Source organism: Chelon labrosus, assembly GCF_963514085.1.
Source record: "Chelon labrosus genome assembly, chromosome: 12".
NCBI lineage: Eukaryota > Metazoa > Chordata > Actinopteri > Mugiliformes > Mugilidae > Chelon > Chelon labrosus.
The window spans coordinates 3,879,952-3,952,040 of NC_140345.1; the positions used below are offsets into that span (position 1 = coordinate 3,879,952).

General features: G+C 40.0%; 5 protein-coding genes across 6 annotated transcripts in view; 4 read left to right on the forward strand and 1 right to left on the reverse strand.

Annotated features, from left to right (window-relative positions):
- LOC311497487 (myelin-associated glycoprotein-like) overlaps positions 1-2,773 on the forward strand; it is a 3,174-nt gene extending 401 nt beyond the window's left edge. The window contains exons 1-6 of the mRNA XM_084557808.1: positions 1-381; positions 430-806; positions 1,017-1,274; positions 1,370-1,645; positions 1,877-1,982; positions 2,359-2,773. The exon at positions 1-381 is cut by the window's left edge and continues 401 nt beyond it. Coding sequence (XP_084413934.1) covers positions 44-381; positions 430-806; positions 1,017-1,274; positions 1,370-1,645; positions 1,877-1,982; positions 2,359-2,467 — 1,464 coding nt within the window. The 5' untranslated portion in view covers positions 1-43 and the 3' untranslated portion in view covers positions 2,468-2,773. The remainder of the gene's footprint in view (positions 382-429; positions 807-1,016; positions 1,275-1,369; positions 1,646-1,876; positions 1,983-2,358) is intronic.
- Positions 2,774-8,245: 5,472 nt separating this feature from the next.
- Positions 8,246-9,517, forward strand: LOC311496826 (sialic acid-binding Ig-like lectin 8; the record flags this gene model as incomplete). Its single annotated transcript, XM_084556822.1, is given in 2 exon segments — positions 8,246-8,790; positions 8,793-9,517. Coding segments are annotated over 2 exon segments (963 nt in total), but the record flags the coding sequence as incomplete, so codon positions are not given.
- An 18,178-nt stretch (positions 9,518-27,695) lies between these two features.
- LOC311496825 (uncharacterized protein) lies at positions 27,696-30,702 on the forward strand. Its single transcript, XM_084556821.1, has 2 exons — positions 27,696-28,272; positions 29,431-30,702. Exons 1-2 carry the CDS (start codon positions 28,186-28,188, stop codon positions 29,833-29,835), a joined length of 492 nt encoding a protein of 163 aa, XP_084412947.1. The 5' UTR covers positions 27,696-28,185; the 3' UTR covers positions 29,836-30,702.
- A 7,031-nt stretch (positions 30,703-37,733) lies between these two features.
- LOC311497488 (neural cell adhesion molecule L1.1-like) lies at positions 37,734-39,831 on the forward strand (the record flags this gene model as incomplete). Its single annotated transcript, XM_084557809.1, has 5 exons — positions 37,734-37,965; positions 38,234-38,509; positions 38,709-38,966; positions 39,177-39,434; positions 39,530-39,831. 5 exons carry the CDS (start codon positions 37,734-37,736, stop codon positions 39,829-39,831), a joined length of 1,326 nt encoding a protein of 441 aa, XP_084413935.1.
- A 2,621-nt stretch (positions 39,832-42,452) lies between these two features.
- On the reverse strand, positions 42,453-44,698 carry LOC311496445 (uncharacterized protein). Of its 2 annotated transcripts, XM_084556313.1 has the most exons (5): positions 44,642-44,698; positions 44,277-44,326; positions 43,946-44,155; positions 43,566-43,610; positions 42,453-43,409 (listed from the first exon to the last, which is right to left on the reverse strand). In XM_084556313.1, exons 3-5 carry the CDS (start codon positions 44,051-44,053, stop codon positions 43,251-43,253), a joined length of 312 nt encoding a protein of 103 aa, XP_084412439.1. In that variant the 5' UTR covers positions 44,054-44,155; positions 44,277-44,326; positions 44,642-44,698; the 3' UTR covers positions 42,453-43,250. The 2 variants fall into 2 exon arrangements, with proteins under 2 accessions (XP_084412439.1, XP_084412438.1); XM_084556312.1 differs by lacking the exon at positions 44,642-44,698 and having other exon boundaries at positions 44,277-44,612.
- Between the last annotated feature and the right edge of the window lie 27,391 nt (positions 44,699-72,089).

Consider the following 72,089-nt stretch of genomic DNA (forward strand, 5'->3'; position numbering starts at 1 on the left):
GTTAAAATGTAATCCATTAAAAAAAAGATGTGAATATTATGATATGATCTTTCACTCCAACAAAGACAACAGTCACGCTCAGTCAATACTTCAGTCTGGATTCAAAGGACGAGTGTCACTTCTGCAGCCTGATGTGAGTCAGAGAAACTGCAGCATCATGATTAATGATCTCAACGAGTCTGATTCTGGATCATATCAGCTCAGAGTTAATGGTGTCCGGCGAGGGACGTCAGATATATATACATTCCCTGCAAGAGCAATCGTCTCTGTTAAAGGTATGAAGAGCTACAGCGAAAAGAAACATGCAGAGTTTAGATATTGCTATTTTTGTAGTCTCAGTAATATCTGCTATGTGTGTCGCCCTCTGGTGGTACATAATAGGTACTGCAAGGGTTCATGAGAAAACTCCATCAAATCAAATCAAATCAGCATTATTTTTCACTGTATGTACAGTGATGAGATAAATTTGTTCTTGCAGACATTTTGGGCACAGGTGTGCACAAGTAATTGGTCTTTTTGTTTCATAGATGTGATGGTTGAAATCACTGGAAACAGAAGTGTGAAGGAGGGAGAGACTCTGAAGCTGACCTGCAGTGTTGATAGTTTCCCTCCATCTCTTATTACTTGGACTAAACTTAGTTCCAACACAAACCTGGAGAATGGAACTGACAATGACCTGCACAACAACACTGGATCAGCTTCACTTGTCATCTCTAATGTGACAACTGAAGATTCTGGACAGTACGTCTGCACAGCCAAACACCTGAACAACACCCTGATGGAAAATGCAGATGTAAGAGTGATGTGTAAGTACAACGTAATTTATTCTATGACAGAAACTTTCCAGTAGATGTTTCTTTTAATGGAGTTACTCATTCATTAAGTCTTAGAATTGCCTTCAAATAAATGTTGACTAACTGACATATTTTCACAGTTTATATACAGTTTGTAGGTATCACCAAGTGTTATAGTGTATGAAATATGTCTGTTTGAGTCATTTTAAATTGACTCCACAGATAAAAGGAAGCCTCTTCTCACTGGAGATACAACTGTTACAGAGGGAGAGACTCTGAATCTGACCTGCAGTGTTGATAGTTCCCCTCCGTCTCTTATTACTTGGACTAAACTTAGTTCCAACACCAACCTGCACAACAACACTGGATCAGCTTCACTTGTCATCTCTAATGTGACAACTGAAGATTCTGGACAGTACATCTGCACAGCAAAACACCTGAACACGACTATGACTCTACATGCTGATGTGACTGTGACTGGCAAGTAGACAGTACTAATATTCTTGAAGTCACTGCATGACAGTTATTGTGCAGCTTATCCATTTTGTCCTGTGATTGTGCTCATGTGTTCACAGGGTTTCCAAAGATCCAGAATGACTCTGTATGTGTGATTCAGTCAGAGGTCCTGACCTGTGTCTGTATCAGCGAGGGGTTCCCCATACCAACCATTGAATGGCCCCTGCTGGAGAACCACACTGAGTACTCTGTCATTACCACTGTGTCAGATCACACAGTCAACAGCACGGTCACCCTAACTGTAAAACACCATGGTTACACTGTTGTTGAATGTGTCAGCAGCAATGAAGTTGGAGAAGTAAAAATGAACATCAGCATCAAAACAGAGCAAGAAGGTGAACTCAATATAACTTGTCACTAACAGAATGTAAATAATGTTTTATTTCTAAGAACTGCATCAGATAAAACATGACATGTGCTTAGTGCTCACTGCTTTAGAGGCCTGTTCAGACTTCTCCTTTTATTTCAGGGCATATTCAACAAAGAGCAGAATACATTACTCAGACTGGATGTAGTAGAAAATAAATGTATACCCTGTGATTTTAACTGACTCTTTCTAACGGTAGCTCTGGTGACACATCATGGACTTTACAGTGGAGTCCTTCCCTGGGCTGTTGCTGGTGTTTCCATCAGTGTCAATGTCCTCTGCATAATCTGCATACTGGGACTTTGGTATGTTAATCCATCTGTATTTCATGTTTTGAAGGCTCTTCATATAAAATCTAAAGATTTAAACAGGATGACAGCTGGTCTGTTTAGATTGTCAGTCTAAAACTAAACACTTGAGTTGGAGGTAACTGGGCTTGTTACTGAGCCTTTAGTCATGTGAGTTTCATTTCATGTGATTAGATTGGCCCCAAATAAAAACCTGGAGCTCTGCAGTCAACAGTCAGTTAGAGCTGAGGAAGCCTCTTAGATGAGAGGGGACACATCTTCAACAACCAAAAACAAGTCCAGTTGTCTTCTACTCAAGCACTTAGAATGATGGCTTTTCTGTCCATCAGTGAACAACACAGACAACAAACAATGTTTTCTCTTCTCTCCAAAGGAACGCAAGAAAGAAGGTGAATCCAAACCAAGAGGACAGGACGTACATGGCATTGCAAAAAACAGATACATCCTCAGATTATGAGGTGATCGCCCTACGTCGAAACTAAGAAGTCTTTAAAGATTCAGGGAAGTCTTACAAAAACAGCTTCACTGAAGGATTTTTTTTATTTCATTTTATGCTCTGAGAATGATTGTGATGGATGTTTGTGGTAGCATCATTTATTTTGTTTGAATGTCTGCATTTAAGGTTTCAACAAAGTCTTTTCATACCCTGTGAGTGAGAACACATTCAACTGATCTGTTCAACTTCAGCATGTAATATGTCATGGAAAAAATATTTCTTTAATTATTATTTTTAGTTTGCATTGTAAAAGTTGTTACTTTTGTTTGCATTAAATAAACTGCAATATTATAAACTCATTGCAATGTGTGTCTTTCACCATGTGGTAAAACATGTGTCTGTGTTTATTCAGCTTTGATTCAGCTTCCACTGTGTTCTTCCCTCATTGACCAGGGGGGTATTCCAGAAAGCAGGTTTAACAAACACTGAGATAAAACTTAACCTCTGGGTTGTCTGAACCTGAGGCGACTAAACCCGAGCTGTCGGTTCCAAAACACCGGTTAGCAATCAGTTCAATCAACCCCGGATTGTTTAACCTAGAGTTGTGCGCGATCACGGCGAAGTTATAAAGGCATCATCTATTGAGAGTCGAAACCATGAGTAAAAATGGCAAAGCGCAGAGCAGCCTATTTTTCTGAAGCGGAGCAGCAAGTTCTGCTCGAGGCGTACGAGGAGGAAAGAGCGATAATCACGAAAAAAAGCAATACTTGCGTGTCTGCCAAGGAACGAGATTTTGTTTGGCAGAGAATTGCCGACCGCGTAAATGCGTAAGTTTAGTAGGCTATAGCACATTAATGTGTCAGAAGCACAATAATTCAGTAGATATTAGGCTACATATTAACTGCTTTGTATGAGACTTTCTTATACTATAGACTACCTTGTCATATATTGTATTATTTTTAATTAGATGTAACCCGACCGCCCTCAAGAGAACGTGGCCGCAGGTCAAAACAAAATATAAAAACATTGTCCAAGTTGGTAAGATATATCTGGGTGCATCATCTTAGACATCACTTATCCAGTATTATATTCTTGAATTGCCATATTACAACAAGTTACATTCATTTCAAAGCCAATAGGAAGAAAGCAGAGGAGAGGAAGACCGGTTCTGGGCCAGCGGTGTCCCCCCTCACCAGTGTGGAGGAGTTGGCGATCAGTATCAATCGAGGGCGTCCGATGATGGAGGGGATTTCTGGGGGCACGTCATCGGAGCCCTCAACCTCCCAGGAGGAGCAAAATTAACAAGTGCAATGCATTTTCCCTAATAGGCCCACGCCTAAATCACTTATGTCTAATTTGTGTAGCCTTGCAAGTTCGAAAATGACCAATTTATGAACTTCTCAGTTGTAGGTGGAGGTGGAGTGGTGGAGCCCGCACGCGCAACAATTACGATGAGCGAATCCACGATGCGTAACGTTCGAAATGTGGGGATGGAGAATGTTGTTTAAATAAATTAAAGATTCCGCAGAAAAACACTAGCGCTCTGGCAAAAACTCATTAGGAAAAGAAAGGATATTAAGTCGTGGTCTTATACCCTCTCACGGTGAATAGCCCGAATGATTTTTGTGTTTCAATGTCAATTGGATCTTCCTCAAAAGGAAACGTCATTGTGTGACAAGTGTGGAAACAGCGGTCTGGCTGAACGTGCACTTAAATACCCGAACATAACCTGAACAAAACCTACCCCTACCAGGTTAAGTTCAGAGCCTATGTTACTATAGTTACTTACATAGCCTGATCATATTTGAGCGTTCTGGAACCGAAATCCCAGGTTTACCGCTAACTCTGGGTTTACATACCCAGTTAAGTTCAGAGCCCATGTTACCATAGTTACTTACATAGCCTGATCATATTTGAGCGTTCTGGAACCGAAATCCCAGGTTTACCGCTAACTCTGGGTTTACATATCCAGTTAAGCCAGTAAACCTGCTTTCTGGAATACCCCCCAGGTCTTTCTGCATGTTGTCCTGATGTGTGTCTTACTGTGTTTCTAGGAATGTATTCTCCATCCATTTTAACTTCCAGCAGCTACAGTAGGTGCACAAGGTGAAGGGCAACACTGTTTGCTTGACAAGGCTTTTACAATCAAGATCACATCAGGACAACAATTATAAGAGTCAGATGAGACAGGATGACATGTAGAATATAGACAAATGAAGTTCAAAGTAAAAAAAAAAAATAGTCTGTCTCATATTTAATCAACATAAACATGTAGACATACTTGACCCTCACATAATTTATCTAAGACTAGTCAAGTGAGCACACTTTAGCTTAGCCTTGCTCCCATTCACATAAAACACACACCCTCACATCTCAGCGTCTGCTTTTATGTACAGATTTCAGATGATACTCTGTCATGTTAACTGTTTCTAAAGTGTATTTTCAACATACAGGTTTACAGTAACAGACCGTGACAACATCTGAGCCTGTTCTTAGCAGGATATAAATAATTATCTGGCATGCTTAAGTGTGAACAGGAAGTTATCAGAGACACTTCTATGGTATTTAATGGTATATATATGCTATGTAAGGCAATGTTGAAGTGACCTCCCAGATAGTGAGACCAGTTTTTACAGTATAGATATCTAAGATCTATCTTCTCATGTATAAAAGGTATTGAAGGTGTTTTAAAAAGGGTTTTGTTGCAGATATTTCTCTGTTGTTATATAAAGATAGTAAAGTGTCTGCATTCAGATGTGGGGAAAGAAAAAAACTCGAAGGAATCTAATTCACGTCCTCAGTGACAGAGCTTCTTCATACATGAACACATATACTGTACAGTATGTTAAACACATATGCAAGTGTGACAACATGAAATGTTGCACAGTGTTTGTTGTCATGGTATCGTTCTGCTTGTGTGTTTGCAGTTTTTCCAAAGCTGTTCACTACTCACCATCAGCCTCTGTTGGAGTACCACATTTAGTACTCTGTCAAGACCACTGTGTGACCCTCATGTCATTTATCTAAGATTATTCACACGCACATACAGTCTAATCTTTATCTCAACCATGTTCCCATTCACACAACACTCTGACTGATATTCTGCCATGTTAACAGTTTCTGACACTTATTTACAAGATGCAGTCTTACACTATCTGTGACAACATCTGAGCCTGTTCTTAGCAGGATATAAATAATAATCTGACATGTTTACATGTGAACAGGAAGTTATCAGAGACACTACAGGCATTACATTCAGTGTAGAAGTGCCTTCCCTGATCCTGAGATCAGTTTTTACAGCATAGATATATCCTATACACGACACAAAAAGTGGTTTAAGAACACTTTTTGTTATAATCAGACATATCAAAGTGTTGAATTCAGATAAGGGGAGAGACAAGAAGACAGATTCTCTTTGTCTTTAATTTAATCCACGTCATCAGTGACAGTTCTATTTCTTTATACATGAACACACAACATATGTATATGAATAGTATATACAGTATTTCAAATACACAGACACTTGTGAAACTTGTGAAATACTATTGATCTGACCATCACCACTCATATTTAGTTTCAGTGAAATGAAGACATTCACTTTTTCCTTTTATACTAAAATGTATTCATAACTTAAGTGATTCAGAAGATATTCTCGCTATTTTACTTTTTAATTATTATTATTCTTTTGATTTTGCAACTGGTTGTTGTTGTGGATATTATGTCATTTTACTTGTATAAAATTGTTGCAGTCTTGAGGTGCAAAACTTCCTTCACACTGTCAAATCAAGTCAGAGGAAGTAGAAAAAGAGGAGGAGGTGGGGAAGTGTCCGTTCAGAGTAGAGACACTCTGCAGAGATCACAGTAGAGAGAACACACTGACAGAGGTAAACACTAGTCACAGCATATGACACAGCCTAGTCAGTGTGTCATATTTTATTTGTTAATACAGCACCTTGCTGGAGTAAATAAGCATGTAAATAAGTGGTTTAGTATCTACACCTCTGTAAAAAAAAAACAGCAGCCAACTTTATCAGTGAATGTGCAACATCTGTTACTGAGCCTCATGGTGTCATCTGCAGAGTGGTGTCTGGTCAGTTTGTTTTGTGTCGGTTGTTGTTTTTATATGAATGAACAGAGTGAGTGTCTAAATCATCAGATCAGGATGTTTGTTCTCATCAGGGTGACTGCTCTTCTCTATGTGGGGTAGCAATGCTGACACAGGTACTGTTTATATCTTGTCCTTTATTAACTTGTAAATAACTTGTGACAGTGTTTTCTTGACATGCTTCCAAATTACACATCTTCATCATTCATTCATCTTCTGTAACCACTTATCCTGTGAAGGGTTGCAGGGTCTGCTGGAGCCTATCCCAGCTGTCATCGGGCGAGAGGTGGGGTACACCCTGGACAGGTCTCCATCTCTATCACAGGGCTAACACACAGAGACAGACAACCATTCACACTCACATTCACACCTATGGCCAATTTAGAATCACCTAACCAGCATGTCTTTGGATGGTGGGAGGAAGCTGGAGTCCCTGGAGAGAACCCTCGCAGACACAGGGAGAACATGCAAACTCCACACAGAAAGGCCCAGTCGGCCCATGAATTCGAACCCGGGACCTTCTCACAGTGAGGCATCAGTGCTAACCACCTCGCCACTGTCTGTCATCAGTATCTTCACCATAAATGTACCAACATTTTATTGTTCACCACATTCATTATGGGTTAAGAAATACATCACATGTGATGTATAGATTGATGAGACACTTCCTAGAGGAGCTGCTTTAGTCATTTACTACATAACTCAGTCTCTTCAGTAACTACATGAGAAGAAGTGGTGTGCTGGTTTTGAAGAAAAAATATCACACACTAACAGCAATTCCTTTTAAGGAAATCAGTCAGTGAGTCATGACAGTAGAAAAGCTGGTTGGTCGTTGTGGTGGAGGAATACTCCTCAGTGGCGCATCAAGAAACTTCCTGTAAAATTATTGCTGCTTAAAAAGAAAGAAACTGAAAAGAGAGGAAGATCACTTCAGAGCAGAAAGTCAGCAGAGAAGAACAGGAACAAGACAAAAGAGGTAAAACAACATTTAATATGGGTTTAAGTGGACTGAAGATAGTCTGAACTAGTCACAGTTGTTGTGTTCATTAAATGATTCATATTGCTGCAACTGGACAATATGGATGAGATTTGAGACATTTATTGGATTTCTACTATTTTTGAGTTGTTGTTAATATCATTCTAGTAAAGCTGAGCTGCTTCCAGAACAGATATAACAAAGAGCCTTGCTATAAATAAATTGCATAGTCATGTGACTGACTAAAATGTGTTAATATTGGAACAACTGAATAACAAAAAGTGCAACATCCTTCATGGTATGTGTGATATCAACTGTGGACTTTCCTTTGGTTCTATTTCTACATGTTTACTACATTTGCTGCATTAAAGTTTGTCCTGTGGAGGAAGAGACTGAACGTGTCAAGCATCAACTCAGGATGTTTGTTCTCTTCTGGGTGACTCTGCTTTTCTCTGTGAGAGGCAGCAGTGCTGACACAGGTATGTATCTTCTCCTTGGTCATCTTGTAATGCTGCTAAGATTAAACATTTGATTTGACAGTGTTTTCTTTTGAATCACAAGTATGTTTTTGTCACCATCAACCTACCAGCATTTAGCTGCAGTACTGTCATCTGTTGTCATTTTCTTTCTCATGTGTATTATGGCTTAAGAAACTGTGATGGTGTGATATGTGTTTAACACCAATAAGCAGCTTCTATCATTTCCATCACTTATCAGATAACATGGTTATTAGCAATAACTAAATATTGTCTGTCCTTGTTTTTGTCTTCTCATTTGTATTAACAGACTCATCAACTGGATTAAAACAACACTGTGGCCCAATAGATGGCTACTGTGTTAGTCTCAGTGAGGGAACCATAACAGCAGAGGCTGGACTCTGTGTTGTGATACCATGTTCTTTCACTACTGCTAGTGACTTTACACCCTCCTCTATAGTGTGGTACAAATGTGATCCATCAAAAGTCAAATGTGGTGATTCTGACATATTCGACTCCAAGAAAGTTCCGTCTGGATTCAAAGGACGAGTGTCATCTTTAGAGCCTGATGTGAGTCAGGGAAACTGCAGCATCATGATTAATGATCTCAATGAATCTGATTCTGGATCATATCAGCTCAGAGTTAATGGATACCTGAAAGGGAGGACAGATGGATTTACATACCCTCCAAGATCAACTGTCTCTGTTAAAGGTATTAAAAGCTACAGCAACAACAATCATGTAGTGTATAGATGGTGTTTTCTTGTCTCCTTGAAGCATGAAGTGTGTCTAGCTGATTCAATTAGTACACTGTATTTCCACTAGGTCTCAGTCAGAAGCCCACAGTGATGATTCCTCCACTGACAGAGGGACAGCAGACCACACTGACCTGCACTGCTCCTGGTCTCTGCTCTGGATCTGTTCCTACAATCACCTGGATGTGGAGAGGAGCAGCAGAGGATGACTCTCTCCTCAGAGGAAACATCACTGCTTACCAGACTGAGAATGTGACTGCTGTCACACAGAGACACAGCTCAACTTTGACCTTTAACTCTTCAGCTGAACACCACGGCACCAGTATCACCTGTAAGGTCAGCTTCACAGGTGGAGCAACTACAGAGGAGACTTTGACTTTGACTGTGAACTGTGAGTACTTTTTATCCACTCTGCTGTATTTTACAGTATCAGCTGTCTTCTTGTATGCCACTAATACATTTTTGGAAGGTTTATGAACAAGTAATATGTTGTTTTATTTCATAGATGTGAAGGAAATTCAAGTAACCGGAGACAGAAGTGTGAAGGAGGGAGAGACTCTGAATGTGACCTGCAGTGTTGATAGTTTCCCTCCATCATTTATCACATGGACTAAATATTCTGAACCATCCATTCAAACTGTAACAGGAACTAATCTGCAGAACAACAATGAAACGGACACTTTGTTCATCTCTAATGTGACAAGAGAAGATTCTGGACAGTACATCTGCACAGCAAAACACCTGAACAACACCCTGATGGAGAAAGTCAATGTGAACGTGATATGTAAGTACTCAAAAAAGAGAAAAAGAAAAAAAGACGCTGTTAAAACAGGAACATACCACCATAGACTGCTCACCATAGTGTTGTTAGTTCCTGTTTTGACTAGACGTTGGTCACTGTACAGACAAGAAGAAAAGTTGCATTGTGTGTATTTTATGTGCCACTTTTATGTGTTGCACTTTTTATTTAAAATAAGTTAGTGTGGGAAGGAGTAGGAGTTTGCAATGTTAAATAAGGAGGGGTCGATAATGCCATCTGCGAACTTGCACCCCAGCATGTAAACAGCAGAAAACTAAAGTAGTGTGATGCAAAGAATAAGGACACAGGTTTGTGACTGATGAGGCAGAGACAGTAGATAAAGCAAAAAGTTTTATTGAATTTAAATAAATCAGGGATAAACCTAAAAAGAAAACTGGAACTGCTAAAAAAAGATAACAAAGTATGCATGAGAAAAATTATTTTATTAACAAAAATAATCAAGAAGGCCAGCTAGAACTAGCTAAAACTATTAACTATAACCTATAACTAAAATCAGTGGGCTGGGGCCTCAGTGGGAGCCAGACTACTGGTTTTGTGCGTCTTCCCACTGGCCTGGGGTACAACACAAACAATCACTACAAAACATGCACTAAAAGTGCCTCAGTGCCCAGTGCCTACTTGCATGTAACGGGAGTGAGGTCCTCACCACGGTGCCTAGCCTCCCACCTGACGACACCCAGACCACACTGAAAATCAAAAGGAGGAACAAAAAACTCCCTGAAACACAAAGAGCATAAAAAGTTACACAAACAAACAAAAGCCCACAACCCAATGGATGATTAAACAATATCTCTAAACATACAACTCAAGACCTGGAATCAAACAAAAGGGTACTTTAACTAAACAAACTTAATAAACCTGGACCAAAGGAGCAAATGAAAACCACAGGAACTAAGCAAAAAAGGCCCAAACTAAAGCCTGGTCCAAAGAGAAAAGCAAACCTAACAAAAAACAACACATGAAAGGACAGAACAGCACAGAACAAGGCAAGAAAGAACAGCAGCAGGTGAGCCACCCTCAGAGACCACCACCACCAGGGACCAGCAAGAGGCTGAACTGAGCCACATGAAGCCTTTTATAATGCACCTGGGCAGAAGGAGGAGCTAAGGGAGACTACCCTGGGTTGCATTCATAACCCTTCACTGAAATTCACTACACAAAGAAAGTCAATTGAATATATTTTATTTTCTCTTTACATTAATGACTTACCTGAACACTGTCTGAATGTTGACGTCCAGCTTTATGCAGATGACACAGTCATCTTCACTAAAGCCAAAAACCCAGAGGAAGCAGCATGCGTGCTCTCCACAGCTCTTACACACATACAAACATGGCTAAACAGATCTTGTCTTATACTGAATACTAAAAAAACTGTTTGTCTATATTTGTTTAAGCAACCCTCCTCTATGCTCTCGCAGCCTGGGGTGTTTTTGGGTACAGAGGAGCTAGAAGTAGTGACAGATTTTAAATACTTAGGTGTCATTATAGACTCTAATCTTTCTTTTAAAAACCACATAAAAATGATATCTAAAAAAATTAAGTTCAATCTCTATAATTTTAAGCAAATTAGAGGTTCTATGACAGATGCCGCTGCCTTGATGTTCATACACGCAATGATATTTTCACACTTAAGTTATTGTATCACCAGCTGGTCTATGTCGGGCTCTATCACCCTTAAGCCAGTGGAGCTTTTGTACAAAAAGGCACTTAAAACTCTAGATAAAAAACCTTTAACATACCATCACTGTAACATCTTAGAGAAATACAATCTATTGAGTTTTGATAATTTTTGTAAATTTTCATACAGTTGCCTTATTTATAAAGTTCTACATGGCCTAGCGCCACCCCCCTTGCAAGAATTTATTAAATATCGTCAGACTCGGGTCACACGAGCAGTGGTCAATGGGGATGTTGAGTTTCCCTTTAGGAAAACTTTGTTTAGCCACAATTCACTATCTGTTAAAGGTAGTGCATTATGGAACACAATTCCCCTATCTATAAGGGAATCTCCCTCCTTGGCCACTTTTAAGTATCATGTCAAGACGTGGCTTAGGGCTAACCAAACATGTAACCATCTCTAATTCACACAGATACATTTTCTTCTCTCTTTTATTTATCTTTATTTTAACTTTCTTTTCATTTATTTTCTCCCCTATCTCTTATATTGCTTTTTGTTGATTAGTATACTAAGTCTTCTACTAACTTTGCTTATGTCTGTCAAAATATGTCCTCTGTTTATTATTCTTTTAACACTTAACCTGCCTACATTGGACTACAGATGGAAATTAGCACTTGGGCTATAATCTGGCACATTTACATGTACCTTGTATATGTTCATTAATGTGCATTGTCCTGAAATAATAAAATAAATAAATAAAAAATAAATATTTGGATGGCAATTTTCAGAAAGTCATGTCCAAATTGCTTTAGATTGAAAAGAGCATGATCATAGTTAAATACCACTGTGTCAAATCACACAGTCAACAGCACGGTCACCCTAACTGCACAAAAATATATATGTGTACTACTTGAAAAGTATTAGAAATTAAATGAAAGAAATACAAAAGTATAGTGTTTTTAAATTTTCAATTATTTTTACATATCTGGTTCTCAACTGATCTGACAGTGAGATGGAGACAGTTCTGTAGTGTTGGAGCTAAAGCAGTAGAAGCGTGGCCCTACTAATTGTTCATCTGTCATTAGTCAGACTGAGTAATCTTGGTGAGTTTTCAGTTATAAGGTCAGAGAGCTAAGATGATGCTATAAAGGGATCTGAATGTAACTGGAGGGATTTTAAACTGAAGTCTGAAACACACAGTAAGCACCAATGTAATGTACTCTGTTAAGTGTTTGTAACCTGGCTGCTGAACCTACTGAGAAGTTGTAGCCTCACAGGAAAACAGTCTTGAACAAGATGGCTTGGTCTTCAGTGTTATCAGGCAACACTGAGCTGATTCATGAGTTCTTTGATTGGTTTTCTCCTCTCTGATCTTAACACACTTTTCTTCACAGATATAAGGAAACCTCATATCTCTGGAAATACAGCTGTAAACGAGGGAGAGACTCTGAATGTGACCTGCAGTGTTGATAGTTTCCCTCCATTATTTATCACATGGACTAAATATTCTGAACCATCCGTTCAAAATGTAACAGGAACTAATCTGCAGAACAACAATGAAATGGACACTTTGTTTATCTCTAATGTGACAAGAGAAGATTCTGGACAGTACATCTGCACAGCAAAACACCTGAACAACACCCTGATGGAGAAAGTCAATGTGGACGTGATATGTAAGTACTCAAAAAAGAGAAAAAGAAAAAAAGACACTGTTAAAACAGGAACATACCACCATAGACTGCTCACCATAGTGTTGTTAGTGCCTGTTTTGACCAGACATTGGTCACTGTACAGACAAGAAGAAAAGTGACAAATTGTTGCATTGTGTGTATTTTATGTGCCGCTTTTATGTGTTGCACTTTTTATTTAAAATAAATTAGTGTGGGAAGGAGTAGGAGTTTGCAATGTTAAATAAGGAGGGGTCGACAATGCCATCTGCGAACTTGCACCCCAGCATGTAAACAGCAGAAAACTAAAGTAGTGTGATGCAAAGAATAAGGACACAGGTTTGTGACTGATGAGGCAGAGACAGTAGATAAAGCAAATATTTTTATTGAATTTAAATAAATCAGGGATAAACCTAAAAAGAAAACTGGAACTGCTATAAAAAGATAACAAAGTATGCATGAGAAAAATTATTTTATTAACAAAAATAATCAAGAAGGCCGGCTAGAACTAGCTAAAACTATTAACTATAACCTATAACTAAAATCAGTGGGCTGGGGCCTCAGTGGGAGCCAGACTACTGGTTTTGTGCGTCTTCCCACTGGCCTGGGGTACAACACTAAAACAATCACTACAAAACATGCACTAAAAGTGCCTCAGTGCCCAGTGCCTACTTGCATGTAATGGGAGTGAGGTCCTCACCACGGTGCCTAGCCTCCCACCTGACGACACCCAGACCACACTGAAAATCAAAAGGAGGATCAAAAAACTCCCTGAAACACAAAGAGCAAAAAAAGTTACACAAACCAACAAAAGCCCACAACCCAATGGATGATTAAACAATATCTCTAAACATACAACTCAAGACCTGGAATCAAACAAAAGGGTACTTTAACTAAACAAACTTAATAAACCTGGACCAAAGGAGCAAATGAAAACCACAGGAACTAAGCAAAAAAGGCCCAAACTAAAGCCTGGTCCAAAGAGAAAAGCAAACCTAACAAAAAACAGCACATGAAAGGACAGAACAGCACAGAACAAGGCAAGAAAGAACAGCAGCAGGTGAGCCACCCTTAGAGACCACTAACACCATGGACCAGCAAGAGGCTGAACTGAGCCATATGAAGCCTTTTATAATGCACCTGGGCAGAAGGAGGAGCTAAGGGAGACTACCCTGGGTTGCATTCATAACCCTTCACTGAAATTCACTACACAAAGAAAGTCAATTGAATATATTTGGATGGCAGTTTTCAGAAAGTCATGTCCAAATTGCTTTAGATTGAAAAGAGCACGATCATAGTTAAATACCACTGTGTCAAATCACACAGTCAACAGCATGGTCACCCTAACTGCACAAAAATATATGTGTGTACTATTTGAAAAGTATTAGAAATTAAATGAAAGAGAAATACAAAAGTATAGTGTTTTTAAATTTTCAATTATTTTTACATATCTGGTTCTCAACTGATCTGACAGTGAGATGGAGACAGTTCTGTAGTGTTGGAGCTAAAGCAGTAGAAGCATGGGCCTACTAATTGTTCATCTGTCATTAGTCAGACTGAGTAATCTTGGTGAGTTTTCAGTTATAAAGTCAGAGAGCTAAGATGATGCTATAAAGGGATCTGAATGTAACTGGAGGGATTTTAAACTGAATTCTGAAACACACAGTAAGCACCAATGTAATGTACTCTGTTAAGTGTTTGTAACCTGGCTGCTGAACCTACTGAGAAGTTGTAGCCTCACAGGAAAACAGTCTTGAACAAGATGGCTTGGTCTTCAGTGTTATCAGGCAACACTGAGCTGATTCATGAGTTCTTTGATTGATTTTCTCCTCTCTGATCTTAACACACTTTTCTTTACAGATATAAGGAAACCTCATATCTCTGGAAATACAGCTGTAAACGAAGGAGAGACTCTGAATGTGACCTGCAGTGTTGATAGTTTCCCTCCATCATTAATCACATGGAATAAATATTCTGAACCATCCGTTCAAACTGTAACAGGAACTAATCTGCAGAACAACAATGAAATGGACACTTTGTTCATCTCTAATGTGACAAGAGAAGATTCTGGACAGTACATCTGCACAGCAAAACACCTGAACAACACCCTGATGGAGAAAGTCAATGTGGACGTGATATGTAAGTACTCAAAAAAGAGAAAAAGAAAAAAAAAGATGCTGTTAAAACAGGAACATACCACTGTAGACTGCTCACCATAGTGTTGTTAGTTCCTGTTTTGACCAGACATTGGTCACTGTACAGACAAGAAGAAAAGTGACAAATTGTTGCATTGTGTGTATTTTATGTGCCACTTTTATGTGTTTCACTTTTTATTTAAAATAAGTTAGTGTGGGAACGAGTAGGAGTTTGCAATGTTAAATAAGGAGGGGTCGACAATGCCATCTGGGAACTTGGACCCCAGCATGTAAACAGCAGAAAACTAAAGTAGTGTGATGCAAAGAATAAGGACACAGGTTTGTGACTGATGAGGCAGAGACAGTAGATAAAGCAAAAAGTTTTATTGAATTTAAATAAATCAGGGATAAAACTAAAAAGAAAACTGGAACTGCTAAAAAAAAGATAAAGTATGCATGAGAAAAATTATTTTATTAACAAAAATAATCTAGAAGGCCGGCTCGAACTAGCTAAAACTATTAACTATAACCTATAACTAAAATCAGTGGGCTGGGGCCTCAGTGGGAGCCAGACTACTGGTTTTGTGCGTCTTCCCACTGGCCTGGGGTACAACACTAAAACAATCACTACAAAACATGCACTAAAAGTGCCTCAGTGCCCAGTGCCTACTTGCATGTAACGGGAGTGAGGTCCTCACCACGGTGCCTAGCCTCCCACCTGACGACACCCAGACCACACTGAAAATCAAAAGGAGGAACAAAAAGCTCCCTCAAACACAAAGAGCAAAAAAAAGTTACACAAACCAACAAAAGCCCACAACCCAATGGATGATTAAACAATATCTCTAAACATACAACTCAAGACCAGGAATCAAACAAAAGGGTACTTTAACTAAACAAACTTAATAAACCTGGACCAAAGGAGAAAAATGAAAACCACAGGAACTAAGCAGAAAAGGCCAAAACTAAAGCCTGGTCCAAAGAGAAAAGCAAACCTAACAAAAAACAGCACATGAAAGGACAGAACAGCACAGAACAAGGCAAGAAAGAACAGCAGCAGGTGAGCCACCCTCAGAGACCACTAACACCAGGGACCAGCAAGAGGCTGAACTGAGCCACATGAAGCCTTTTATAATGCACCTGGGCAGAAGGAGGAGCTAAGGGAGACTACCCTGGGTTGCATTCATAACCCTTCACTGAAATTCACTACACAAAGAAAGTCAATTGAATATATTTGGATGGCAATTTTCAGAAAGTCATGTCCAAATTGCTTTAGATTGAAAAGAGCATGATCATAGTTAAATACCACTGTGTCAAATCACACAGTCAACAGCACGGTCACCCTAACTGCACAAAAATATATATGTGTACTACTTGAAAAGTATTAGAAATTAAATGAAAGAAATACAAAAGTATAGTGTTTTTAAATTTTCAATAATTTTTACATATCTGGTTCTCAACTGATCTGACAGTGAGATGGAGACAGTTCTGTAGTGTTGGAGCTAAAGCAGTAGAAGCATGGGCCTACTAATTGTTCATCTGTCATTAGTCAGACTGAGTAATCTTGGTGAGTTTTCAGTTATAAGGTCAGAGAGCTAAGATGATGCTAAAAAGGGATCTGAATGTAACTGGAGGGATTTTAAACTGAATTCTGAAACACACAGTAAGCACCAATGTAATGTACTCTGTTAAGTGTTTGTAACCTGGCTGCTGAACCTACTGAGAAGTTGTAGCCTCACAGGAAAACAGTCTTGAACAAGATGGCTTGGTCTTCAGTGTTATCAGGCAACACTGAGCTGATTCATGAGTTCTTTGATTGGTTTTCTCCTCTCTGATCTTAACACACTTTTCTTCACAGATATAAGGAAACCTCATATCTCTGGAAATACAGCTGTAAACGAGGGAGAGACTCTGAATGTGACCTGCAGTGTTGATAGTTTCCCTGCATCATTTATCACATGGACTAAATATTCTGAACCATCCATTCAAAATGCAACAGGAACTAATCTGCAGAACAACAATGAAACGGACACTTTGTTCATCTCTAATGTGACAAGAGAAGATTCTGGACAGTACATCTGCACAGCAAAACACCTGAACAACACCCTGATGGAGAAAGTTAATGTGAACGTAATATGTAAGTATTCCACATTGTTGACTTAGACAGAATACTATGATGCCCTCAAGTGGTGGCAATCGAAAGAAAGGAACCAAAACAGGAGTTATATTTTCTCTTTGTTAAGCATTTGTCAAAGGCTTAGCTGCTGAACCTACTGACCAGTAACAGACTCACTAAAAGCAATAAAAAGTTAAAGCATGGATAGCATGCACTACAATGCTCTTAGGCAGCACTGGGCTGATTTCTTTGATATTTCTGAATTGAAAAGCTGTAAATGACAATTACTTAGATCTATTTTATTAGATTTTTAAAAAGTTAACCTCAATTTGTTATCTTTCTCCTTATCTTAACATTATAATACAACTGTAACTAAAATATAACATTTTCTCCACAGATAAAAGAACACCTCAAATAACTGGGGATAGAACTGTTGAGGAAGGAGAGACTCTGAATCTGACCTGCAGTGTTGATAGTTTCCCTCCGTCTTTTATTATTTGGACTAAACTTAGTTCCAACACAAACCTGGAGAATGGAACTGACAATGAGCTGCACAACAACACTGGATCAGCTTCACTTGTCATCTCTAATGTGACAACTGAAGATTCTGGACAGTACATCTGCACAGCAAAACACCTGGACACAACCGAGACTTTATATGCTGATGTGACTGTGACTCGTAAGTAGACAGTACTAATATTCTTGAAGTCACTGTATGACAGTTATTGTGCAGCTTACCCATTTTGTCCTGTGATTGTGTTCATGTGTTCACAGGGTTTCCAAAGATCCAGAATGACTCTGTGTGTGTGAATCAGTCAGAGGTCCTGACCTGTGAGTGTATCAGTGAGGGGTTCCCCATACCAACCATTGAATGGCCCCTGCTGGAGAACCACACTGAGTACTCTGTCATTACCACTGTGTCAAATCACACAGTCAACAGCACGGTCACCCTAACTGTAAAACACCATGGTTACACTGTTGTTGAATGTGTCAGCAGCAATAGAAATGGGAAAGTAAAAGAAAACCTCACCATCCAAACAAACTTGTCTAAACCAGACGGTACGTGTTCTTGGCTAAAACACCTCTGCTACTTTTAACCTCTGCTTTAGACATTGCATGTCTGTTTTTATTCTTTTGCTCTTCCTGATTGCAGTTCAACCCAGAGAAGACCAAAAAATAGTTCTAAGGCTTGAAGTCATCATTGCCTTTATGATTGGGGTACTTCTCTCTGCAGTCATTTGCTGTTTGGTTAATCAATACTACAGGTACACCATTATTTCCATCCATCCATTTTATTTGTGGATAACATTTAAACATAAATGTAACTTTACTGACAAACAGACCTATGTTTGTTTTTCTCCAGAAGAAAACCGAAGAACTCTGGAAAGTTGGATGAGACTTTGGAGATGGTGACCAGTCCAGACGATCCACTGGTACTTTGTTCATTCAGCTAGCATTTTATATAACTGTTAAAATATTAAGCACTGATGCCTCACAGTGAGAAGGTCACCGGTTCGAATCCTTGGGCCGGTTGGCCTGTCTGTGTGGAGTTTGCATGTTCTCCCTGTGTTTGTGTGGGTTCTCTCCAGGTACTCCGGCTTGCTCCCACCATCCAAAGACATGCTCATTAGGTTAATTGGTGATTCTAAATTGGCCGTAGGTGTGAGTGTGAATGGTTGTCTATCTCTCTATGTTGGCCCTGTGATGGACTGGCGACCTGTCCAGGGTTTACCCCTACCTCTCGCCCGATGACAGCTGGGATAGGCTCCAGCAGACCCCGCGATCCTTAACAGGAATAAGCGGGTGCAGAAGATGAATGAATTAATGAATGTTAAAATATTAGTGGACAGAACTGTCTCCAATATTACATCGTTTTTAGATATTCCACGTATCTGTTTATGAACACTAAATCTTGGTTAATCAAAAACACCAAACAGGCAGAGCATGAAGAGGAAGTTGGGGCAGTGAGAGAGCTGCAGCATCAGCAGAGTAACAGTGACCAAAGTCAGGTTTTGAAGATTGCTCTGTAGACCTGCTCATTGCAAGTGCAGCTTTAGTTTGTGAACTGAATGTGAAAAGTGGCAGACTTGCAAATGTGAGATTCAATACTGAATATGCTATCACATCTTCTTTTAACAGACAGAGTTCCCTTTTATGTTGTTTTGTCATGCAGCTCAGACTAAACCTCATACAATTACAGCCACTGAATTGCTGGCTTGTCTGCAAAGGTCCATGACAGGGCCAATCCAGACTTGCTCTTGGTCAAACTTGAGGCCATGGCTTTAATGATATCCCTTGTGGTAATGTATAGAATGGCCCAACTTGCATCTCCTCCTTGGTGTCATGTGTGCAATGCTCCATCTGTCCACAAGGAGGAGCAGTGATTATAGAAGCCTGGAGGATTTACTGCCATCAGACTGCTGCCTACATTCAATTTAATCTGTGCCATGAAAGCCCTAAAGATAAGTGAAAAAACAAAAAACTGGCATAAAGGTAGTCAGAAATATGGATGTTGCCAATACTGTGCATGTAACATCTGTGCAGTCCATCTGTCATTAACAAGGCATACTGTAAGAAATGATGATTACAATATTTGTTCACAGAGTGCCTATGTGCAGGTATCCAGCTTGTACCCAGCTGCCTGTGTCTCACCACCACTCAGTAATGGTGTAAAAAAGCAGACACACAAGTCAAGTCTTGCTTTAAGCTCATTTTCAAATCCACCAATTAAAGCCTGGAGGAATCAAATATGGTTAGGACTTGGAAAAAAAAATGTTTGGAAATATTGTAAATAGAGACAAGTTGCACAGTGTTGTGCTTGTTGCAGATGCTGCATGAGACATATCATTTTCTTTGTACCTGACAGATATATAATGGTCAAGCAGTAGGAGATGATCTGACCCACACCCGAGGAGGAACTGAGAATGGTGATGTGGCAGCAGAGAAAGCAGCACTGGAACTCAACAGTGAGCCAAAAGACGTGGAGTACGCCAGCATTGATTTCTCCCTGTTGAAAAGACGTCCCAGGGAGTCCACAAGGAAGCAAGAAAGCACAGAGACTGAATATGCTGAAATCAAGAAAGAAGTACAGGAGGAAAGGGAAGATGATGGAGGAGAGGAAAGAGCAATGCTGGAGGGCAAAGAGGAGGAGGAGGAGGAGGAGGAGATGATGATGGAAGAGGATGTGGAGGTGATGATGGAGGATTATGGGGAGATAAAACATTATGTCCCAGAAGAACAGAAGAGGGAAGAAGAAGCAGTGTACTCCAACGTGAATGATATAATGAGTGAGATCTGAGGACTGTGTTGCATTGTGCTGTTGATTGAGGACAAAGTTTCAGTTCTCATCCGATGTGATGGACTGATGATTGTCAGACAGAGGCTCTTTTGGCCCAACCAAATGAACCAACCAAATGTTTTAGAAATGGTAACGTTTGCTTTAGATTCCTGTTGCTACCTGACTACCTCAGTTTATGAACAAAATGAATGAATGGTATGAGAACCCTCTGAATGCATTTGTTTTATGTTTTATTCTATTTTTTACTTTTATACATTTTTTCACAGGAGGTGGGTTTTAGTTTAGTTTCTATTGGTGTCTGTTTAAAAATAAATGAAAAAAGCTAGTTTTATAAGTGAGTTTTTGTTGCTTTTTTCCCGTTGTACTAGCCTGGGTGTTCCCATACTGCTTTGCGCGCGATTTCATTCTCGCTGCAAAAGCAGTCTGGAAACCATCGCCCATATTTTCTCCTGAGATAGGGAACCAATCACAGAACGGGGGGGGGGGGGGGGGGGGGCAGCAAGACGATGACGACGTCTATGCGTGACACCGAAGCTTGTAGTGTGTTAATCCAACATGGCAGCGGACCTAACGTTACCGTTCGATGCAGCCTTAGACAGTGTTTTAAGTAGCTTAGAACGCAAGTTTATTTTAAAAAAAGAGCAACGTTTGGCGTTGAAAGACTTCATTGCCAAGAAGGATGTGTTTGCTCTGCTACCAACAGGCTTTGGCTATGAATCGCGCGCAAGGCAGCATGGGAATTACCAGGCGCATTTGATAGACATTCGTAGCGCCCAATAAACGGCTTTAGGCATTTGTAAAACCACGCCTCAAATACGAGAAAATAAACACGTAGTTTCCAGACCAGCATCTCATTGAGATGTGCAGTCGCGTCAGCCAGGCTACCGTTGTACCGAACCGCACCGAACCGTGACCCCCACACCGAGGTACATACAGAACCGTGACTTGTGTTAGGTTTGGGGACAAAGAAGTAACCTTACTCCTAAAGAGAAAGTTACTTATGCACAGGCACAGGTTGTATCTTCTATAAGTTAAAGCAGGGTTGTTGAATGTGCTCCTTTCTCTCTAAAATCAAATTTAAAAAAAAACGTGGGGTTTTAAATTTAAAAGAATTTGGACAATATCGATCAGAATAACAAAAACAAATCCCAAATTATATTAAATATAGGGACCCTCGGGAAGAGTCAACAACAACAGCAAACTCAAAAACTCAAAAAAAGTTTTTACCACTCCATTAGAGGGTTATTTTAAATCAGTCACGGTCAGTCATAGGGTTCCAAATGGTTAGGGTTAGAGAAAATGGAAACAGGGTAAGGAGGCCAAAATGGCACAAAATAAAATTAAGAAAGATTAAATAAAAAATTTATAACTAAATAAAAATTAACTTTAAATAAATTCAGTCATGTGGTTTTGAATACCCTGTTTCCAAGATCATCCCCATCTTTCTGAAAGTATTGTGACCCACCTCTCACTCTGATCATCTTTAACCTGCAAGCGACTGGTAAGGAGAATAGGTAAATAAATTATAAAGAATTTCATAAATCAAGAATAAAATAAGACAATACACAAAAACAATTCATGCAAATTAGGTATTAATAAAAAAGTCAACTTCATATAAAAGGACAAATAAGTGCTTCGAAAAACAATTAAGTGCTGCATAAAATTCTAATTCTAAAGGTCTAAATCTATATTCTAGTACTAAGTGCTCAAACACTGCAAACGCATGCAAATTTTTATAAAAACAAGCAAAATAATATAAATACAGTACAAAACAAAATCCTAAATTCTCCTCTCTGTTCGTGTTCCTCCAATGCCTGACCGTATCCAGTTGAATACCCTCCATATACTCTGGACCATAACTGCAACTCTATGATTTTTCATTCAGGCCATATGGTGAGATAGTAGAGAGCCTGTCAATCAACATGTTTTCATATCGTTTCCTCTGGGTTATTGTCCAGGATGGCTTGCACTCAAGACCAATATATTTAAAATGTTGGATGTCATGTGCAACGAAATGAGCATAAAGAATTGTAGTTGTATTCCCATGATTTGATACAAATGTTCATAGATTCTAGTTTTAAGAGTTCTACCAGTCTCACCAATATACAGTTTATTGCAATGTTGACAGTGAATGGCATAAACAACATTTATGAACATTTAGACTCTGTTTGCAATAGGTTGATCTCTTTCCGATGGTCCACTGATAATAAAAGGTACATAACGTAACCAACAAGGATTACTGTTTGACTCCTTTTATCCAATCTTGTATGAACCAGAGTATCCTTTAGGTTCTTATTTTTTCTGTAGGCTGTTATCACCCGAAATTTTCTCAGTGAATTGCACTTTTCTTGTGCTTGTTGGAAATTCGTTTTCAAAGTAGAAGTAAATTTCCCCAAATGATGTGAGAAGGTTGCCACCATGGGAATGAGTGGGGGGCTCCCCTCCTCTCGTCTATACACCTTATTGTCATTAAAGATCTGTAAAACCTCTACTTTAATACCTCTAAGGAAACGCTTGGAATACCCCCTGTCCGCCAGAGCCTTGAACAAAATCTCCGTCGCCTCCTCTACATCATCTGGGTAAATGCAAATTCTATGAAATCTAATAAGTTGTGATTTAATGAGGCCTTTGAAAGTATGCTGAGGATGATAGGGTAGGTTTAAAAAACACTTTCGTTGCCAAGCCTTTCTCTGTATTACAAAAAGAAGGGGTAAAGAAGACTATCGTATCCAAAAACTCTATTTTTTCTTTTTGAAGGTTGTACTTTTATATTACAATGGTGAGAGTTTAAGACTGAGAAAAAGAGCTTTGCAGAGACTAGTCAATTTATTGATTAGTTGACTGACAGAAAAGGAAACCATTGGTGTTAATTAGACAAATAAATAACAGTTTAATGCATTTTAATGTAAAACATCAGACTGCTGCATACTGGTTCTAACAAACACAGTAAATGGTTATGACCAAACTGTTTCCAGTTTCTTTGCTAAAATAGTTACAGTTTAACACCTCAGTCATTAGGTCATTAGCAACATTGCAGCAATGTTATATGAGTTGAGAAATGTTGAAGACATTTAAAATAAGATACCTATCACACAGTCTCTTAAGTAACTACATGAGAAGTGGTGTGCTGGTTTTGCAGAAAAAAAAATATCACACACTGACAGTAATTCCTTTTAAGGACATCAGTCAGTCAGTCGTGAGAGTAGATGGTTGGTCGTTGTGGTGGAGGAATACTCCTCAGTTGTGCATCAAGAAACTTCCTGTAAAATTATTGCTGCTTAAAAAGGAAGAAACTGAAAAGAGAGGAAGATCACTTCAGAGCAGAAAGTCAGCAGAGATCACTGTGACAAGAAGAGAGAACAGGAACAAGACAAAAGAGGTAAAACAACATTTAATATGGGTTTAAAATGTCTTTTTAAAAGAGTTAACTGTGTTGAACAAAGAGGACTGAGTGGACTGAAGATAGTCTGAACTCGTCACAGTTGTTGTGTTCATTAAATGATTCAGGTGGCCTACAACTGGACAATATGGCTGAGATCTGAGACATTTATTGTATTTCTGTTGAGTTGTTGTTAATATTCATTCATTCATTCATTCATTCATTTATTCATCTGCCGTACCCGCTTATTCCTGTTAAGGGTCGTGGGGGTCTGCTGGAGCCTATCCCAGCTGTCTTGTTGTTAATATCATTCTAGTAAAGTTTAACTTTCAAGAACAGATATAACAACTTGCTATAAAAAAAAAATTGCGTAGTCATGTGACTGACTAAAATGTGTTAATATCGTAACAACTGAATAACAAAAAGTGCAACATCCTTTGTGGTATGTGTGATATCAACTGTGGACTTTCCTTTGGTTCTATTTCTACATGTTTACTACATTTGCTGCATTAAAGTTTGTCCTGTGGAGGAAGAGACTGAACGTGTCAAGCATCAACTCAGGATGTTTGTTCTCTTCTGGGTGACTCTGCTTTTCTCTGTGAGAGGCAGCAGTGCTGACACAGGTATGTATCTTCTCCTTGGTCATCTTGTAATGCTGCTAAGATTAAACATTTGATTTGACAGTGTTTTCTTTTGAATCACAAGTATGTTTTTGTCACCATCAACCTACCAGCATTTAGCTGCAGTACTGTCATCTGTTGTCATTTTGTTTATCATGTGTATTATGGCTTAAGAAACTGTGATGGTGTGATATGTGTTTAACACCAATAAGCAGCTTCTATCATTTCCATCACTTATCAGATAACATGGTTATTAGCAATAACTAAATATTGTCTGACCTTGTTTTTGTCTTCTCATTTGTATTAACAGACTCATCAACTGGATTAAAACAACACTGTGGCTCATATCAGACTAACACACATGACTACTGTGTTAGTCTCAGTGAGGGAACCATGACAGCAGAGGCTGGACTCTGTGTTGTGATACCATGTTCTTTCACTACTGCTATTGGCTTTACACCCTCCTCTATAGTGTGGTACAAAAACAACAAAAATGTTCTGTCTGGATTCAAAGGACGAGTGTCATCTTTAGAGCCTGATGTGAGTCAGGGAAACTGCAGCATCATGATTAATGATCTCAATGAGTCTGATTCTGGATCATATCAGTTCAGAGTTAAAGGATACATGAATGGGAGGACAAGTGGATTTACATATGCTCCAAGATCAACTGTCTCTGTTAAAGGTATTAAAAGCTACAGCAACAACAATCATGTAGTGTATAGATGGTGTTTTCTTGTCTCCTTGAAGCATGAAGTGTGTCTAGCTGATTCAGTTAGTACACTGTATTTCCACTAGGTCTCAGTCAGAAGCCCACAGTGATGATTCCTCCACTGACAGAGGGACAGCAGACCACACTGACCTGCACTGCTCCTGGTCTCTGCTCTGGATCTGTTCCTACAATCACGTGGATGTGGAGAGGAGCAGCAGAGGATGACTCTCTCCTCAGAGGAAACATCACTGCTTACCAGACTGAGAATGTGACTGCTGTCACACAGAGACACAGCTCAACTTTGACCTTTAACTCTTCAGCTGAACACCACGGCACCAGTATCACCTGTAAGGTCAGCTTCACAGGTGGAGCAACTACAGAGGAGACTTTGACTTTGACTGTGAACTGTGAGTACTTTTATCCACTCTGCTGTATTTTACAGTATCAGCTGTCTTCTTGTATGCCACTAATACATTTTGGGAAGGTCTATGAACAAGTAATATGTTGTTTTGTTTCATAGATGTGAAGGAAATTCAAATCACAGGAGACAGAAGTATGAAGGAGGGAGAGACTCTGAATGTGACCTGCAGTGTTGATAGTTTCCCTCCATCATTTATCACATGGACTAAATATTCTGAACCATTCATTCAAACTGTAACAGGAACTAATCTGCAGAACAACAATGAAACGGACACTTTGTTCATCTCTAATGTGACAAGAGAAGATTCTGGACAGTACATCTGCACAGCAAAACACCTGAACAACACCCTGATGGAGAAAGTCAATGTGAACGTGATATGTAAGTACTCAAAAAAGAGAAAAAGAAGAAAAAGATGCTGTTAAAACAGGAACATACCACTGTAGACTGCTCACCATAGTGTTGTTAGTTCCTGTTTTAACTAGACATTGCGTTCTGTACAGACAAGAAGAAAAGAGACAAATTGTTGCATTGTGTGTCTTTTATGTGTAGCTCTTATGCGTTATACTTTTTATTTAAAATAAGTTCTATGCATAGATATCTGAAGTACTGAAATACAACATGCAAGTGTGGGAAGGAGTAGGAGTTTGCAAGGTTAAATAAGTAAGGGTCGACAATGCCTTCTGGGAACTTGCACCCCAGAATATAAAAAGCAGAAAACTAAACTAGTGTGGCGGCACGAGAGAGAGGGGTGAATTTTTGATTTAAATTAAGCTCTGTTGCCAATTTTTGACCACACCGACAACGCCACCTTGGGAATTGCGCCCAAGGAGATATCTCGAACCCAAAGCACATAGGTGGTATTAAGGGAGCTGGAGACGTCTGTCTAAACAAGACGGTACGTGTTCTTGGCTAAAACACTTCTGCTACTTTTCACCTCTGCTTTAGACATAGCATGTCTACTTTTATTTCTTTTGCTCTTCCTGATTGCAGTTCAACCCAGAGAAGACCAAACTATAGTTCCAAGGCTTGAAGTCATCATTGCCTTTATGATTGGGGTACTTCTCTCTGCAGTCATTTGCTGTTTGGTTAATCAATACTACAGGTACACCATTATTTCCCTCCATCCATTTTATTTGTGGATAACATTTAACAGTGATGGGCAGTAGCGTCGTTACTTGTAGCGCGCTACTAGATTAACTACTTTTGTCAGTAGCTTGGCAGTAACGTCGCTATTTACAAAACCAAGTAACTTTTCAGTAGTTAAGCTCTTTTATTGATCAAGTAGCGCGGTAGCGTCCTCGAAAGCTAATTTCTCCTGGACATTTCTGACATTTCACACACAACAGCATTTCCCTGCAGCCATCAAACACATAAATTAGGAAAACAGGATGTTTCTGTCGACAAAAACACGCCGGGTACAAGCGCATGCATAGGCCTACAGAATGTTCACGGTGACGACATAGACAAGCGACACACACATACTGGAGAGAAAAGAGAGAGAGCCCAAGATCCGTGGAAGAGCATGAGCATACACCGTGGCCATACCTTCAAAAATATGTCACTTTAGTGGCCAATGTTCCCTCTAAGCTGCGCGTTTGCGCAATCGCGCACTGCTCGCACGTTCTCCGCGCACAAGAAAATCAATGCAGCGCATAAAAAAATCCAACATGAACTATAAATAAATTAAACAAGTAAATTGTTATTTGTTTATGTACCATTCTGCAATGTAACTCAGTGAGTGACAGCTGTCCAGCCAATGATATGATGCGGTTCACTTACGCTGCCAATCATGACAGTACGTGCCCCGCCCATATGCGCCGTGGCGCCGCTGTTTTGCAGGTTAGCTAGGCGGCTCATGAACAACAAGATTTTTGTCCTTTTTATGTTAAGTGGGCCAAATCACTTATATTGAAAGTAACGGAAATTACTGCTATAATGGGATTCTTTTGATTAACTATGTAACTTGCTATGATCTCAGGTTTTGGACAGGTGTGATACTGGTGTGTAGCCCACAGTGGTCCACAGTGTACTCACAGAGTTTTTGTGTATGCCCAGACACGTGAAAAATTAGATGGAACATTGGTGGAGACCACGTTTTTTTATTTACTTACTGTATTTTATTTACAATTTCAGAGGGCATTCTTGTTGAAATATAGCAATTCTTAGGAAAATACAATTACAGTGTTAATTTGTAATGAAAATACAATGTTAATTTGGAAACTAAACTCATATTTTTGTCCTATTCAGGCTCATTCCTATAATTTTTTCTTTATTTACATACTTTATTTTATTTACAATTTCAAAAGGCATTCTTGTGTAACTAGAGCTAAAAATGTGCTCTGATTTGTATTTATTTTTTTGTGTATTGGGCTATTGTTCAATGAATAAATCATATTTTAGCCTTTATCTGACTGACAGTTGTGTTGATCACTAAAATTGCATTGACTTGGCATGCAGTTTGATTAACTGAAAGTAGCTACTAATGTAGCTTATCAAGCTACTTTTGACAGACTGTAACTTAGCTTACTACATTTTTATGGGTGTAGCTTCTGTGTAGTGAAGCTGAATTTATTGTAGAGTAGCTAGTAGCTTAGCTCACTACAAATATCAAGTAGCTTGCCCATCACTGACATTTAAACATAAATGTAACTTCACTGACAAACAGACCTATGTGTTTTTTCTCCAGAAGAAAACCGAAGAACTCTGGAAAGTTGGATGAGACTTTGGAGATGGAGACCAGTCAACACAATCCACTGGTAACTTTGTTCATTCAGCTAGCATTTTATATAACTGTTAAAATATTAGTGGACAACAGAACTGTCTCCAATATTACATAATTTTAGATATTCCATGTATCTGTTTATGAACCACTCTTCACAGGTTTTAATCAGTTTTCCATTGATCATATCATTGTTATATTTGTACTATTGATGAACATTTTAATTAATCATTATTTTAATCAAAAACACCAAACAGGCAGTACATGAAGAGGAAGTTGGGGCAGTGAGAGAGCTGCAGCATCAGTAGAGCAACAGTGCGACCAAAGTCAGGTTTTAAAGATTGCTCTGTAGACCTGCTCATTGCAAGTGCAACTTTAGTTTGTGAACTGAATGTGAAAAGTGGCAGACTTGCAAATGTGAGTTTCAATACTGAATATGCTATCACATCTTTTAACAGGCAGACTTCCCTTTTTTGTTGTTTTGCAATGCAGCTCAGACTAAACCTCATACAATTACAGCCACTGAATTGCTGGCTTGTCTGCAAAGGTCCATGACAGGGCCAATCCAGACTTGCAGTAGGTCAACCTTGAGGGCGTGACTTTAATGATATCCCTTGTGGTAATGTATAGAATGGCCCAACTTGCATCTCCTCCTCGTCATGTGTTGCAATGCTCCATCTGTCCACAAGGAGGAGCAGTGATTATAGAAGCCTGGAGGATTTACTGCCATCAGGCTGCTGCCTACATTAAATTTAATCGGTGCCATGAAAGCCCTAAAGATGAGATGAACGTAAAAGTGAAACAATAAAAACTGGCATAAAGGTAGTCAGAAATATGGATGTTGCCAATACTGTGCATGTAACATCTGTGCAGTCTATATGTTGTTAACAAGGCATACTGTAAGAAATGATGATTACAACATTTGTTCACAGAGTGCCTATGTGCAGGTATCCAGCTTGTACCCAGCTGCCTGTGTCTTACCACCACTCAGTAATGGTGTAAAAAAGCAGACACACAAGTCAAGTCTTGCTTTAAGCTCATTTTCAAATACACCAATTACAGCCTGGAGGAATCAAATATGGTTAGGACTGGGGGAAAAAAATGGTTGGAAATATTGTAAATAGAGACAAGTTGCACAGTGTTGTGCTTGTTGCAGATGCTGCATGAGACATATAATTTTCTTTGTACCTATCAGATATATAATGGTCAAGCAGTAGGAGATGATTTGACCCACACCCGAGGAGGAACTGAGAATGGTGATGTGGCAGCAGAGAAAGCAGCACTGGAACTCAACAGTGAGCCAAAAGACGTGGAGTACGCCAGCATTGATTTCTCCCTGTTGAAAAGACGTCCCAGGGAGTCCACAAGGAAGCAAGAAAGCACAGAGACTGAATATGCTGAAATCAAGAAAGAAGTACAGGAGGAAAGGGAAGATGATGGAGGAGAGGAAAGAGAAATGTTGGAGGGCAAAGAGGAGGAGGAGGAGATGAAGGTGATGATGGAGGAGGATGAGGAGATAAAACATTATGTCCCAGAGAAACAGAAGAGGGAAGAAGAAGCAGTGTACTCCAACGTGAATGATATAATGAGTGAGATCTGAGGACTGTGTTGCATTGTGCCGTTGACTGAGGACAACGTTTGTGTTCTCATCAGATGTGATGACTGATGATTGTCAGACAGAGGCTCTTTTGACCCCTCGGCCCTCATGGCTTTCTGCTTTGGTCAGAAATGAACCAACCAAATGTTTTAAAAATGGTAATGTTTCCTTTAGATTCCTGTTTTCCATTTAAAAGTCTTGCTCAACAACATTTAGACTAACAATGAAACACCAGCAAGAAAACACACATGAATCCTTTAAAATATCCTGTGTTCCTGCATTACTTCTTTTAAATGAATATCTGATATTCATCTAAGCTGCATGTATATTCTTAAGCTAATAACACAATAGTGTCTTTATTGGATACATCCACTTAAACATTCCCAGTGCTGGTGGGAAGAGGAAGTGAACCCTTGGACTGAATAACTGTTGGGACATCCTGGGACAACAGTACCCTCAAACAAACCTGTGTCATGTTTCAAGAATAATTCTGGACTATGGAACGTTTTTCAGCTCAGCCACTCTAACATCATCCTGTAGGTTTGTATGAAAAACATGGGAAGCCCATCTTCAGAATCTTGACTCTTAACCCAACATGTTCCCCTTTAGGATGATAGTATGGTGAAGTAATTTTGTTCAATTTAATCCAATTTTATTTATGTAGCGCCAATAACAACACAAATTGTCTCAAGAAACTGTCTCAAAATCCCGCCTGAAGCCCCCATAGCAAGCACAAAGAAAGCGGTGGCAAAAACTTTAACAGGAAGAAACCATATGGAGGGACCCATCTGCTTGAGGCCAGCCGGGTAGAGACAGATAAAGAGCTGTCATAGATACATCCTGATCCAAATCATACATTGCAGTTCAATATTAAGTGAGGAAAGGGCGTTTTCAGTCGGAATGTAAAAAACGCATTCTCTCGGCCTGAAACGTCTATTTTGCTGTCCACCACATTAACGTTTCAGACTCGCAGAATTAGACCAGTTCTGCCTCTTACTGCCTCTACATGTGATGAACAGGGTGGTTGTGAGCTGATTGTGAAGTTTCAAGCAGGTACCTGGCTTGGAATGGAACCGGTGGGGGAGTCCAATCCAAGCGGGTCGCCCGAGCAGTCGAGGCCGGAGAGGGTGCGCGTTCAGCCGGATCAATTGGATGGCCTCAGGGCCCCTCTCATGGAGGATAAAAATCATGCTTTTTCCCTAAATACACATCCCATGCGAGCTTGTAATGATAAAACCTGATCCAAATCATACATTGCAGTTCAATATTAAGTGAGGAAAGGGCGTTTTCAGTCGGAATGTAAAAAACGCATTCTCTCGGCCTGAAACGTCTATTTTGCTGTCGACCACATTAACGTTTCAGACTCGCAGAATTAGACCAATGCCTAAAGCATACATGTACAATCTGATTATGATACAAATACAAGAAATAGCTTATGCATTGTCACATGAGAGTTTGATAATGAATATAAAAACTGTTAGTGGCAATGGTAGTTCCATTACAATGATTGAATATAAGAGGCATCATAGGCAGGTTGTAGAATGATGCATTCAGGTAGGAGCGGATATAACTGCTGACCATGAAGACTGGGCAGGTGGATGAGTCGAGGACCACAGATGAGAAGTATGGAGCTCCACAGGTCAGAACCACACTACTCCAGACCAGAGACACTCACAAGAAGATGGAGGAGGAGGGGAGGAGAGGGAGATGGAGAAAGGGAGACACAGCTATTAACACGCTATACAGGAGTAGTACACAAATGCATGAGAAGATAATTAGATAATTAGAAGATAAGTGCTCGGTGCCAGAGAGAAGAGAGTAGAGGATAAGTTCTCAGTCTATTGGTGTCTGTTCAAAATAAATCTCCTTGTGTGCTCCGCCCTCATTGCTTTTACCTGTGTCTTGTCACCCATGTCCTGTGTATATAGCCTTGCCATTCCCCTTGTTTTCTGTCAATTCATTCTCTATATTACCTCTGTTCTCTGTGATGTTACCTCATTTGTTTTAGACTTGTGCTTCCTCATGTTCCTTTGTTTTTGTCTTGCTTTTGGTTCTTACCATTTTTTTTTTTTTTTGGATTTGTGTTCTTCGATTACCCTGTTATCAACAGTAGCGCCTTTGGTTATCATTCTTAAGTTCTCATTAGGGGTCCATGCAAGGAGTTGCAGGACCGCTATTGATTTTCTTGCAATTGTTATTATTATTCTTATTCGCCTCATTATTCTGCTTAGCTAAAAGTGTCTGTCCAGGATAAACTGCAAGGGCGAAAGGCATCAAACCTGGTAATTTGGTAGAGGTCCTAGCATTTCACTTTGCCAAGGCAATACACATGTCTGCAGCTAGGGGGTGCAATAATAAGTCAATTTACGTTTTGACTCATATCTCGAAAACAGTGTGCCCTAGAAACAAAATTCTTTCTCCCTCTGATTCCTTACTTAGGAATCACATCCATTTCTGTCTGCCATTTTTTTCTGCCATTTTGAAAAAAATGGCAAAAAAATGCAAAATATACTCCTTCCAGCCCATTCTTTGTCCCTCTGATTCTATACATAGCACTGGTTCTAATGGACTAGGCCACGCCCATTACCGCTTGCCATTTTTTTCCGACATTTTGAAAAAACTTGCACCTCAAAGCAAAATAACTCCTCCTAGCCCGATCATCCAAACTTGGCATGTATCATTTATGGACAAAGATAATGAAACGTTTTCAAAAGAACTTTAGCAGGGTTATTGATTATTAAGTTAATGGCTAGTTAATTTTTCACCTCACCTCATCTCTAGGATGCGATGGCTGTCTGAACAAGATCATCTCTGAGCTGGAAGGCAGAATCTCTGTTTTACATCAGATCATAAATGAAGAAGAAGTCGTGCCACTCATTCTGCCACTGATGCCTCTGCTGACCACTGGAATCACCTAGAAGCCAAGCCAAAGGTCCTACTGGGACTTACCTTCACCCCTGGCTAATGGACTGTTGCCGGCAAGGGCAGACATGGTGGAAAACTACGTAATAGCTCCCATCCACCTAAAACCCGCAAGTTGTCCACGTCAAACATGTTTTCCAGGCTCGGGGAGCAGGACCCGCCGTATCACACTGGCTGTCCCTCCGTGCGTGACCACTAACATCATTACTATCACCTGGCCTCTCAGTGCCTCCACCCCTGTCTACCCAATACAATCTAGCACCTTCAATTCGTGCTGATGCCCTCTCGCGGAAGGGTGTCCAAACTACCCATCCTCCGTTCTTTCCTGGCTACTCTTCCTCACCCTCCTCTCTGTGTGAGTCAGCAGTTACCACTCATCTCACCAGCTCCGCCCCTAGGCCATCCTGGTGCAGCACATGCCTTATCTGTACCATTATATCCTCCAGCAGACCTGTTTTGCCTTCATTTAGATGACTTTTTATTAACCCTAATAATCTTGTCAATATTAAATGCCACACTAGCGCCCCCTTGGGGGATCTCACTACTGCACAGCCTCTTCCCATTCCTGTCCATATCACAACAAGCACCACTATTCCAGCAGATCACCTCACCCTCTACCTGCTAAAGCAACCGTACAGCATTGTACAGTAATCACGGGGTGAATCACTATACTTAAACATTTATCCTGAGGGATTTCTACAGCTCCCGTGCCCTGGATTTCCTCTGTGTGATGGATGGGCGCCAGTGACTGCAGCACTCTGGTTGAACATTTATTGGCAGGCTGTTTTTATTTCAACTCCCCGCGGACATTGGGTCGTGGTTTAAAAATATGGTTTTAAATGTAAGCAGCGCACTACCTCATCTTCAGCCTCCAGCTTTGAAGCGACCTTATTTGAAGTGGGTCAGCGCTATGCGCTGTCATTTACCGACCCCCCAAATACAATAAGGACTTTGTCAGCGACTTTTCTGATCTTTTAGCTGAAATTATGCCTAAGTATGATCGTGCCCTTTTTATTGCAGATTTTAATATTCATGTGTGTTGTCCTGATTAGCTGTTGGTGAAGGACTTTTTAAACATTACTGACTCTCTTAATTTGGTACAGTGTGTGCCTGGTCCCACACACAAACATGGACACACATTAGACCGTGTTCTCTCTCACGGTCTTTCTGTGTCTAACTTGGAGATATGAGATGATGTGATTTCTGATCATATGCCGGAAATGTTTGAAATTGCCTTCTCTTGTGCTGCAGTTAAACTTGACGCTCCTCCTCAGTACCAACGGACTTTTAACCCTTTTGCTGCCGGTCAGTTCTCTTCTGCTTTTAACCAGCTCTGCATCTCCTCTGACTTAGCATCTGTTGACTGGTTGTTAACTGTTATTCCTGTTAGTTACCCATTAGTAAACATGCAGTGGTGCAACCGCTTAAGAAACCTGGTCTCGATCGCAGTGTGCTGGCCAATTTCAGACAGCTGTCTTGTATCTCAGAAATCTTGGAGAAAGTTGTTCATGTTCACCCCTCCCTGCTGATTTGGGCCCCGTGTTATCTTATGTAAAGCCAGCAGTCTCAAAAAGATGGACAGTGATTTTAAATTGGATCGCCAAATTGGTGTATTGGTTTCTTGTTGAGGGAAAGCCATTTTTGTGTTTTCACTGAAAAACGCCCGTCCAGATTTTTTCACCTTAGGCAGTTGGCAAAGGTTCTTGCACCATTTTAATAGTCAAATTTAATGCTTTTTAAGACCTCAACAACATTAAGACCCAAAATTGTCATGACAATTTCTATGGTAGAAAATACTCCATTTATTTTAAGACTTTTTCATTAGGGACCTTTTTTCCATATAAGGAGACAGAATAATAACACTTCCAACACTAAAAGCAGTCTCCATTGTAAATAAATTCAATAATGAAAGTCCTCAAAACAGCCTGTTTTTGAAAAATCATGTACATAACTGTTGGACACACATCCACCCACCCACACACACACACACACACACACACACACACACAGACACACACAGACACACACAAGATACAAAATCATTCCCTTGGTGTGTGTGTCCTATACATTCAATGGTAAATTTTGCTAATTAGACTAATTATTTTCTATAGGTTTACTAACTGGTAAAATCATGTACTTTGTGCTAAAATACAACATCTAATCTGAGTTTACAACATAGCTTGATTCTGCATTCTCTATTTACAGCTCAATAGTCCTCACGTGAACGTTTGCTGTTGCTGTGGCAACAAGAGACAGCCGACACTAGATTTGGCCAACCGCCCAAAAAACGTCTCATAAAATCATAAATCACGAACTCCTTCTTGGTGAATTAAGCGATGCCATATTTGGCAATATATGCAATATATATTTTATTTTCACCACAACGGTGGCACAGTGGCAGCGAGGTGGTTAGCACTGATGCCTCACAGCGAGAAGGTCCCGGGTTCGAATCCATTTCTGTGTGAAGTTTGCATGTTCTCCCTGTGTCTGCGTGGGTTCTCTCCAGGTACTCTGGCTTCCTCCCGCCGTCCAAAGACATGCTTATTAGGTTAATTGGTGATTCTAAATTGGCCGTAGGTGTGAATGTGAGTTTGAATGGTTGTCTGTCTCTGTGTGTTAGCCCTGCAACGGACTGGCGACCTGTCCAGGGTGTGCCCCGCCTCTCGTCCGATGACAGCTGGGATAGGCTCCAGCCGACCCCCGCGACCCTTAACAGGAATAAGCGGGTACAGAAGATGAATGAATGAATGAATAAAATCAGTAGGTAGGGATTTTTCTTATTGTTTTTAATCTGTTTCCAACTCAGCTGACCTGACAATGAGATAATAATAATAATAATAATACATTTTATTTAAAAGCGCTTTTCAAGATACTCAAAGACACTTTACATAAAAAGGACATCAAATTAGCAAAACAATGTGAAATATAACATCAAAAACACAATAGATGGCAGCAGTTCTGTTGTGTTGGAGCTAAAACAGTCAAAGCTTGGTCCTCTTTTATTTCTGGTTTAAGATATAAGCGAGAAGGGTCTTAAATGTGATGAGAGGCATTTGAAACTGAATTCTGAAGCACTCAGTGTAAATCTGTGTAAAAAGGAGTAAGAGACTAAAACATGCATTACATGCTCTGCAGTGTTCTCAGGCAACACTGAGATGATTTAGGAATGTTTCTGAACTGAAAAAGTTATATATTCTCTTTAATTTCATTTTTCAGTTCTTCTGATTTGTTAACTCCCTCTTCATCTTAGCACTCTAATATATCAACATTTTATTGTTCACCACATTCATTATGGGTTAAGAAATACATCACGTGTGATGTGTAGATTGATGAGACACTTCCTAGAGGAGCTGCTTTAGTCATTTATTACATAACTCAGTCTCTTCAGTAACTACATGAGAAGAAGTGGTGTGCTGGTTTTGAAGAAAAAATATCACACACTGACAGTAATTCCTTTTAAGTACATCAGTCAGTCATGAGAGTAGAAAAGATGGTTGGTCATTGTGGTGGACGAATACTCCTCAGTGGTGCATCAAGAAACTTCCTGTAAAATTGTTGCTGCTTAAAAAGGAAGAAACTGAAAAGAGAGGAAGATCACTTCAGAGCAGAAAGTCAGCAGAGATCACTGTGACAAGAAGAGAGAACAGGAACAAGACAAAAGAGGTAAAACAACATTTAATATGGGTTTCAAATGTCTTTTTAAAAAGAGTTAACTGTGTTGAACAAAGAGGACTGAGTAGACTGAAGATAGTCTGAACTAGTCACAGTTGTTGTGTTCATTAAATGATTCAGGTGGCCTACAACTGGACAATATGGCTGAGATTTGAGACATTTGTTTTATTTCTGCTGTTGCTGAGTTGTTGTTACTGTAATTCTAGTAAAGTTTAACTTTCAAGAACAGATATAACAAAGAGCCTTGCCATAAAGATTTTGCATAGTCATATGACTGACTAAAATATGTTAATATTGGAACAACTGAAAAACAAAAAGTGCAACATCCTTTGTGGTATGTGTGATGTCAACTGTGGATTTTCCTTTGGTTCCATTTCTACATGTTTACTACATTTGCTGCATTAAAGTTTGTCCTGAGTTAACTCTGTTAGCAAAGTGGACGGAGTGGACTGAAGATAGTCTGAACTAGTCACAGTTGTTGTGTTCATTAAATGATTCAGGTGGCCTACAGCTGGACAATATGGCTGAGATTTGAGACATTTATTGGATTTCTGCTATTTTTAAGTAGTTGTTAATATCATACTAGTAAAGCTGAGCTGCTTCAAGAACAGATATAACAAAGAGCCTTGCTATAAAAAAAATTGTGTAGTCATGTGACTGACTAAAATATGTTAATACTGGAACAAATGAATAACAAAAAGTGTAACATCCTTCATGGTATGTGTGATATCAACTGTGGACTTTCCTTTGGTGTTTTTGCTAATATGGACTATAGTTGGACTCCTGGATATTATGTGCAACATTTGATATTTAAATTTGTGATGGAAGATTTTGAGTTTATCTTTGACTAACTACACTTTATGTGTTCATTGTTGATTTCATGTAAATGTGTTTTCCTGACAGAGCAAGCATCTAAATCATCAGATCAAGATGTTTGTTCTCATCTGGGTGACTCTGCTCCTCTTTGTCTGGGGCAGCAATGCTGACACAGGTACTGTTTACATCTTCTCCTTTATTAACTTGTAAATCTGCTAAGATGTATTATATACACATGGTATAGTGCCAAAAACTAAATAGTGTCCATCTCTGTTTTTCTCTTCTCATTTGCATTAACAGACGTGTTTGCTGGAGGAAAACAACACTGTATAAATAGATTCTGTGTCACTCTCAGTGAGAGAAACATAACCGCAGAGGCTGGTCACAGTCTTGTGATACCATGTTCTTTCACTACTACAGACGACTTTACACCACTCTACATACTGTGGTTAAAATGTAATCCATTAAAAAAAAGATGTGAATATAATGATATGATATTTCACTCCAACAAAGACAACAGTCACGCTCAGTCAAAAGTTCAGTCTGGATTCAAAGGACGAGTGTCATCTTTAGAGCCTGATGTGAGTCAGAGAAACTGTAGCATCATGATTAATGATCTCAACGAGTCTGATTCTGGATCATATCAGCTCAGAGTTAATGGTGTCCAGCGAGGGACGTCAGATATATATACATTCCCTGCAAGAGCAATCGTCTCTGTTAAAGGTATGAAGAGCTACAGCGAAGAAACATGCAGAGTTTAGATATTGCTATTTTTTCAGTCTCAGTAATATCTGCTATGTGTGTCGTCCTCTGGTGGTACATAGTAGGTACTGCAAGGGTTCATGAGAAAACTCCTTCAAATCAAATCAAATCAGCATTATTTTTCACTGTATATACATTCATACATATACATAAATACATAAGATGAATTTGTTCTTGCAGACATTTTGGGCACAGGTGTGCACAAGTAATTGGTCTTTTTGTTTCATAGATGTGAAGGTTGAAATCACCGGAAACAGAAGTGTGAAGGAGGGAGAGACTCTGAAGCTGACCTGCAGTGTTGATAGTTTCCCTCCATCATTTATCACATGGACTAAATATTCTGAACCATCCATTCAAAATGTAACAGGAACTAATCTGCAGAACAACAGTGAAACGGACACTTTGTTCATCTCTAATGTGACAAGAGAAGATTCTGGACAGTACATCTGCACAGCAAAACACCTGAACAACACCCTGATGGAGAAAGTCAATGTGAACGTGATATGTAAGTACACTGTGAATAGTAAATACTATACAGTAGAATTTGAATTAATTCATTAATAATTCAATCTTGATAAAACTTCCAGATTCATCCTGATTAACTAGCACAGCCTCACATTTAAAAATAAAAACAGAAATAAATGCTGAATGGCTACCAAGTGTTATGAATTATACATTATAACAAAATGACATTTTCTCCACAGATGAAAGGAAGCCTCTTCTCACTGGAGATACAACTGTTACAGAGGGAGAGACTCTGAATCTGACCTGCAGTGTTGATAGTTTCCCTCTGTCTCTTATTACTTGGACTAAACTTAGTTCCAACACAAACCTGCACAACAACACTGGATCAGCTTCACTTGTCATCTCTGATGTGACAACTGAAGATTCTGGACAGTATGTCTGCACAGCCAAACACCTGGACAACACCCTAATGGAAAATGCAGATGTAAGAGTGATGTGTAAGTACAACGTAAATTATTCTATGACAGAAACTTTCCAGTAGATGTTTCTTTTAATGGAGTTACTCATTCATTAAGTCTTAGAATTACCTTCAAATAAATGTTGACTAACTGACAGATTTTCAGAGTTTATATACAGTTTGTAGGTATCACCAAGTGTTATAGTGTATGAAATATGTCTGTTTGAGTCATTTTAAATTGACTCCACAGATAAAAGGAAGCCTCTTCTCACTGGAGATACAACTGTTACAGAGGGAGAGACTCTGAATCTGACCTGCAGTGTTGATAGTTTACCTCCATCTTTTATTATTTGGACTAAACTTAGTTCCAACACAAACCTGCACAACAACACTGGATCAGCTTCACTTGTCATCTCTAATGTGACAACTGAAGATTCTGGACAGTACATCTGCACAGCAAAACACCTGAACACAACTATGACTCTATATGCTGATGTGACTGTGACTCGTCAGTAGACAGTACTAATATTCTTAAAGTCACTGCATGACAGTTATTGTGCAGCTTATCCATTTTGTCCTGTGATTGTGTTCATGTGTTCACAGGGTTTCCAAAGATCCAGAATGACTCTGTATGTGTGAATCAGTCAGAGGTCCTGACCTGTGTGTGTATCAGTGAGGGGTTCCCCATACCAACCATTGAATGGCCCCTGCTGGAGAACCACACTGAGTACTCTGTCATTACCACTGTGTCAGATCACACAGTCAACAGCACGGTCACCCTAACTGTAAAACACCATGGTTACACTGTTGTTGAATGTGTCAGCAGCAATGAAGTTGGAGAAGTAAAAATGAACCTCAGCATCAAAACAGAGCAAGAAGGTGAACTCAATATAACTTATCACTAACAGAATGTAAATAATGTTTTATTTCTAAGAACTGCATCAGATAAAACATGACATGTGCTTAGTGCTCACTGCTTTAGAGGCCTGTTCAGACTTCTCCTTTTATTTCAGGGCATATTCAACAAAGAGCAGAATACATTACTCAGACTGGATGTAGTAGAAAATAAATATATACCCTGAGATTTTAACTGAATCTTTCTAACGGTAGCTCTGGTGACACATCATGGATGTTACAGTGGAGTCCTTCCCTGGGCTGTTGCTGGTGTTTCTATCAGTGTCAATGTCCTCTGCATAATCTGCATTCTGGGACTTTGGTATGTTAATCCATCTGTATTTCATGTTTTGAAGGCTCTTCATATAAAATCTAAAGATTTAAACAGGATGACAGCTGGTCTGTTTAGATTGTCAGTCTAAAACTAAACACTTGAGTTGGAGGTAACTGGGCTTGTTACTGAGCCTTTAGTCATGTGAGTTTCATTTCTTGTGATTAGATTGGCCCCAAATAAAAACCTGGAGCTCTGCAGTCAACAGTCAGTTAGAGTTGAGGAAGCCTCTTAGATGAGAGGGGACACATCTTCAAGAACCAAAAACAAGTCCAGTTGTCTTCTACTCAAGCACTTAGCATGATGGCTTTTCTGTCCATCAGTGAACAACACAGACAACAAATAATGTTTTCTCTTCTCTCCAAAGGAACGCAAGAAAGAAGGTGAATCCAAACCAAGAGGACAGGACGTACATGTCATTGCAAAAAACAGATACACCCACAGAGTATGACGTGATCGCCCTAAGTCGAAACTAAGAAGTCTTTAAAGATTCAGGGAAGTCTTACAAAAACAGCTTCACTGAAGGATTTTTTTTATTTCATTTTATGCTCTGAGAATGATTGTGATGGATTTTTGTGGTAGCATCATTTATTTTGTTTGAATGTCTGCATTTAAGGTTTCAACAAAGTCTTTTCATACCCTGTGAGTGAGAACACATTCAACTGATCCGTTCAACTTCAGCATGTAATATGTCATGGAAAAAATATTTCTTTAATTATTATTTTTAGTTTGCATTGTAAAGGTTGTTACTTTTGTTTGCATTTAATAAACTGCAATATTATAAACTCATTGCAATGTGTGTCTTTCACCATGTGGTAAAACATGTGTCTGTGTCTATTCAGCTTTTATTCAGCTTCCACTGTGTTCTTCCCTCATTGACCAGGTCTTTCTGCATGTTGTCCTGATGTGTGTCTTACTGTGTTTCTAGGAATGTCTTCTCCATCCATTTTAACTTCCAGCAGCTACAGTAGGTGCACAAGGTGAAGGGCAACACTGTTTGCTTGACAAGGCTTTTACAATCAAGATCACATCAGGACAACAATTATTAAGTCAAATGAGACAGGATGACATGTAGAATATAGACAAATGAAGTTCAAAGTAAAAAAAAATAAATAGTCTGTTGTCTCATATTTAATCAACATAAACATGTAGACATACTTGACCCACACATAATTTATATAAGACTAGTCAAGTGAGCACACTTTAGCTTAGCCTTGCTCCCATTCACATAAAACACACACCCTCACATCTCAGCGTCTGCTTTTATGTACAGATTTCAGATGATACTCTGTCATGTTAACTGTTTCTAAAGTGTATTTTCAACATACAGGTTTACAGTAACAGACCGTGACAACATCTGAGCCTGTTCTTAGCAGGATATAAATAATTATCTGGCATGCTTAAGTGTGAACAGGAAGTTATCAGAGACACTTCTATGGTATTTAATGGTATATATGGTATTTAAGGCAATGTTGAAGTGACCTCCCAGATAGTGAGACCAGTTTTTACAGTATAGATATCTCGATCTATCCTCTCATGTATAAAAGGTATTGAAGGTGTTTTAAAAAAGGTTTTGTTGCAGATATTTCTCTGTTGTTGTTATATAAAGATAGTAAAGTGTCTGCATTCAGATGTGGGGAAAGAAAAAAACTCAAAGGAATCTAATTCACGTCCTCAGTGACAGAGCTTCTTCATACATGAACACATATACTGTACAGTATGTTAAACACATATGCAAGTGTGACAACATGAAATGTTGCACAGTGTTTGTTGTCATGGTATTGTTCTGCTTGTGTGTTTGCAGTTTTTCCAAAGCTGTTCACTACTCACCATCAGCCTCTGTTGGAGTACCACATTTAGTACTCTGTCAAGACCACTGTGTGACCCTCATGCACTGTAAAAAAAGATTTGTTGACTCAACTTAACTAAGTCAAGTCATCTTGTTGCTTTGACTGAGTTAATTTGAGTCAACTTCCAGTGTCAAGTTCATTACACTTCAAAACACGAGTTGATGCAACATGCAGTCTGTTGACTCAACTTCCTGTATCAAGTGAGGTGGACTTGAAAATATTATTTGAAATAACTTAAAGAGATGTTGGTTGAATTAATTTTATCAAGTTCCTACAACTGTGAGTCAAGTTGGCTCAACATGGAATACATAACTGATACAACTTGCGATTTGATGACTCAACTTTCTGTATCAAGTAATGTGGACTGGAAAACATTACTTAAGAGAACTAAAAAAGATGTTGGTTGAAATTATTTTATCAAGTTAGGGCAACATTATTCTTTCTTTCTCATGCTCTATTGCCAAGTTACTTGAGTTTAAAGAAATTGCTAGATTTCAAAAATTTAAGCAAACCAATATCTACAAAAAATCTACATGAGAATTAGCCAGTCAAACTTAAATATTAACACATGAAAAGATAGCTGAAAAGACAATTCAATAAGGACCTTTATTAAAACCCAAACAAGTCCCACTTCAACCAGCCTTGCTTCAAAATAATAGTCAATGGATGTCGAGATGTCAACAAAGATCTGAAATTACAATGCCCCACACATAAATAATAATATAATACATAAAAAGAAGAGCACCCTTCCTTTGGGGAAAAACAGTAACGTGAATGTTCAGAATTGCTGCAGTAAATTGCACAGAGATTGGTAAAAAACAAAAAAATGTATCTCTGAGAAACTTGTTCAAAATGTTGAAAATGAAAACATTCAAACATTATTGAAATCTCCACTCCCTTGACAATTTCTCTGCAACATCATGTGGATTAGTGTTCCTCCAAACAGAGCAACATAAATGAGTCAGAACATGAAAACAAGGTGGTGTGACCCACTAAAGGGCGACACATTTCATCTCCTCTTAAAAAAAAAAAAAAAAAAAAAAAAAAAAAGAGAATTCTTCCTCAGGGCCAAATGCAGAAACATCCTCCTAAACCATCCCTCTAACTGAGCAGTTTATTCTTTAGAGTGGACCCTGGGAGTGCACATCTTGGACACAATTCCCATGAACAGGCGTTGAATCACCTTAAAAGTAAATTTCAAGTCTTTTGGATAGTCGAAGGTTCAGCACGTACAGCAGGCCTATCATTTTCACAAAAGCGTTGGGTACATCATCCAGATGGCAATCTTTTCCTCAATGACGATGGCAACATCGTTGTAGGAAACTGGAAGGGGCTCCTTCACATGTTTAACGACCAAAAGGATCCCAATCACCATTCCCTTGATGACGCCCTCCCCAGGATCTGTTGGCTTCATGCAAAAACAAACAAAAAACAAAAAGGGGCCTGTGCTTTAGACATGTTTTGCTATATAGTGTATCCACACAGAGGATGCCTGAAATGGTATGTGTAACCCTGCCCATTGTGAATTAGTTTCTGTATCACTGAACAACATTTTGCTGCTTACCTCACATCTCTTCATCAGTGTAGAAGGATTCCTTTGGTTTGATGCCTGCAAAAACACGATACGTGAATTCAGTTGATATCAGAACTCTGACTTTTGTCAATCCTCAAATGATGGAAACTGAGCTTTCAGTTGAAGAGAGGTAACTTAAACTCTGACCTTTTCACTGGCAGGTTTTATTCAACAAACCCAGAGTTTCTCTCCATCTTACAGAGCCAGCTATGTTGTTTCATTTTCTTATTCATTCAGTCTATATCAAATTGCATACCCAAGCACATTAATTAGAGGAGGTTTACTGTCTGTCATAATCTACATCCTGGTCCCTCTCCTCAGTGGGGTTGCACAATTAATGTGGACCACAACTACAACAAATATGCACTTACATCCTTGTCAAGACTCTCCATTAATGATGTAATTTCTTGAACTTCCTCGAAGCGCTTAAACCCGGAATAACTGAAGAAGTTCATGCAGATGGCTGTCCAGACCCACATAGGACTTACTGATGTCCATTGAAATTAGGAGAAATTGGAAGACTTGCAGGACCACCTCACTGAGGGGCAGTTGCCCCAAACAGCACAGCCTACATTTGTACCCTGTACAGAAAAAACAAAGGGGGGGGGGGGGGGGGGGAACATATACAAAAACATATACAACCGTTATCAGCAAAATTGATTTGACTGCATTACTATTTTTCATGTAGTATCAAATACTGACCAAAAAACCCAAGTCTGATCTCCAGCTGGCGGCCGTTCACCCCCACACTGCTGCGCGTTGCCATGGATACAGAGTTTAACGGCACACATATCAGTATGCACTTAAAAACAATCACCTATACATGTTACAGTCGAATATGAGGCTCAACCCTACATTAAATACTTGCTGTGACACTCCGGCGGCGCTAGCTAGCTAGCGATACATGCTAACGTATTTCCGAAAAACGAACAAATATGAAACATTCATCACAGGTTAAACTGACGGATTATTTGAGACGGAGAGACATTAGTACATGTCTCTCCGTGTCCAATGCACATTACCAACAGATGAACTAACTAAGCTAAAACCATTTTAAATTTACTTACTTGGACGGATCGGCTCCGAGGAAAATAGATGCCAGGTGGCTCGGATTTCAACACTGCGCGTGACGTCACATTGCGTACGCATGCGTGTTGGTTGAAATGCCCACCTTGACCTACTTTCTCAAGTGAACTGAACGGATTATTATGAGTTTTTAATGAGTTTACGCGCTTTTTTCAAGTTGAAGTTGGTGTAACTCGTCTTACTTCGTTGTAATGGGCAATGAGTTCTCTCAGCTTGACAACAACAGTCCTTCTGACTAAAAGCCCAAATCCCTTTTAACAGTGTGTCATTTATCTAAGATTATTCACATGCACATACAGTCTAATCTTTATCTCAACCTTGTTCCCATTCACACAACACTCTGACTGATACTCTGCCATGTTAACAGTTTCTGACACTTATTTACAAGATGCAGTCTTACACTATCTGTGACAACATCTGAGCCTGTTCCTAGCAGGATATAAATAATAATCTGACATGTTTACATGTGAACAGGAAGTTATCAGAGACACTACAGGCATTACATTCAGGGTAGAAGTGCCTTCCCTGATCCTGAGATCAGTTTTTACAGCATAGATATATCCTATACACGACACAAAAAGTGGTTTAAGAACACTTTTTGTTATAATCAGACATATCAATGTGTTGAATTCAGATAAGGGGAGAGACAAGAAGACAGATTCTCTTTGTCCTTAATTTAATCCACGTCATCAGTGACAGTTCTATTTCTTTATACATGAACACACAACATATGTATATGAATAGTATATACAGTATTTCAAATACACAGACACTCGTGAAACTTGTGAAATACTATTGATCTGACCATCACCACTCATATTTAGTTTCAATGAAATGAAGACATTCACTTTTTCCTTTTATACTAAAATGTATTCATAACTTAAGTGATTCAGAAGATATTCTCGCTATTTTACTTTTTAATTATTATTATTCTTTTGATTTTGCAACTGGTTGTTGTTGTGGATATTATGTCATTTTACTTGTATAAAATTGTTGCAGTCTTGAGGTGCAAAACTTCCTTCAGTCAGTCAAATCAAGTCAGAGGAAGTAGAAAAAGAGGAGGAGGTGGGGAAGTGTCCGTTCAGAGTAGAGACACTCTGCAGAGATTACAGTAGAGAGAACACACTGACAGAGGTAAACACTAGTCACAGCATATGACACAGCCTAGTCAGTGTGTCATATTTTATTTGTTAATACAGCACCTTGCTGGAGTAAATAAGCATGTAAATAAGTGGTTTAGTATCTACACCTCTGTAAAAAAAACAGCAGCCAACTTTAATAGTGAATGTGCAACATCTGTTACTGAGCCTCATGGTGTCATCTGCAGAGTGGTGTCTAGTCGGTTTGTTTTTTGTCTGTTGTTGTTTTTATATGAATGAACAGAGTGAGTGTCTAAATCATCAGATCAGGGTGTTTGTTCTCATCTGGGTGACTCTGCTCTATGTGGGGTAGCAATGCTGACACAGGTACTGTTTATATCTTGTCCTTTATTAACTTGTCAATAACTTGTGACAGTGTTTTCTTGACATGCTTCCAAATTACACATCTTCATCATTCATTCATCTTCTGTAACCACTTGTCCTGTGAAGGGTTGCAGGGTCTGCTGGAGCCTATCCCAGCTGTCATCGGGCGAGAGGCGGGGTACACCCTGGACAGGTCTCCAGTCTATCACAGGGCTAACACAGAGAGACAGACAACCATTCACACTCACATTCACACCTACGGCCAATTTAGAATCACCAATGAACCTAACCAGCATGTCTTTGGATGGTGGGAGGAAGCTGGAGTACCTGGAGAGAACCCTCGCAGACACAGGGAGAACATGCAAACTCCACACAGAAAGGCCCAGTCGGCCCATGAATTCGAACCCGGGACCTTCTCACAGTGAGGCATCGGTGCTAACCACCTCGCCACTGTCTGTCATCAGTATCTTCACCATAAATGTACCAACATTTTATTGTTCACCACATTCATTATGGGTTAAGAAATAAATCACATTTGATGTGTAGATTGATGAGACACTTCCTAGAGGAGCTGCTTTAGTCATTTACTACATAACTCAGTCTCTTCAGTAACTACATGAGAAGAAGTGGTGTGCTGGTTTTGAAGAAAAAATATCACACACTAACAGCAATTCCTTTTAAGGAAATCAGTCACTCATGAGAGTAGAAAGCTGGTTGGTCGTTGTGGTGGAGGAATACTCCTCAGTGGTGCATCAAGAAACTTCCTGTAAAATTATTGCTGCTTAAAAAGAAAGAAACTGAAAAGAGAGGAAGATCACTTCAGAGCAGAAAGTCAGCAGAGATCACTGTGACAAGAAGAGAGAACAGGAACAAGACAAAAGAGGTAAAACAACATTTAATATGGGTTTAAAATGTCTTTTTAAAAAGAGTTAACTGTGTTGAACAAAGAGGACTGAGTGGACTGAAGATAGTCTGAAATAGTCACAGTTGTTGTGTTCATTAAATGACTCATAATGCTGCAACTGGACAATATGGCTGAGATTTGAGACATTTATTGGATTTCTGCTATTTTTGAGTTGTTGTTAATATCATTCTAGTAAAGCTGAGCTGCTTCCAGAACAGATATAACAAAGAGCCTTGCTATAAATAAATTGCATAGTCATGTGACTGACTAAAATATGTTAATATTGGAACAACTGAATAACAAAAAGTGCAACATCCTTCATGGTATGTGTGATATCAACTGTGGACTTTCCTTTGGTTCTATTTCTACATGTTTACTACATTTGCTGCATTAAAGTTTGTCCTGTGGAGGAAGAGACTGAACGTGTCAAGCATCAACTCAGGATGTTTGTTCTCTTCTGGGTGACTCTGCTTTTCTCTGTGAGAGGCAGCAGTGCTGACACAGGTATGTATCTTCTCCTTGGTCATCTTGTAATGCTGCTAAGATTAAACATTTGATTTGACAGAGTTTTCTTTTGAATCACAAGTATGTTTTTGTCACCATCAACCTACCAGCATTTAGCTGCAGTACTGTCATCTGTTGTCATTTTGTTTCTCATGTGTATTATGGCTTAAGAAACTGTGATGGTGTGATATGTGTTTAACACCAATAAGCAGCTTCTATCATTTCCATCACTTATCAGATAACATGGTTATTAGCAATAACTAAATATTGTCTGTCCTTGTTTTTGTCTTCTCATTTGTATTAACAGACTCATCAACTGGATTAAAACAACACTGTGGCTCAACACCTGGCTACTGTGTTAGTCTCAGTGAGGAAACCATAACAGCAGAGGCTGGACTCTGTGTTGTGATACCATGTTCTTTCACTACTGCTAGTGACTTTACACCCTCCTCTATAGTGTGGTACAAATGTGATCCGTCAAAAGACAAATGTGATGATTCTGACATATTCGACTCCAAGAAAGTTCAGTCTGGATTCAAAGGACGAGTGTCATCTTTAGAGCCTGATGTGAGTCAGAGAAACTGCAGCATCATGATTAATGATCTCAATGAATCTGATTCTGGATCATATCAGCTCAGAGTTAATGGATACCTGAATGGGAGGACAGATGGATTTACATACCCTCCAAGATCAACTGTCTCTGTTAAAGGTATTAAAAGCTACAGCAACAACATTCATGTAGTGTATAGATGGTGTTTTCTTGTCTCCTTGAAGCATGAAGTGTGTCTAGCTGATTCAATTAGTACACTGTATTTCCACTAGGTCTCAGTCAGAAGCCCACAGTGATGATTCCTCCACTGACAGAGGGACAGCAGACCACACTGACCTGCACTGCTCCTGGTCTCTGCTCTGGATCTGTTCCTACAATCACCTGGATGTGGAGAGGAGCAGCAGAGGATGAGTCTCTCCTCAGAGGAAACATCACTGCTTACCAGACTGAGAATGTGACTGCTGTCACACAGAGACACAGCTCAACTTTGACCTTTAACTCTTCAGCTGAACACCACGGCACCAGTATCACCTGTAACGTCAGCTTCACAGGTGGAGCAACTACAGAGGAGACTTTGACTTTGACTGTGAACTGTGAGTACTTTTTATCCACTCTGTATTTTACAGTATCAGCTGTCTTCTTGTATGCCACTAACACATTTTGGGAAGGTCTATGAACAAGTAATATGTTGTTTTATTTCATAGATGTGAAGGAAATTCAAGTAACCGGAGACAGAAGTGTGAAGGAGGGAGAGACTCTGAATGTGACCTGCAGTGTTGATAGTTTCCCTCCATCATTTATCACATGGACTAAATATTCTGAACCATCCATTCAAACTGTAACAGGAACTAATCTGCAGAACAACAATGAAACGGACACTTTGTTCATCTCTAATGTGACAAGAGAAGATTCTGGACAGTACATCTGCACAGCAAAACACCTGAACAACACCCTGATGGAGAAAGTCAATGTGAACGTGATATGTAAGTACTCAAAAAAGAGAAAAAGAAAAAAGATGCTGTTAAACAGGAACATACCACTGTAGACTGCTCACCATAGTGTTGTTAGTTCCTGTTTTAACTAGACGTTGGTCAATGTACAGACAAGAAGAAAAGAGACAGTTTTTTGCATTTTGAGTATTTTATACTATATACTTAGATATAGTATAAAATAGATAGATGAAGTACTGAAATACAACATGCAAAGAAAGTTAATTGAATATAAGTATGGCATTTTTCAGATGATCACAGTCAAATAAAAATATATACATGTACTTTTTGTACAATATTAGAAATGAAATAAGAGAAATAAAAAAGTAGTGTTTTTAAATTCTGAATTCTTTTCTTTTTACATATCTGGTTCTCAACTGATCTGACAGTGAGATGGGGACAGTTCTGTAGTGTTGGAGCTAAAGCAGTAGAAGCATGGGCCTACTAATTGTTCATCTGTCATTAGTCAGACTGCGTAACCTTGGTGAGTTTTCAGTTATAAGGTCAGAGAGCTAAGATGATGCTATAAAGGGATCTGAATGTAACTGGAGGGATTTTAAACTGAATTCTGAAACACACAGTAAGCACCAATGTAATGTACTCTGTTAAGTGTTTGTAACCTGGCTGCTGAACCTACTGAGAAGTTGTAGCCTCACAGGAAAACAGCCTTGAACAAGATGGCTTGGTCTTCAGTGTTATCAGGCAACACTGAGCTGATTCATGAGTTCTTTGATTGGTTTTCTCCTCTCTGATCTTAACACACTTTTCTTTACAGATAGAAGGAAACCTCATATCTCTGGAAATACAGCTGTAAACGAGGGAGAGACTCTGAATGTGACCTGCAGTGTTGATAGTTTCCCTGCATCATTTATCACATGGACTAAATATTCTGAACCATCCATTCAAAATGTAACAGGAACTAATCTGCAGAACAACAATGAAACGGACACTTTCTTCATCTCTAATGTGACAAGAGAAGATTCTGGACAGTACATCTGCACAGCAAAACACCTGAACAACACCCTGATGGAGAAAGTCAATGTGGACGTGATATGTAAGTACTCAAAAAAGAGAAAAAGAAAAAAAAAGATGCTGTTAAAACAGGAACATACCACCATAGACTGTTCACCATAGTGTTGTTAGTTCCTGTTTTGACCAGACATTGGTCACTGTACAGACAAGAAGAAAAGTGACAAATTGTTGCATTGTGTGTATTTTATGTGCCACTTTTATGTGTTGCACTTTTAATTTAAAATAAGTTAGTGTGGGAACGAGTAGGAGTTTGCAATGTTAAATAAGGAGGGGTCGACAATGCCATCTGGGAACTTGGACCCCAGCATGTAAACAGCAGAAAACTAAAGTAGTGTGATGCAAAGAATAAGGACACAGGTTTGTGACTGATGAGGCAGAGACAGTAGATAAAGCAAATATTTTTATTGAATTTAAATAAATCAGGGATAAACCTGAAAAGAAAAGTGGAACTGCTAAAAAAAAAGATAACAAAGTATGCATGAGAAAAATTATTTTATTAACAAACATAATCTAGAAGGCCAGCTAGAACTAGCTAAAACTATTAACGATAACCTATAACTAAAATCAGTGGGCTGGGGCCTCAGTGGGAGCCAGACTACTGGTTTTGTGCGTCTTCCCACTGGCCTGGGGTACAACACTAAAACAATCACTACAAAACATGCACTAAAAGTGCCTCAGTGCCCAGTGCCTACTTGCATGTAACGGGAGTGAGGTCCTCACCACGGTGCCTAGCCTCCCACCTGACGACACCCAGACCACACTGAAAATAAAAAGGAGGATCAAAAAACTCCCTGAAACACAAAGAGCAAAAAAAGTTAAACAAACCAACAAAAGCCCACAACCCAATGGATGATTAAACAATATCTCTAAACATACAACTCAAGACCTGGAATCAAACAAAAGGGTACTTTAACTAAACAAACTTAATAAACCTGGACCAAAGGAGCAAATGAAAACCACAGGAACTAAGCAAAAAAGGCCAAAACTAAAGCCTGGTCCAAAGAGAAAAGCAAACCTAACAAAAAACAGCACATGGAAGGACAGAACAGCACAGAACAAGGCAAGAAAGAACAGCAGCAGGTGAGCCACCCTCAGAGACCACCACCACCAGGGACCAGCAAGAGGCTGAACTGAGCCACATGAAGCCTTTTATAATGCACCTGGGCAGAAGGAGGAGCTAAGGGAGACTACCCTGGGTTGCATTCATAACCCTTCACTGAAATTCACTACACAAAGAAAGTCAATTGAATATATTTGGATGGCAGTTTTCAGAAAGTCATGTCCAAATTGCTTTAGATTGAAAAGAGCATGATCATAGTTAAATACCACTGTGTCAAATCACACAGTCAACAGCACGGTCACTCTGACTGCACAAAAATATATATGTGTACTACTTGAAAAGTATTAGAAATTAAATGAAAGAAATACAAAAGTATAGTGTTTTTAAATTTTCAATAATTTTTACATATCTGGTTCTCAACTGATCTGACAGTGAGATGGAGACAGTTCTGTAGTGTTGGAGCTAAAGCAGTAGAAGCATGGGCCTACTAATTGTTCATCTGTCATTAGTCAGACTGAGTAATCTTGGTGAGTTTTCAGTTATAAGGTCAGAGAGCTAAGATGGTGCTATAAATGGATCTGAATGTAACTGGAGGGATTTTAAACTGAATTCTGAAACACACAGTAAGCACCAATGTAATGTACTCTGTTAAGTGTTTGTAACCTGGCTGCTGAACCTACTGAGAAGTTGTAGCCTCACAGGAAAACAGTCTTGAACAAGATGGCTTGGTCTTCAGTGTTATCAGGCAACACTGAGCTGATTCATGAGTTCTTTGATTGGTTTTCTCCTCTCTGATCTTAACACACTTTTCTTTACAGATATAAGGAAACCTCATATCTCTGGAAATACAGCTGTAAACGAGGGAGAGACTCTGAATGTGACCTGCAGTGTTGATAGTTTCCCTGCATCATTTATCACATGGACTAAATATACTGAACCATCCGTTCAAACTGTAACAGGAACTGATCTGCAGAACAACAATGAAACGGACACTTTGTTCATCTCTAATGTGACAAGAGAAGATTCTGGACAGTACATCTGCACAGCAAAACACCTGAACAACACCCTGATGGAGAAAGTCAATGTGAACGTGATATGTAAGTATTCCACATTGTTGACTTAGACAGAATACTATGATGCCCTCCAGTGGTGGCAATCGAAAAAAAGGAACCAAAACAGGAGTTATATTTTCTCTTTAAGCATTTGTCAAAGGCTTAGCTGCTGAACCTACTGACCAGTAACAGACTCACTAAAAGCAATACAAAGTTAAAGCATGGATAGCATGCACTACAATGCTCTTAGGCAGCACTGGGCTGATTTCTTTGATATTCCTGAATTGAAAAGCTGTAAATACAATTACTTAGATCTATTTTATTAGATTTTTAAAAAGTTAACCTCAATTTGTTATCTTTCTCCTTATCTTAACATTATAATACAACTGTAACTAAAATATAACATTTTCTCCACAGATAAAAGAACACCTCAAATAACTGGGGATAGAACTGTGAAGGAAGGAGAGACTCTGAATCTGACCTGCAGTGTTGATTGTTTCCCTCCGTCTTTTATTATTTGGACTAAACTTAGTTCCAACACAAACCTGGAGAATGGAACTGACAATGACCTGCACAACAACACTGGATCAGCTTCACTTGTCATCTCTAATGTGACAACTGAAGATTCTGGACAGTACATCTGCACAGCAAAACACCTGGACACAACCGAGACTTTATATGCTGATGTGACTGTGACTCGTAAGTAGACTGTACTAATATTCTTGAAGTCACTGCATGACAGTTATTGTGCAGCTTACCCATTTTGTCCTGTGATTGTGCTCATGTGTTCACAGGGTTTCCAAAGATCCAGAATGACTCTGTATGTGTGAATCAGTCAGAGGTCCTGACCTGTGAGTGTATCAGTGAGGGGTTCCCCATACCAACCATTGAATGGCCCCTGCTGGAGAACCACACTGAGTACTCTGTCATTACCACTGTGTCAAATCACACAGTCAACAGCACGGTCACCCTAACTGTAAAACACCATGGTTACACTGTTGTTGAATGTGTCAGCAGCAATAGAAATGGGAAAGTAAAAGAAAACCTCAACATCCAAACAGACTTGTCTAAACCAAACGGTACGTGTTCTTGGCTAAAACACTTCTGCTACTTTTAACCTCTGCTTTAGACATTGCATGTCTGTTTTTATTCTTTTTCTCTTCCTGATTGCAGTTCAACCCAGAGAAGACCAAAAAATAGTTCTAAGGCTTGAAGTCATCATTGCCTTTATGATTGGGGTACTTCTCTCTGCAGTCATTTTCTGTTTGGTTAATCAATACCACAGGTACACCATTATTTCCCTCCATCCATTTTATTTGTGGATAACATTTAAACATAAATGTAACTTTACTGACAAACAGACCTATGTTTGTTTTTCTCCAGAAGAAAAACGAAGAACTCTGGAAAGTTGGATGAGACTTTGGAGATGGTGACCAGTCCAGACGATCCACTGGTACCTTTGTTCATTCAGCTAACATTTTATATAACTGTTAAAATATTAAGCGCTGATGCCTCACAGTGAGAAGGTCACCGGTTCGAATCCTTGGGCCGGTTGGCCTGTCTGTGTGGAGTTTGCATGTTCTCCCTGTGTTTGTGTGGGTTCTCTCCAGGTACTCCGGCTTGCTCCCACCATCCAAAGACATGCTCATTAGGTTAACTGGTGATTCTAAATTGGCCGTAGGTGTGAGTGTGAATGGTTGTCTATCTCTCTATGTTGGCCCTGTGATGGACTGGCGACCTGTCCAGGGTGTACCCCTGCCTCTCGCATGATGACAGCTGGGATAGGCTCCAGCAGACCCCGCGATCCTTAACAGGAATAAGCGGGTATGGAAGATGAATGAATTAATGAATGTTAAAATATTAGTGGACAGAACTGTCTCCAATATTACATCGTTTTTAGATATTCCACGTATCTGTTTATGAACACTAAATCTTGGTTAATCAAAAACACCAAACAGGCAGAGCATGAAGAGGAAGTTGGGGCAGTGAGAGAGCTGCAGCATCAGCAGAGTAACAGTGACCAAAGTCAGGTTTTGAAGATTGCTCTGTAGACCTGCTCATTGCAAGTGCAGCTTTAGTTTGTGAACTGAATGTGAAAAGTGGCAGACTTGCAAATGTGAGATTCAATACTGAATATGCTATCACATCTTCTTTTAACAGACAGAGTTCCCTTTTATGTTGTTTTGTCATGCAGCTCAGACTAAACCTCATACAATTACAGCCACTGAATTGCTGGCTTGCCTACAAAGGTCCATGACAGGGCCAATCCAGACTTGCTCTTGGTCAAACTTGAGGCCATGGCTTTAATGATATCCCTTGTGGTAATGTATAGAATGGCCCAACTTGCATCTCCTCCTTGGTGTCATGTGTTGCAATGCTCCATCTGTCCACAAGGAGAAGCAGTGATTATAGAAGCCTGGAGGATTTACTGCCATCAGGCTGCTGCCTACATTCAATTTAATCTGTGCCATGAAAGCCCTAAAGATAAGTGAAAAAACAAAAAAATGGCATAAAGGTAGTCAGAAATATGGATGTTGCCAATACTGTGCATGTAACATCTGTGCAGTCCATCTGTTGTTAACAAGGCATACTGTAAGAAATGATTATTACAGTATTTGTTCACAGAGTGCCTATGTGCAGGTATCCAGCTTGTACCCAGCTGCCTGTGTCTTACCACCACTCAGTAATGGTGTAAAAAAGCAGACACACAAGTCAAGTCTTGCTTTAAGCTCATTTTCAAATCCACCAATTAAAGCCTGGAGGAATCAAATATGGTTAGGACTTGGAAAAAAAAATGTTTGGAAATATTGTAAATAGAGACAAGTTGCACAGTGTTGTGCTTGTTGCAGATGCTGCATGAGACATATCATTTTCTTTGTACCTGACAGATATATAATGGTCAAGCAGTAGGAGATGATCTGACCCACACCCGAGGAGGAACTGAGAATGGTGATGTGGCAGCAGAGAAAGCAGCACTGGAACTCAACAGTGAGCCAAAAGACGTGGAGTACGCCAGCATTGATTTCTCCCTGTTGAAAAGACGTCCCAGGGAGTCCACAAGGAAGCAAGAAAGCACAGAGACTGAATATGCTGAAATCAAGAAAGAAGTACAGGAGGAAAGGGAAGATGATGGAGGAGAGGAAAGAGAAATGTTGGAGGGCAAAGAGGAGGAGGAGGAGGAGGAGGAGATGATGATGGAAGAGGATGTGGAGGTGATGATGGAGGATTATGGGGAGATAAAACATTATGTCCCAGAGGAGCAGAAGAGGGAAGAAGAAGCAGTGTACTCCAACGTGAATGATATAATGAGTGAGATCTGAGGACTGTGTTGCATTGTGCCGTTGACTGAGGACAACGTTTCAGTTCTCATCAGATGTGATGGACTGACGATTGTCAGACAGAGGCTCTTTTGGCCCAACCAAATGAACCAACCAAATGTTTTAGAAATGGTAACGTTTGCTTTAGATTCCTGTTGCTACCTGACTACCTCAGTTTATGAACAAAATGAATGAATGGTATGAGAACCCTCTGAATGCATTTGTTTTATGTTTTATTCTATTTTTTACTTTTATACATTTTTTCACAGGAGGTGGGTTTTAGTTTAGTTTCTATTGGTGTCTGTTTAAAAATAAATGAAAAAAGCTAGTTTTATAAGTGAGTTTTTGTTGCTTTTTTCCCGTTGTACCGAACCGCACCGAACCGTGACCCCCACACCGAGGTACATACAGAACCGTGACTTGTGTTAGGTTTGGGGACAAAGAAGTAACCTTACTCCTAAAGAGAAAGTTACTTATGCACAGGCACAGGTTGTATCTTCTATAAGTTAAAGCAGGGTTGTTGAATGTGCTCCTTTCTCTCTAAAATCAAATTTTAAAAAAAACGGGGGGGGTTTAAAGTTAAAAGAATTTGGACAGTATCGATCAGAATAACAAAAACAAATTCCAAATTATATTAAATATAGGGACCCTTGGGAAGAGTCAACAGCAAACTCAAAATGTAAGTTTTTACCACTCCATTAGAGGGTTATTTTAAATCAGTCACGGTCAGGCATAGGGTTCCAAATGGTTAGGGTTAGAGAAAATGGAAACAGGGTAAGGAGGCCAAAATGGCACAAAATAAAATTAAGAAAGATTAAATAAAAATGTTATAAATAAATAAAAATTAACTTTAAATAAATTCAGTCATGTGGTTTTGGATACCCTGTTTCCAAGATCATCCCCATCTTTCTGAAAATATTGTGACCCACCTCTCACTCTGATCATCTTTAACCTGCAAGCGACTGGTAAGGAGAATATTAGGTAAATAATTTACAAAGAATTTCATAAATCAAGAACAAAATAAGACAATACACAAAAACAATTCATGCAAATTAGGTCTAAATCTATATTCTAATACTAAGTGCTCAAACACTGCAAACGCATGCAAATTTTTATAAAAACAAGCAAAATAATATAAATACAATACAAAACAAAATCCTAAATTCTCCTCTCTGTTCGTGTTCCCCCAATGCCTGACCATATCCAGTTGAATACCCTCCATATACTCTGGACCATAACTGGAACTCTATGATTTTTCATTCAGGCCATATGGTGAGATAGTAGAGAGCTTGTCAATCATCATGCTTTCATATCGTTTCCTCTGGGTTATTGTCCAGGATGGCTTGCACTCAAGACCAATATATTTAAAATGTTGGATGTCATGTGCAACGAAATTGTCACGTCTTTTGTCATGTCTTGTCTTTCGTCATGTCTTAGTTTCTGTTATGTCCTCCGTTCTTGTTTTTTTGTCATGTTTTCTGTCATGTCCTCTGTTCTTGGTCTTCCGTCATGGTTTAGTTTTTCGTCATGGTTTAGTTTCCTGTGTTTCTGTTTATTGTATTTTGTTAAGTTCTGGTTTTCCATGTTGTCCCATGTCATGTTGTCCCGTCATGGTTTAGTTTTCAGTCTTGTCTTTCCATCATGTCATTTCTCAGTCACGGGTTTAGTTTCTTGGATTTTCTGTTGTATTTTGTCAAGTCTTGGTTTTTCATAGTCATGGTTTAGGGTTTAGGTTTTCTGTTTCCTGTTTTATTTTGTTAAGTTTTGAATTTCCTGTTTTCTTATTCCATGTTTTCTTTTGATTAGATCATTGCTTTCACCTGGTGTTACTTCTTGATTTGCTTCACCTGTGTCTTGTCACCCCTGCTCCTTGTGTGTGTGTGTGTGTGTATATAGCCCTGCCTTCCCCTTTGTCCCTGTCGCGTCATACTACTTGTTACTGCTTGTTTTCTGCTTGTTTCCCTCGTTCCATGTCATTGTTCATGTTCCTTGCCATAGATCCATGCCAAGTCATAGTTTTGTTAGTGTTTTTGAGTTGTGTTTTTTGGATTTCCTGCCCTGTCAGCAGCGTCTTTGGTTTTTGTAAGTTTTGTTTTTTATTAATTAAAACCCCTTTTTGCCTACTCCTGCCTCTTTGAGTCCTGCATTTGGGTCCGCACCCCAACCCCCGCCAACCCTTTTGTGACAGAATGACGCGACCAGCAAAGGACCCAGCAGACTTTATTTTTGATGAGGAGGAGGACAAAAGGCGAGTTATTGCCTATTATCAGGACCAAATGCTGGAATGTAAGCCATGGCTCATGCCAGAGTTTTTGTTTCCGTATGTGGACACTCATTTGGCCATGGGGGCTCCGAAAAGGAAACATGGTCCACGTGGACGCCATGGAGGGAGGTCTGCGGGCCGGCGGCCTCTGGAATCCCGTCCTGTCGGCCACATGGTGGTTGCTCCCCAGCCTGCTGGCCACCGGCCAGCTAGCTCCCAGCGAGCAGCTTCTGCCTCCGTTCCTGCTCCAGCTCCCATACCGGCCTTGAGGGTTGGCCCATGCCCCGCTCCTGCTCCTGTACCGGCCTCGAGGGTCGGCCCATGCCCCGCTCCTGCTCCTGTACCGGCCTCGAGGGTCGGCCCATGCCCCGCTCCTGCTCCTGTACCGGCCTCGAGGGTCGGCCCATGCCCCGCTCCTGCTCCTGTACCGGCCTCGAGGGTCGGTTCAGCTCCGGCTCCTCTCCCGGCTCCGAGGGTCGCATCAGCTCCGGCTCCTCTCCCGGCTCCGAGGGTCGCATCAGCTCCGGCTCCGAGGGTCGCATCAGCTCCGGCTCCGAGGGTCGCATCAGCTCCGGCTCCGAGGGTCGCATCAGCTCCGGCTCCGAGGGTCGCATCAGCTCCGGCTCCGAGGGTCGCTTCAGCTACGGCTCCGAGGGTCGCTCCGGCTCCTCTCCCGGCTCCGAGGATCCGCTCATGTCCTGCTCCAGCGCCGCTTCCTGTCCCTGTACCGGCTCCGAGGATCCGCTCATGTCCTGCCCCAGCGCCGCTTCCTGTCCCTGTTCCGGCTCCGAGGATCCGCTCATGTCCTGCCCCAGCGCCGCTTCCTGTCCCTGTTCCGGCTCCGAGGATCTGCTCATGTCCTGCTCCAGCGCTGCTTCCTGTCGCTGTACCGGCCCCGAGGGTCGGCTCACGTCCTGCTCCAGCGCTGCTTCCTGTCCCTGTACCGGCTCCGAGGACCCGCTCATGTCCTGCTCCAGCGCTGCTACCTTTCCCTGTTCCGGCTCCGAGGGTCGCCTCTGCTCTGGTTCACGTTCCGGCTCCGAGGGTCGCCTCTGCCCTGGTTCCCGCTCCGGCTCCGAGGGTCGACTCTGCCCTGGTTCCCGCTCCGGCTCCGAGGGTCGCCTCTTCCCTGGTTCCCGCTCCGGCTCCGAGGGTCGCCTCTTCTCTGGTTCTCGAGGTGGCTCGGACCCCGGCTCCCGCTCCTGTTCCTGAGGTGGTTCGGACCCCGGCTTCTGCTTCTGCCCCTGTTCCCGAGGTGGCTCGGACCCCGGCTTCTGCCCCTGTTCCCGAGGTGGCTCCTGCTTCTGCCCCTGTCCTCGAGGTGGGTCTGGCCTCTGCTCCTGTCCCCGCTTCTGCTCCTGAGTGGTTTGTCCAGTCTGACCGGCCACCCGGCTGCCCACCTGAACTCTCTGCCACGTCTGCCCGGCCACCCGGTCAGCCCCCTGAACTCTCGGCCACGTCTGCCCGGCCTCCCGGTCGGCCCCCTGAACTCTCGGCCACGTCTGCCCGGCCTCCCGGTCGGCCCCCTGAACTCTCGGCCACGTCTGCCCGGCCTCCCGGTCGGCCCCCTGAACTCTCGGCCACGTCTGCCCGGCCTCCCGGTCGGCCCCCAGAACTCTCTGCCACGTCCGCTCGGCCTCCCGGCCAACCCCCAGAACTTTCGGTCCTGTCTGCTCAACCTCTTGGTTGCCCTGGATCCCTCCTGCCATGCCCCCTCCACCCACCCTGTCCAGTACTGACTTTTGTTTAAGTTTTTGTTTTGTTAGGGACGTCTGGGATCCGTCCCTTAAGGAGGGGGTTCTGTCACGTCTTTTGTCATGTCTTGTCTTTCGTCATGTCTTAGTTTCTGTTATGTCCTCCGTTCTTGTTTTTTTGTCATGTTTTCTGTCATGTCCTCTGTTCTTGGTCTTCCATCATGGTTTAGTTTTTCGTCATGGTTTAGTTTCCTGTGTTTCTGTTTATTGTATTTTGTTAAGTTCTGGTTTTCCATGTTGTCCCATGTCATGTTGTCCCGTCATGGTTTAGTTTTCAGTCTTGTCTTTCCATCATGTCATTTCTCAGTCACGGGTTTAGTTTCTTGGATTTTCTGTTGTATTTTGTCAAGTCTTGGTTTTTCATAGTCATGGTTTAGGGTTTAGGTTTTCTGTTTCCTGTTTTATTTTGTTAAGTTTTGAATTTCCTGTTTTCTTATTCCATGTTTTCTTTTGATTAGATCATTGCTTTCACCTGGTGTTACTTCTTGATTTGCTTCACCTGTGTCTTGTCACCCCTGCTCCTTGTGTGTGTGTGTGTATATAGCCCTGCCTTCCCCTTTGTCCCTGTCGCGTCATACTACTTGTTACTGCTTGTTTTCTGCTTGTTTCCCTCGTTCCATGTCATTGTTCATGTTCCTTGCCATAGATCCATGCCAAGTCATAGTTTTGTTAGTGTTTTTGAGTTGTGTTTTTTGGATTTCCTGCCCTGTCAGCAGCGTCTTTGGTTTTTGTAAGTTTTGTTTTTTATTAATTAAAACCCCTTTTTGCCTACTCCTGCCTATTTGGGTCCGCACCCCAACCCCCGCCAACCCTTTTGTGACAGAAATGAGCATAAAGAATTGTAGTTGTATTCCCATAATTTGATACAAATGTTCATAGATTCTAGTTTTAAGAGTTCTACCAGTCTCGCCAATATACAGTTTATTGCAATGTTGACAGTGAATGGCATAAACAACATTTTTTTCGTGTGGTGAGATTCTGTTTGCAATAGGTTGACCTCTTCCCGATGGTCCACTGAAAATAAAAGGTACATAACGTAATCAAGGATTACTGTTTGACTCCTTTTATCCAATCTTGTATGAACCAGAGTATCCTTTACGTTCTTATTTTTTCTGTAGGCTGTTATCACCCGAAATTTTCTCAGTGAATTGCACTTTTCTTGTGCTTGTTGGAAATGCGTTTTCAAAGTAGAAGTAAATTTCCCCAAATGATGTGAGAAGGTTGCCACCATGGGAATGAGTGGGGGGCTCCCCTCCTCTCGTCTATACACCTTATTGTCATTAAAGATCTGTAAAACCTCTACTTTAATACCTCTAAGGAAACGCTTGGAATACCCTGAGATAGAGCCTTGAACAAAATCTCCGTCGCCTCCTCTACATCCAGTGGCGGTTCTACACTGAATGGCGCCCCGGGCGAGACCAATTCCTAGCGAACTGTCCCCCGCGCCCCCCTCCCCTTTCCCTTTCTCGCACACCTTCTGTGCACGGCACCTTCTCAGCAGCAGGGGCGCCTGCAGCTGCAGGGGGCGCCAATTTGCCAATTCCCCACACTGATATGACAGATAATAGAAAATCATGTAGCGGCGCGGATTTATTTGTTTATTTCCCCCCCCCCCCCAAGTGCTCGTGCCGCCCCCCTTGTGTCATGAAAAAATGCCGCCCCGGGCGGCTGCCCGGTTCGCCCGTGCCTAAAACCGCTACTGTCTACATCATCTGGGTAAATGCAAATTCTATGAAATCTAATAAGTTGTGATTTAATGAGGCCTTTGAAAGTATGCTGAGGATGATAGGGTAGTTGCCAAGCCTTTCTCTGTATTACAAAAAGAAGGGGTAAAGAAGACTATCGTATCCAAAAACTCTATTTTTTCTTTTTGAAGGTTGTACTTAAGTTTTATATTACAATGGTGAGAGTTTAAGACTGAGAAAAAGAGTTTAAAAGAGTCCTCCGTACCTGCCCACAACCCAAAGATATCGTCCAAGTACCTTAAATATAATAATGGAAGTTGATTGCATTTAGAAAAAAACAATCTCTCCCATTCAGCCATATAGATGTCAGTATAAGCAGGGGAATATTTTCGACCCATAGCGCAGCCACAGACTTGTAAAAAATGTTTGCCATTAAACTTAAAGTCATTGCAGGTTAGTGTGATTTTTAATAGCTCAAGAAGCAGCTCATCTGGTCTATCTGTTCGAGGCGACCTCTGTAAGGAGGATTTCATAGGGTTAAACTACAACTAAGGCATGGTTCAGTGTCACTTGAACCAGCCCTAACTATGAACTCTATCAACAAGGAAAGTCTTTAGCATAAGCTTGAAAGTAGAGATGGTGTCTGCCTCCCGAACCAAAACTGGTAGCTTGGTCCACAGGAGAGGGGCCTGGCAGCTGAAGGCTCTACCTTCCATTCTACTTTGTCATACAAGAAGGCCTGCAGTTTGAGATCGAAGTGAGCTGTTTGGATGATATTGTACAATGAGGCCTTTGAGATAGGATAGAGCTAGGCCTTTAAGCTCCTTGTATGTAAGGAGGAGGATTTTAAATTCTATTCTGGATTTTACAGGGAGCCAATGAAGAGAAGCTAATATTAGAGTAATATGATATCCTTGGCTTATTCCTGTCAATGCTCTTGCAACAGCATTTTGAATCAATTGGAAGCTTTTTAAAGAGCTACAGTATTTGGACAGCCAGAATTACAGTAATCCAGTCTGGAAGACACAAATGCATGAACTCGTTTTCCAACATCACTCTGAGGGGCCGTCCACACGGAGACGCTTTTTGGTCTAAACGCAGATGTTTTGCGTCGTTTTGGCCGATCGTCCACACGAATCCTGTAAACGCATTGCCTTAAAACGCACTTTTCTGAAACCGGGTCCCAGGGTGGAAAAATTCGCAAACGCACCTCTTGCGTTTTTGTGTGGACGGCGAATACGGAGAAAACGATGATGTCATCGCCACACCCCTCGAGTAGCCTTCCACCTCTTATACCCCGCGAGACGTCTCATAACAACATCAACAACAATGGCAGTCTATTACATCTGTGACAGTGTTCTCATGACATGCTTCCAAATTACACATTTTTATTTTCACCATAATTGTATTTTTATTTTCAACATTTTATTGTTCACCACATTTATTATGGGTTATAAATACATCACATGTGATGTGTAGATTGATGAGACACTTTCTGTTGTCATTAGAGGAGCTGCTTTAGTCATTTATTACATAACATGGTTCTTTCCAAAATCTGTCCTTGTTTCATTCTTTTGTCAGGTCATTTACATTTACAGCTTTTGGTGCATAAGACAAATGTCACTGTTACCATCATTTTTGAATAATGTCACTGAAAGATCTTTGATGATCTTTGGTAGGAATCATTTCAGAGTAACACTGGGAGTTTGTAGCTAATGCAGCATGCAGCATGATCTAAGACTTAAACAGTTAAACAGTTTACCATGACTTCTCTTAGTGTCAGGTCAGTACAGAGCCAGTGTCTTCTTCCCTGGGCTCTTGCTGGTGTATCCCTCACTGTCAATATCTTCTACACAGTGATGTTCCTTTGGTAAGTTACTGCATCTGCACTTACATCTTGAAGGTTCTGCTAATGCTTAAGACACTCACCAATCATTCTTTCTTCTCCGAAGGAAAGCAAAAAGAAAGGGGGCTCCAAATCAAGAGGACTGAACCTACAGGTCACTGCAAAAAAAACCAATAGAGTATGCGGTGAGTGATCAACGTCCAACGATTCTGGAGTGTTTGGAAAAAAGCTTAACTGAAGGACTTTTAAGCACTGAGAATGATTGTCAAAGGCGGCACAGTGGCGAGGTGGTTAGCACTGATGCCTCACAGCGAGATGGTCACCGGTTCGAATCCATGGGCCGGCTGGGCCCCTATGTGTGAAGTTGTGTGTGTTCTCCCTGTGTCTGCGTGGGTTCTCTCTGGGTACACCAGCTTCCTCCCACCATCCAAAGACATGCTCATTAGGTTCATTGGTGATTCTAAATTGGCCGTAGGTGTGCATGTGAGTGTGAATGGTTGTCTGTCTCTCTGTGTTGGCCCTGCGATGGACTGGTGACCCCCGACTCTTGCCCAATGACAGCTGGGATACCCCCGCGACCCTTAACAGGACTAAGCGGGTACAGAAGATGAAGATGAAACCTTTCTTTAAATTTTTGTTTTGCATTGTAAAGTACGCTACTTTTATTTTCTTTACATATAATAAACTGTAAATCTACGTGGTTTCATTTCAGCCAAATCTATGCCCAGATGTAAACTGTCTATGTCAAGTGAACATGTAGCAAATCACACGTCTCTCTCTGTTCAGCTTTGCATGGTACATCTGTGTCTTTGTCATTGTCATTTGACAGTGTCTGATGTCTCATCTGACATCCAAACATCAGTTATCTTGACGAGGACTTCCAGATGTAACCAGGACAACAATTCTAGCAACACAGTCAGCTGACTCAGGATGACATGCAGAATGACAGTGAACTGAGAGGGAGCGCAACAAGAAGACAGAAGTGCAGTTCAGAGTTGAATAGAAAGACTTCAGTCACATTTCCAGTCATCATTGACATGTACACATCTTTTACTAGCTCTGTATTCATCCAACAAACACCTTGGCATCTCAGAGTCAGTTTTTCAGTACATTTACTGCTGACTGCTGTTGGATATAGATTTCTGAAACTCCTATTCTGCCATGGTAAAGGTTGTTGATGAGACTTCATACAGCACATGTATACATTGTGTTGTGCCACTCCCTTGTAATACAACAACTCTCATCATTGATGATTTTCTGCATCTGTGTTATAACAGTATATTTATGAACACATTGTCTACCCATTATTCACCCAGTTCAGAGTTGAACACAAACATGTAAAAGGAAGCTACTGACAAAGTTTTATGAAATAATAAACCTTCAAAGCAAACACATAGGAAACATATTTAAAACATCTGTATGAGGAGAAAGTGGACTGTGAACTGTTTGATTTGGTTTTACAGATGTTACACATTTATGGAAACATTTTATTTCTGAATTTACCACAGATATTTACTTAATTTAAACATGTTCATTTTAAAATTGTTTCCTAGTGCACACAAAAGCTTGACTGGAGCTTTGCAGAGACTAGTCAATTTATTGATTAGTTGACCAACAGTAAATGAAACCATTGCAGTTAATTAGACAAATAAATAACAGTTTAAAGCATTTTAATGTAAAACATCAGACTGGTGCATACTGGTTCTAACAAACATATAGTAAATGGTTATGACCAAACTGTTTCCAGTTTCTTTGCTAAAATAGTTACAGTTTAACACCTCAGTCATTAGGTCATTAGCAACATTGCAGCAATGTTATATGAGTTGAGAAATGTTGAAGACATTTAAAATAAGATACCTATCACACAGTCTCTTAAGTAACTACATGAGAAGTGGTGTGCTGGTTTTGCAGAAAAAAAATATCACACTGACAGTAATCCCTTTTAAGGACATCAGTCAGTCAGTCGTGAGAGTAGAAAAGATGGTTGGTCGTTGTGGTGGAGGAATACTCCTCAGTTGTGCATCAAGAAACTTCCTGTAAAATTATTGCTGCTTAAAAAGGAAGAAACTGAAAAGAGAGAAAGATCACTTCAGAGCAGAAAGTCAGCAGAGATCACTGTGACAAGAAGAGAGAACAGGAACAAGACAAAAGAGGTAAAACAACATTTAATATGGGTTTAAAATGTATTTTTAACTTTTAACTGTGTTGAACACAAAGGACTGAGTAGACTGAAGATAGTCTGAACTAGTCACAGTTGTTGTGTTCATCAAATGATTCAGGTGGCCTACAACTGGACAATATGGATGAGATTTGAGACATTTATTGTATTTCTGTTGTTGTTGAGTTGTTGTTAATATTCATTCATTCATTCATTCATTCATTCATCTGCTGTACCCGCTTATTCCTATTAAGGGTCGTGGGGGTCTGCTGGAGCCTATCCCAGCTGTCTTGTTGTTAATATCATTCTAGTAATGTTTAACTTTCAAGAACAGATATAACAACTTGCTATAAAAAAAATTGCGTAGTCATGTGACTGACTAAAATGTGTTAATATCGTAACAACTGAATAACAAAAAGTGCAACATCCTTCATGGTATGTGTGATATCAACTGTGGACTTTCCTTTGGTTCTATTTCTCCATGTTTACTACATTTGCTGCATTAAAGTTTGTCCTGTGGAGGAAGAGACTGAACGTGTCAAGCATCAACTCAGGATGTTTGTTCTCTTCTGGGTGACTCTGCTTTTCTCTGTGAGAGGCAGCAGTGCTGACACAGGTATGTATCTTCTCCTTGGTCATCTTGTAATGCTGCTAAGATTAAACATTTGATTTGACAGTGTTTTCTTTTGAATCACAAGTATGTGTTTGTCACCATCAACCTACCAGCATTTAGCTGCAGTACTGTCATCTGTTGTCATTTTCTTTCTCATGTGTATTATGGCTTAAGAAACTGTGATGGTGTGATATGTGTTTAACACCAATAAGCAGCTTCTATCATTTCCATCACTTATCAGATAACATGGTTATCAGCAATAACTAAATATTGTCTGTCCTTGTTTTTGTCTTCTCATTTGTATTAACAGACTCATCAACTGGATTTAAACAACACTGTAGCTCAATACCTGGCTACTGTGTTAGTCTCAGTGAGGGAACCACAACAGCAGAGGCTGGACTCTGTGTTGTGATACCATGTTCTTTCACTACTGCTATTGGCTTTACACCCTCCTCTATAGTGTGGTACAAAAACAACAAAAAAGTTCCGTCTGGATTCAAAGGACGAGTGTCATCTTTAGAGCCTGATGTGAGTCAGAGAAACTGCAGCATCATGATTAATGATCTCAATGAGTCTGATTCTGGATCATATCAGCTCAGAGTTAATGGATACCTGAATAGGAAGACAAGTGGATTTACATACCCTCCAAGTTCAACTGTCTCTGTTAAAGGTATTAAAAGCTCCAGCAACAACAATCATGTAATGTATAGATTGTGTTTTCTTGTCTCCTTGAAGCATGAAGTGTGTCTAGCTGATTCAATTAGTACACTGTATTTCCACTAGGTCTCAGTCAGAAGCCCACAGTGATGATTCCTCCACTGACAGAGGGACAGCAGACCACACTGACCTGCACTGCTCCTGGTCTCTGCTCTGGCTCTGTTCCTACAATCACCTGGATGTGGAGAGGAGCAGCAGAGGATGACTCTCTCCTCAGAGGAAACATCACTGCTTACCAGACTGAGAATGTGACTGCTGTCACACAGAGACACAGCTCAACTTTGACCTTTAACTCTTCAGCTGAACACCACGGCACCAGTATCACCTGTAAGGTCAGCTTCACAGGTGGAGCAACTACAGAGGAGACTTTGACTTTGACTGTGAACTGTGAGTACTTTTTATCCACTCTACTGTATTTTACAGTATCAGCTGTCTTCTTGTATGCCACTAATACATTTTGAGAAGGTCTATGAACAAGTAATATGTTGTTTTGTTTCATAGATGTGAAGGAAATTCAAATCACAGGAGACAGAAGTGTGAAGGAGGGAGAGACTCTGAATGTGACCTGCAGTGTTGATAGTTTCCCTCCATCATTTATCACATGGACTAAATATTCTGAACCATGCATTCAACCTGTAACAGGAACTAATCTGCAGAACAACAATGAAACGGACACTTTGTTCATCTCTAATGTGACAAGAGAAGATTCTGGACAGTACATCTGCACAGCAAAACACCTGAACAACACCCTGATGGAGAAGGTCAATGTGAACGTGATATGTAAGTACTCAAAAAAGAGAAAAAGAAAAAAGATGCTGTTAAAACAGGAACATACCACTGTAGACTGCTCACCATAGTGTTGTTAGTTCCTGTTTTAACTAGACATTGTGTACTGTACAGACAAGAAGAAAAGAGACAAATTGTTGCATTGTGTGTCTTTTATGTGTAGCTCTTATGCGTTATACTTTTTATTTAAAATAAGTTCTATGCATAGATATCTGAAGTACTGAAATACAACATGCAAGTGTGGGAAGGAGTAGTAGTTTGCAACGTTAAATAAGTAGGGGTCGACAATGCCTTCTGGGAACTTGCACCCCAGGATATAAAAAGCAGAAAACTAAACTAGTGTGGCGGCACGAGAGAGAGGGGTGAATTTTAGATTTAAATTAAGTTCTGTCGCCAATTTTTGACCACACCGACAACTCCACCTTGGGAATTGCGCCCAAGGAGATATCTCGAACCTAAAGCACATAGGTGGTATTAAGGGAGCTGGAGACGTCTGTCTAAACAAGACGGTACGTGTTCTTGGCTAAAACACTTCTGCTACCTTTAACCTCTGCTTTAGACATTGCATGTCTACTTTTATTTCTTTTGCTCTTCCTGATTGCAGTTCAACCCAGAGAAGACCAAAATATAGTTCCAAGGCTTGAAGTCATCATTGCCTTTATGATTGGGGTACTTCTCTCTGCAGTCATTTGCTGTTAATCAATTAGTGTTGTTAGTTCCTGTTTTGACCAGACATTGGTCACTGTACAGACAAGAAGAAAAGTGACAAATTGTTGCATTGTGTGTATTTTATGTGCCACTTTTATGTGTTGCACTTTTTTTTTTTTTTTCAATTTTTTCTTTTTTTATTATTATTCTCACATGATACATTACACAACTGGTATCGATTTCTTGATTCACAATTATGGAATAACAAGAAGAAAGGAAAACATCAGCATATCAGATCATAGCTGTCACCATAATATCCTTGTGTAATGTTAAAAGAAACATAACCTGCATATATTTATATTTAAAGAGAAAAAAAGAAAAAAAAACACAAAACTAAGGGCAGACAGAAAGTCGAATATCAAAAGAAACAAAACAAAACAAACAAAAATACATAAATATATAAGAAGAACAATGATGAACCAGAACAGGATGTAGGGGCTTGTAACAATGGCTGCATTCAGTTGTAGGAAGACCAAACAACAACATTTTCTGAGGTTTGTTATGTATATATAAGACATATAAGACCAGGCAGTCCTTCCAACCAACAGAAATGACATGGGAAATGGATATAGATAAGTGAATTAGATTCTAGGGTGTGACTGTGACATTTGTACATAGGAAATCCATTTTGACCATGACCTTGTGAATTTGTCCAATTGTAGAAGAGGTTGAGAAAGTAATCTTTTCCATTATATATATTTCATTAACAATATCAGTCCATTCCTCTATTGTGGGGGAGTCAGGACGCAACCAGTGTCGTGTGATGATTTTCTTGCCAGCGGAGATCAGAATGCCAAATAGATATTTGTTGAGATGCCCTGTGAGAAAGTTAGTTTCTCCCAGAATAAAAGTTTTGAAATGATATGGTATTTTCATATTAAACATATTTTCTAATATTTTATGCATCTCTGACCAGAAATTTACAATTATTGGACATCCCCAAAATATATGCCAGTGGTTTGCATCCCGGCTCCCACACTTCCTCCAGCACTGTGGGTCCTCTCCTGCAAAGTGAGTTTTTTGTTTAGGGGTTACAAAAAATCTGATTAAACACTTCCACGCAAATTCCCTCCATGTATTCGAATTGGTACATTTCCACTGACACCCGCAACAACTATACCATTCCTCCTTGGGAATTAGGAAATTACCTTCCTTCTCCCAGTTATCTTTAATGTAATCTGTAGAGTGGGTTTTTTTAATCATGAAGCCCTTATATAATCTAGATATGGTACCTTTGATTCGCTCCGATGAATAAGCACGTAATATCTCTTTCAATATGGGGTCTTCTGGATCCACTGTATAGTTTCTAATAACCTTATTGAAGTACTCACGTAGTTGCAGGTACCTGAAGAAATCTTGCTTTTCTAGAGAATGATCTCTTCTCAAAGTTTGAAAACTCTTAAGTTGTCCCTTATCTATTATTGAATAAAATGTTGTTATTCCCTTAGTTATCCAGCTTTTAAATCCATGGTCCAATTGATTCGGTTTAAAGTCAGGGTCGTATGCGCACCATCTAATTATTCCTAATTTGTCATGCAATTTATATGTGTCTTTAATTGAGTTCCAGGTTTTAATTTGGAATTTTGTCCATGGATTCTGCAACTTGTTTACAAAATTTTCCAGATCTTTATTACCCAGTACTGCCAGGAGTGGAGGGTCCTTAATGAGTGAGAGCTCAATATCTTTCCACCTAGCATGGTAGTCTTTATTACACAGACTTATCAGTGGTCTAACTTGAGCTGAGAAAAAGTAATCCTTTAAATTAGGTACTCCCATGCCTCCTCTCTCTTTCGATAATTGTAATGTTTTAAACCTTATCCTGGGTTTTTTTCCCTGCCATATGAACCTGGAAATAATGTTATCCCACTCAGAGAATTGTTTTGTAGGTATCTCCACCGGAAGAGCCTGGAATAAAAAAAGAAGTCTCGGGAGTATGTTCATTTTTATGGTCTCCACCCTGTGAGTGAAGCTCATAAAGGGGTTGGAGTTCCATCTTTGTATATCCTGTTTTATTCTGGTAAGGAGGGGGTCATAGTTGATCCTTGCTAATGTAGAAATGTCTTTAGGAAACAGTACACCCAAATATTTCATTGCATCCTGGTTCCAGTTCAGATGATATCTATCTTGAAGTTGTTTAGATGGCGTATAATTTTGTGTTAGGATTTGAGTTTTCTGAATATTTAGTTTATATCCTGCGTATTTACCAAAACCATCCAAAAGTTTAAATAGTTCAGGAAGTGAATAAGTAGGGTCTTTAAGGTATATTAATACATCGTCTGCGTATGACGCAATTTTGTGTTGTTCCCCGTTTATACTAATACCTTTAATATTGTCAGATTGTCTAATCCATTGAGCAAGCGGTTCTATATAGAGTGCAAAAAGGAGTGGTGATAATCTGCAACCTTGCCTAGTGCCCCGTTCTAATTTAATAGTATCAGAGAGGTACCCATTTATTTTGATGCGGGCAGTTGGATTATTGTATAAAGTACCTATTCCCTTAATAAATTCTTTATGAAACCTAAATCTCTCAAGAGTCTTATATAAGAACTTCCAACACACTGAATCAAAAGCCTTTTCTGCATCTAAGCTCACCAGTAAGGCCTGCAATTTATATTTTTGTATATGGCTTAAGATGTGTAAAGAACGTCTAATATTATCATGGGTTTGTCTCTGAGAAATGAAGCCTGTTTGGTCTGTGTGAATAAGGTGTGGAAGGACCTCCTCAACCCTCTTGGCAAGAATTGATGTATACAATTTGTAGTCAATATTCAAGACAGAGATTGGTCTATACGATCCACAATCCAGACTGTCTTTTCCCTCCTTCGGTATAACAGAGATTGTAGCTTCTCTCCACGATGGTGGGGTTTTTCCTTCTTTTAGAGCTGTATTGAATATGTTGAGAAGATTTGGTATTAGTTCGGTTCTAAAGGTCTTGTACCATTCAGAAGAAAACCCGTCTGGCCCTGGTGATTTATTTGTTTTTAACCTTGAAATTGCACTATTCAACTCCTCCTTTGTTATTTCAGCTTTTAATTTTCTGTTTTCATCTTCTGATAGGGTGGGTAAATTAAGGGATGATAAGAACTGCTCAATCTGTTGCTCATCTAATAATTGAGATTGAGAGTACAGTTGTTTATAGTAATTTTGAAACGCTATTTGTATTTCATGTTGCTTATGTAGCACGGCTTAGGAGTATGGGTCCCTAATTTTGTAGATTGTATTATCTGACTGTTGTTTTTGTAGTTTCCATGCCAATAATTTGGCAAATTTTGAACCAGATTCATAATACTTTTGTTTTGTATAAATCATCTTTTTTTTGTGTTTCTTGTGAGTATAGAGCATTAATTTCATTCCTAATTTCTTTCAATTTTGAGATGAGGTTTGGGTTTGATCCCTTCTTATGTTTTGTCTCAAGTTAATTCTGCTAATCTTAATTGTCTTTGTTTCTTTTGGTAAGTACAAAAGGACATAACTTTCCCTCTGATAACGGCTTTTAGTGCATCCCATACAATTTCTGGGCCAACTTCCCCATTATTGTTTTCTTCCATATAATGTTTAATTTCTTCTTTAATTTTTGTTTTGAATTTTCCATTATTAAGAACACTTGAATTTAACCTCCATAGTGTATTACCAGGATTATTATTTATTTGCAGCGTCAGAGAGAGAGGAGCATGATCTGACAGGTCAATATTACCTAGTCGAGTAGTCGAGTGCTAACTATCTCAGCTGGAATAACCAGTTGTCCATTTAAATCCGCTCTCATCCTATTAAATCTAGGAGTATTTCTATTGTTAAAGGAAAGGTAGTCGATAAGAAGTTTGTTATAAATGATGAGGTAGTTCCCACAGTGCTGGAAAAGCCAGTGAAGAGCTTGGGAAGATGGTATGATGCAAGTCTTAGTGATAAGGCGCAGTTTGAAGGGTTGAGGCAGGAAATGATTCAAGGCATTTCAAGCATAGACCGGTCAGGGCTACCAGGGGAGTTAAAATTGTGGTGCTGGCAATTTGGTTTACTGCCTCGGCTAATGT

Bases quoted from the DNA above. Each gene is read 5' to 3' on its own strand.
- LOC311496445 (XM_084556313.1), bottom strand. From the start codon at position 44,053: ATGTGGGTCTGGACAGCCATCTGCATGAACTTCTTCAGTTATTCCGGG. The intron at 43,611-43,945 runs GTAAGTGCATAT...GTGTTTTTGCAG, and splicing joins TGGAGAGTCTTGACAAGGAT to GCATCAAACCAAAGGAATCC. The intron at 43,410-43,565 runs GTAAGCAGCAAA...TTTTGCATGAAG, and splicing joins CACTGATGAAGAGATGTGAG to CCAACAGATCCTGGGGAGGG.
- LOC311496825 (XM_084556821.1), top strand. From the start codon at position 28,186: ATGTGTTTTTTCTCCAGAAGAAAACCGAAGAACTCTGGAAAGTTGGAT. The intron at 28,273-29,430 runs GTAACTTTGTTC...TGTACCTATCAG, and splicing joins CCAGTCAACACAATCCACTG to ATATATAATGGTCAAGCAGT.